Here is a 72,089-nt window from a genome sequence, read left to right as displayed (position 1 = left end):
GGTGCATTGCTGGCGTTTCCAATTATTCATAAGCGTCCCATAGCTTGAAGAGTTTGCAGGGAGCGGAAAACACTAGCTTGATTTGGCGCCTGTTGGTCACTTTCTTAAGATTATGGGATAACTTGGGAATATATGGTATCACGTGAAAAGGTCTCCTTTCTTTTTCCTGCATTTCTATTTTATTCCCGAGAGCTTTGTTTTTTGCAGGAGTGCTTCACACACCATGTCGAAATATGGGTAGCCAGTTGTTTTAAGGCGTTCTATGTGCTGTAAGAGGCTATTTTTTCATTCGATGCTCACAGGACTTGTTGATTGCGGCTTGAATACATGAGATGGATATTCCCCTTTTCACGAGTTTTGAATGGGCACTGTCACAGGGAAGCAAGCCTTTCTATGCCTGGGTTGATAAACGCAGCAAGCATGTTGATTTGATGCAAATGACATATGAATATCCAAGAACTGAATGCTATATTATTTGAACTTTTCAAAGGTGAACTGCGAGATAAAAATATATCGCTATATTCATATAGTGATATATATAAAATATATTTTTATCTAGCATTCACAACCGGATTTGCACCGCTTTAGTTGACTCCCCAGTTACTCACATTTAGGGCTACGTGGACGACTACTTGGTTCTTCTAAAGCAGTGACCACACTATTGATTTGACGAAGTGAAAAATATTCTGAGAATCTGTAGTATATACGGTGGGGGACTAGAGTTCACCTATGAAAAGGCCAAATAATATAGCATTCAGTTTGGATATTCATATTTAATTTGCATCAAATCAACATGCTTGCTGCACTTATCGATCCATGCCAAAGAAAGGCTTGCTGCCCTATGACAGTGCCCATTCAAAAGTCTTGAAAAGGAGAATAGCCATTTTATGTATTCAAGCCACAACGAACAAGTCCTGTGAGCACCGAATGAAAAATAGCCTCCTACAGCAGATAGAACGGCTTAAAACGGGCGGCTACCCATATTTCGTCATAAAAGCTGCGTGTGAAACACTCCTGCAAAAAATAAAGCGCTCGGGAATAAAATCGAAATGCAGGAAAAAGAAAACAGACCTTTTCACATAATAGCATATGTTACCAAGTTATCCCATAATCTTAAGAAAGTGACGAACAGGCAACAAATCAAGCTAGTGTTTTTCGCTCCCTGCAAACTCTTGAAGCTATGCGATGCTATGAAAAATTGGAAACACGATCAGTGCGCCTCTCATGTCGTTTAGAAGATACCGTTAAAATGCAGACGAGTGTACGTAGAACAAACCGGGCAATGTTTTAATGATAGAGCTAGGCAGCATAAAAACAATGTAAAAAACAGGAACGGTATTCATTTAGCTGCGCATGGCAATAAATGCACATGTACCCCATTATTCAGTGACACTAGGTTTCCAAAGCATGCAAAGAGCTAAAAAGAGATTGTAGAAGGTTACTACATCACCAAAACAGGAGGTAAAGGTGTAATGGCAGCATCACGCAGTGTAACAAAACTTGAGATAAATTTTCTAGATAAGCACGTCTACTTATATGCAGTATGCTTGCCTTTCAACCTTTTCTTTTTTTCGTGTTTTTGACATGTTATAGAGCTGGTTGTTCCTTCAATAAAATTTGCAATTGGCAGTACAGCACTCGTCCTGTTGTGTTTCATTTCGATTCTTGTCCTCGTCTTCGCACTGCTTCAAGTTATGCTCAAAGTAATGCTTTCAACTAACATTTTTGTGTAACATGCTTTTAAAAGAACCTAGCTTGATGAGCATTTGCAGAGAAATCACCATGACAACGAAATGATTAAGAGCACATCTGTGAAACGAATTTAAAACCAAAGATCACTAGGACAGAAAGGAAGAAAAGCAACAAGAACCATCTGAGCCCTATCTTTTCATATAGATTCTTACACTTTGTTTACAATAGTGTCTAGGTTTCTTTTGGTTAACTTAGTTTCCTATAAAACTGTTTTTCACATACTCTTTTTTGCAGTGGTGATAAATAAGACTTCCTTGTTGGAAAAAAGTTGCAATGAGCTGACGTGGCTTCTTATGTAACCTTATTGCGCAAGAAAGGACTGATGTATTTGTAAGCGATTGATCGAGCTGAAAACGAGCATGTTTATTTGTGTACATGCTAAATTGTACTTTTGGTTCACATGTCGTAAACAAAAACACTGTCCAGCGCTATTGCTGTAATATAATCATGTAGCCTGTCTCTCCTATATTTATGATGTGGCATTATTAAATGCTTTATCGTTTCCATATAAGAATTTCTTGGAAGTAAGCACTATCTGTGGATCTGTTTTTTCTATCCTTGTCTTTACGGGTACTGGAAATATTGGAGTGATAAATGAAGAAATGGCTTCATCTATGATGGCTCGTTCTTGCACATTGGAATCAAGCTACACAAAGGCATCACTAGTCTCACCTGTCCCCTGAAACATGGTTTTGGATGCGAGTGTTCTTCAACGTGACATGACCAGAAGATTCGTCACCACATACAAGGCTTAGTTCAACATCTAAAATTGTACAGGAGGCTAGAATAAATGACCCTCCCTGCAGTCATTGTTTCTGTATTTGTGGTAAATGTGACCATTTCAGGCAAGACACTCGCATGTGATTACGTGTTTTCTCCCAAAGTTGTTACGCCCTACATTTGGAACCACATTACCTATAATATGCACACCATACATTACATTTCTTTGTGTTAGTCTGGCAGTAGACTTACGAAACATACAATGAAGTAGATATGTACCTGATACAGCACACCATATTTCAACACCCTCATAGCAAGGGCGATTATAATGGTCATAACACCCTTACACCCGATAGGTGAAGGGGTAATATATTCCTGATCGCACCCTTACACCCCATAGGTCAAAGGGTAATATATTGGTCAAAACACCCTCAAGGTGTTTTGACCAATATATCTCAAACCAAACACCCTCAATTAGAAAAACCATCATAAGCATACGCGTATTTACCAGGGGGGGGGGGGGCACTTGCCCTCCCACTGTAAAAAGTGGGGGGGGGGGGGCAAAGCATGCCATTTGCCCCCCCCCCCCCTTTCGAAAGCGGGCACTTTCGGCTACACACTGGAAAGTCCAACAAAGCTACAGCTGAAGCTAAATTTTATTTCTTAATAGGGTCACCACGCTAATAATGCTTTTCTTTACTACGTATCCGCGGTTTGGGCAGCGAGTATTGTGCCTCCTCGTGAAGCGCTGTAGCAGGCGACCCGCGAGATTCACCATACACGCTTGCATTGCGCAGAAGTCATGGCGCTGGACAGTTCCCGCAGTTACAAACTACCGCCTAACCATACCTGAAAAAAACTAAACAATACGCTTGATATATTTAACCTTCGGGCGAGGGGAGAAGTCCGGATATAATATTTTATCAGCCACGCCCAACAATGGGCGCGGCCAACCATTTCATGCTTTACTGCATTAAATGGTTGGATTATCAAATGCTGGAACCATTGAATCTCCGTCCAGAGATAGTCAACGTAGCGTTGCAGTATATATATATATATATATATATATATATATATATATCTTATCACCATCGAAAATCTAATCAAACCACTTACAGGTGTAACTGCCAAATTTCTTTGTGTAATCACGACTTATCGTATATTTATTTATTTATTTATTTATTTATTCATTCATTCATGATGCCTCAAAGGTCCCAGAACGGGACATTACATGAGGGGTGGGCACGTAGAAAAATGATGGCCTTGAATATCAGTTTTGAAACTGGAAATGTCGGTGATGAGGGCGATGTCAGAAGAAAGGGTATTCCATTCTCGGGCTGTGTGCAGAAAAAAAAAGAATGCTGATACGTGGTGGAATGGGCTCGTGGTAGATACACAGCGTTGGGATGCGTATGGTGGGAGAAACAATGCGCTTGAAGGATGATTTGGTTACCCGTGGGCAGTGAATGAAAGAACCTAAAAAATAAAAAAAGATGAGCACTTTTGCGGCAGGAGGTGATCGAGGGAAGACACAGCCGGGATTTTAAGGCTGAGACACTTGTATTATAGGAGTAGTCAGAGAGAATGAACCATTCAAAGGAATTACCCTACTAAAAATCCAATTTGCTTTCAAACGTTTTTCATCAAATAGGATTATGGAACGGGACTCCGTTTGAACCTGTTTAGTCCAGACCAGTTTGTCCCCGTTTGAACCCATTTAGCCCAGGCCTGTTTGTCCCCGTTTGAACCCATTTAGCCCAGACCTGTTTGTCCCCGTTTAGTCCATTCCCGTTTGACCCTGTTCGAACCTATTTATTTCCCTATTTGAGCCAGGTTTCTTTAGACTGGTCGGATGTCACCTAACATAAGTGACTCTTTAAATCCATTTGGTGCACTTATGGAACGAGTTCTGTGTGACCTATGAGTGCGCTTGACATGTATGACCTATAAGAGTATGCAACCTGAAAAAGATCGGTAGCTCATTTTCATATGTACTACAAGTATGCAAATGTAATTCTTGCAGGTGTACTGCATGCTTTATCATTTGTACTCATTTTACTGCAGTGTTGTGTTGCTGTAATGGTTTGTGCATAAAACAAATGTACAACAAAGCGTAACTTTAAGTTGGAAAAACGTCGGGTGAAGAGGACTTGTAAAAGAAAGACATAAGTATACTTTACGTGTGTTTTTATGTACACCCATTCAAACATTAATACTGAAGCGCTCTGATTTTAAGACGGGGCATGTCGCACATCTGACAAGCATAGTTTATTCGAAATTCTATAATGGTACTCTGACAGAAAACCAGTGGAATGTGTTGCTTTGGTGAGAGCTTACAGGGCACCTGAAAAGGTAAAGAAAAGCCAACAATTTCTTTTCACTTAGGCAACAGGTTCACACAAAGGCAAAAGCAATTTTGCGTATGTTAACACAGATAAGAATCGGTAAGCATTCAGAATAAACGAAATACTAACAAATCTCATTCAAAGGTAACTGATTTCAGGCAATTTGGCTATGATTCTAAGGGAACATGCATTACTGTGGTAGAATAAACTGTCACAATTAGCGGGCCACTGAAACAAGTGTTATAATCAAAAAGACATCACTTATTCAAATAACAATAGTATTGAAGCAATAGAAGTAGCACAAGCATAAAATGCACATTTAAAAAGCAGCATGGACATGTCACGCTAATAAATTACTTGGAAGCTGCCTTTCTGCCAGCAAAGTAAATACCGTTGTGGAATAGTGGCTTTAGCATCCACCGTGTTTGGCTGGTTTATCCCATACTGATAATTATGAGACTTAGATGGGCTAGTTGGTTGCTGGCTTGATGGAACATGTTATGATGGTGTTTGTAGTAAATTCTGCTTCTTTCGACGCCACGATCTCATTGGTAATCCGGACAGAGTGTTCCTCTGACCCCTGACAAAGTGCAATGAGCATGAGAAGGAAACGCCTCCTGCTTTTTAACTATATTGCACTATAACACTATAATATGGTCGTGCGTCGTCCTGAAGGGAACATCACCTTAGATGACTCTTGCACAGGAGGGTGCTTGGTGCACCTGAGTACTTCTGCCGGTCTCACTGATTATTGTCCCTTAAAGGCACTAAAATGACTCGTGATGGACGCTCGCGCGATATAGCTAGAAATGGGGGAGGCTGTACACCTGGCCTCCAAAACATGCATGTTCATGTGTATGCATGGAGTTGTCAGCTTGCTTATTTCCTGTGCTCTGTGTTTCTGTGTGGACCTGTGTGCTAGGCCATGCCACGGGCTGTGCCGAATGTTTGGTATGTTATTGGTACTTTCTTCATTAACAAGTTCAGGGCCACGATCTTGTAGCAATGCATTTTCTGATGCCGTTCTAATAGTGCTTCGTCAGTTGTCATACTGACACTGTGCCCATGTTGTCAGCATGGATTTGATGGAACATGTTATAACGGTGCATGTGAGGACGGGACATAGAAAGAGTGCACTGAGGACAATCGCCGAGCTTCAACTGAGGTTTACTGCAGCAGTTTCTGCACAGAAACATTGGACAAAACACCGCCATAGCGCACATTGTCAGCGCGATCATAGCACAAAGTCATCATGTCATACATCACTACAAACGTTCTCATCTGCACAAGATTAAAGACACATTTGTACGACACATTATACCCCATCATCAGTTTTCGCTTTTCAAACCCGCGAATTTGAAAACCTTTTCTTGCAAGTATATGTCTTTTCTTTTTGATAAATTAGATGACGCGATGTTAATGCAACCTTCTCCATTCTTTTTTTTTTATGAAATGCCCCAAACAATTCTCTGGAGTGCAAATACACCTTTGCAATGGTCAGCCAAGCGACCCCCCGCTACAAAAGCCTGCACGGATGCTCGATGCTCCCTCAAATGGTCATTAACGCATCTACCAGTTTGGCTGACATAACTGCCACAGGAGAGCGGGATGTGTTAAACCGCCTCCGTCTCGCAGCGTACGAAGCCCTTAACATGCTGTTTTGCACTCTTTTGTGAAGTGCGTGCACTGTTGACAGCATAGCACATTCGTGCCAGTTTTTCCGAGCGGAGGAGACTATGGGACTATTGGAACTCAAAACTTGTTAAGAAGTACATCGCACTGAACAGTATCAGATCCGCGCTCGAATGGTGATGCCAGCATCAGAAAGCTCGGAGTGCAAACAACCAAGAGGCTCAAGCAGGCGGGTTTTCCTGGTGAAACAATCGTTTCTGTTGTTGAAAGCCAGAAGAAACACGCAATATGCATGTATCAATATGGACACTCCAAGCGGATTTCTGCGGTCGGCGTCGCCGTTGCCGTCGGCACGCGCCGTATGCTGTATGTGCGAACGCACATACAGCGTCTGAGGGACTATAGCTTTCACGCAGAGCAAATGCGACGGCTACGTCACGCGTAAGGCCGTGGGGGGATGGAAGCGAGGGAGGGGGGCACCATTGTGTTACGGAACCAACTGCGACCCGGCGCAAGGGAATATGGTGATTCCATCTCGCGCGCGAAAGGAGGAAAGTGGGAAGGCATCGCGGGAGGGAGGGGGTGCGGCTTCTTTGCCAGCGACTGCGCACTTGTACTTAGCGCTGCTGCGACCTATCGCACTACCGTACCTTGAAGGCGATCTCCACTCGGCACTTACTTTGCATGCGCTGTGCTTTCGACGCTCCACTTTCCGTTGAAGCGATAGACCAAACGAACCTTCCCTCGCCGCTGCCGCCGCTGCCGCCGCTCCTGCTCACGCCAACGTTCTCATAGTGGTTGTCTGCGGTCATCGAATGTGATCGATTCATGCTCGCTTGTATGTGCTGACACCATGCTTTCTTATTCAGTTAGTAGGCGAATGTGGCCAAGTTTATTTAGCCGATAAAAATATTATCCTTACTCCGAATAGAGACGAGCGCTTTCATGGAGAGCGAACGCACGGTGGAGAGCAAAAGCGACCGCTCCGTCGCGCGTAAGGCCGTGGGGGGATGGAAGCGAGGGAAGGGGGGGGGGGCGCCGTTGTGCTACGAGACCAATTGCGTATTTAGCGGCCCGGCGCAAGGGCATCTGGCGAATAAATCTCGAAGAAATCTCGCGCGCGAGTGGAGCAAAATGGGAAGGCTGCGCGTGAGGTAGGGAGTGCAGCTTCTTCTCTGCCAGCAACTGCGCACTTGAACTTAGCGCTGCTGCGAGCTGTCGCGCACACCGTATCTTGAAAGCGACCTCTACTCAGCTCAAACAAAGATGAGAACGGTGAAATAAGGTAGGAACACACAATAATGCTGACTCAACTAGAAGTTTGTTCGTGACGACAAAGATATTAAGCACACTGGCCAACTTGACAAAGAAATAGCCATGCATGCGTGGCAGACAGCCCGGTGCAACGAAAAAAGGGAACGAAAGACGTGTTTTGTAGTATAAATATGCAGGTAAAAAAAGTGAAAGATGTCCTAAAGTGATACCACCAAACAAGGAGAGCTCTTTTAAAAATCCCAACTCTTTCCCATTAAGAGCAACAGATAGCTTATGCATTTGTCTTCTTTGCAATCAATAAATAAGGCTTCCATAATTTCTCTTGTGTTCTGGTCTTTGTGATGAAAAAATTGTTCGTTCTACCCCTTACAGCAGAAAACACAATTTTGTTTAATCACAAAGGCCACGCATACATGGTTTCTTTGTCAAGTTCCAATGTGTTTACAACCTGTCTTTAAGAATAAACTTCTAGTTGAGTCGGCGCTTGTATGTGTTCCTACTTATTTCATTATCCTCGTCTGTGCTGCTGCATCAAGTACGCATGTACCACTTGGTTAGGCTGATAAACATTCTCACAAGAAAAAGGAACTACCTCCACTCACAAAGTAGCCAATTCTTTACAACTAAAAGGCAGAACACATCGAAAGTAAGCCTTCACAGCGTCCATGAAAGTAAGTTTCACAGCGTCACAGCGTACACCACAGGGCAGAATAAAAAAATAGTTAAAAATCCCACTTGACGCAGAGTGGCAACAGAGATGCGAGCTTCCTGGTGAATCAGCCGCAGATCAATGGATGTCTCTTGCGAGAAACGACGCCAAGCTGTTCTTGACGAACGACACGTTAGCACCTGGGCTTTTGGTGCATGTGTAACCTGTAGAGAAGGGAATGTAGACAGATTTAGATAATACAAATTAAAATTATGTCACACAATAAACATAACCACGCACTAAATATTAGTACACACTACACTGGCAATTAAAAATTTGCGTCTCTTTCACGAGGGCCGTCGCGAAAATGATGAAATGGATTGTTACAGTAAATGTTACCAAAGATACGCACATCGATGTTTGTTTCACACCGGTGAAATATATTCCCGGCTCTCTCACAACACGAAAGACCATGCTATATTACACAGCCGATACCAAGCAGCAGTCCGAATCTTCGGGAGCAGCAGGGCAGACCTAAAAATTCGCCGAGAGCGATGCGCGCGCGAGCGTGCTAGTGAGAACCGGCACCGCTTCTTTGAAGCTTAGTATCCGCTGCTGCGTGGCTAAGAACGTTCCGCGCGATTTGTGTGCCGCGCGTTGCGTACGCGTCCTGTGCGCATTGCACGGTTGCGTCTGTGCAGTGAGCTATCTTCATGAACGTGCCATTCCTAGCCGCGCTAACGGTGCTCGAGTGCGGCGCTTAGCTTGAGGCGCCGATGAGCCGTCTGGCGTTCCTTTCGTTTTTGCAAGCAACGCACATTCGAGTCGGCCCAGCTCAAAGAGGTATCAGAGAACGGTGGCGCGCTTGAGTTATCACCTATTAAAAGCGTGCAGTACGCCTTAAACGGCAACACGTCACGTTTGATAAATATGCTTACTGCGGTTGGGGTGGCGATGTGTGATAAGGCAAGCCCGTCGGCGGCTTTGCCGACGTCGCCACCACGCCTCTGTTCATTTACGATGTGTATCCGTGTAATCATCGAGCCGATGCAGGACTTATCGGTAGGCTGTTCTCCGCACATACCGAAAAGGCGAAATATATTTTGCAGCACACCGCGACATTAGCCACAACGCAAATAGAGGCGCAATTAACGACTACGCGAGAAAATGTGCACACTAGCCTTAAGGTATACGATGAGCCACTACAGATTAAGAATATTTTTTTTTAATATCGCAGTGTCGCTCCAAAGGCGAAGCATCGATTGCGATAGCAAATTATTAGATAATATTACGAACATTTCAATCGAAGCAGCGGCGGCAGCAAGCGCTAGCTTCGCGCGCTTTCACTCCAGGGCATGCGGTTTGACTGCAGAAAGTGAACGGTGTGCTTAACATCTCACGATCGTCCAAGTGAAAAAAAAAAACGCGGCTATGTGCTCAAGAAAACGAAATCACTTACCTGTGTGCAGAAGTTAGGCTGCGGCTTTGTTCGCCTTCCTTCCATCATGAATTCTGCCGCGCAACTCATCAAAACTGCCAGGCTCGAACATCACCCGAAGACCAGTAGCTGCGTCAGCAAACGTCTTCAACGGATAAACATCCCACTTATCATCATAGAGCAATTTCACTAAAACTTGCGTCATGATGTCCAAAAACAAAAGAAAGATGCTTTCAACAAAGCGCACGCGGCACGAACCACCGCACAAGTTCAGACGAGTGACAGAGTCGAAAACCGGTCGCAGCCTCAGTGTCGTATTAAGTTAATAAAATTGTTCCTACTAAAAATAACCACTAAAATCCATAAATAATGATTGATGTTTTGTTCATAGAAAACAAAATAAATTTTGATGGAAAACCTAATTTGTAGCGTAAAAAATAAATAATACGATTAACAAAATTTCGACTACGAAACTAACGGCACACTGGATACCGTTGCAAAAGACTGCTCACAATAAAGTCACGCACGCACACACACACCTAAACACTCATGCTCAAACACTGGTTTGGCGTTCATTGCGTCACCTATGAGTAAAAGTTATTACTAATATCTTTATTTTTATGAACAATAACTTGTTTAACTAGTTTGCGCCATCTTTGCAGGTGACGCGGTAAAAAGTAGGGTATAACGTGGGCGCGTAACTGTTTGATTTCTTTCATTTCTCTTTGGCCTTCGTTTGTTTCACTGAACATAGGAGAGCTGCAGGCTTGGGAGACTTCCATGGCAAGAATTTTATCGCATGCTTCAGCAAGGCGAGTGTCGGGAGCCGCCACTGAGACAGCGATTAGCTGCGTAATGTTGCGGCTGTTGCTGAATCCGAAACTCTTTCAACGCGCTGTGCTCTCAAAGCGCGTTCGTTGTTTGATATCTAGTACCACGGTCGTTGGATAAAAAAATGTATTACGCTTTCGAGACACAGGGTGTGGCACAGGAATTTCTAAGACCTCTGAAGTGTATGTTTACAGCCTGTGCGCGCTTGCATCCTACGGCTCGCACAGCGCGTCCGATGCTCAAAGGTAGCGTCGTCGCTTGTCGGCGCCTGCCTTATCGCCACCATCCGCGCTGCCGCCGTGTCTACTTTTGGGGAACTCCCCATGCACGCAGTCACCGTGTTTGCAAGTGAATTTCACATTCTTTTGCTCCCTAAAACGTGCGCATTTTGGATCGCACCTATGGCTATGCCATATGTTGTATGTTAAAACGACGATGGCATTTGTACGCCGGCGAGCAAGTCACTCGTGGGCGATCATGAAGATGGTTCAACGTCGCAGTTTCTACGTAGCGTAAACGGCTACGAAAGCGGGCTGGTCCCGGACATAGTACAGTGAGTCTAACATGGCGCCTCAAAGCGCGAGCTGTCGCAAGAAGACGAGGAAGTTACATGGGGCGCGCGCGCCGAGCATTCAAAGCGCTGACTGGTTTCGGAACGAGAGACGTACGCGTGCGCTCGTGGCCTAAAGGTTAGAGCACCGGGCTGCTGCGCTCGAAGGTCAACGTTCGGTGCCAAAGTCGGTCACACACTGTTTTCTTTTTACGAAAGCGAGCCCAAACTAGAACCTACCTACCTACCGCAAAGTGACAAGAATGAGGCAAAGAATGCTTCTTAATAAAGTTTTGAAATGTCGCCTTCATATTCGAGTCCTAATTAGTATATGCTAAACTCAACTGCTGCACAACAAAAAAACAACTACGAAAATCAACACAAATTACTCAATAAATTATTTATTGAGAAGCTCTCAATGGTAATATCATTGTGCAACTGTTGAGCGAACTCAAAGACTTTAGAGATTTTGTTGAAAGTCCGTTGATTCAACAATACCCCAACAATACGTCAATAGAAAATCAAGTCATTGTTGTACGGGTAGTAGGCGATAACTGACAAAATACCAATGGTTTTTGTCTATTTTAGGCTGGCGGATCATAACGCATCCAAAATTAAACACAGTATTCAAGGACGGGCGCTCGGGCTTCATCACGAATTTGTCAGCGCTTTGACATGAGACTCGCAGGGAAATGTCGGTAGCATGCCGTAATTATTTACGTTCCTCACTTTGTTTACAAGTGTATTGTCGCTTTACAGAAATCCTTGATCGGGCATATTTAGCCTGTCAGCTTTTTCGTTTATGCTGAGCGCCGAGAATAGTGTGAATAGGGGTAAATGTTATTCATTGGGTAGTGCTTCCTGAACACACCTCAGAGGTTTATGTTTGTGTGTCACAGACCCCGAATTTTTCGGAATGTTGTCGCCTGTTCTATAGCAAAGGAGTATGTGTCCAATCAGACTCACCGCGTGACACGAGTGTTCGTGCGTGCTCGAGAATCACATTCTCGAGCACGCACGAACACCAGCGACTTCGCTGAAAGGTTCGAGGTACACTCGATGGAGATATCGTTGGTTCTTCACTATCTAAATTCAGAGTTTTGTTCTCCAAGCCACTACAACGTTACACTAACATGTAATTTTGATATGCACGTGCTCTTCCGCCCGAGCTTAGAGGCGTATAAAGTGTAAATGCTGTGGTGGCGCGCTCGGGGTGGAAAGCGCTCCTGTTCTCCCGTCACCCTCTCCTCTTGTGATCGCTACGGGAAAAGGTTGCCGAAACTGAAGAGAAGGAATATCGCCTTTCGTACTCACACTCACGCTGCTATTCGCCCCGAGATCTACGAGCGGCGCCCTCTCGCATGTGACCTGAATAGGGGGACTCGGCTTGCGCGCCGCGCGCGTGCTCGCCATGTGAGGGCAGCTTGAAGCTGTCGGCTGTCCTGGTGTGCTCAAGTTATGCAAAAGCGAGTCTGCAGGATTTTAGGGGCGAAGCACCTTAGGGCCGAGCCTTGTCCTCCCCTCGTCGTCGTTGTCGTCCGTAGCTCGGGATTGCATGGAGCCCGCTAGGGGCGCTGCAGTGCACAAGGGCATTCGTTCCCGACGCGCGCTCTCTTTCTCGCTTCAGCCATGGATGATAACGGACGGTGCACAAGGGCGTTCGTTGCCGACGCGCGCTCTCATTCACGCTTCAGCCATGGATGACAACGGTCGCTTCTGATAACGGCGCGCCCACTATGGATGAAAAGGCGAGAGTGGCTGTTCTACTGCAAGCGGAGTCGTGGGCTCGGAAAACTGCTGCAGCACGGCGACGCAGACAACAAGCGGACCCGGAGTCAAGGGCCCGGGAAGCTGCAGCAAAACGGCAACGCCGACAAGTGAACCCGGAGCTGGGGGCTCGCGAAGCTGCTGAACCGAAGCTGAACCGAGCATCGGCTCAGGTAGAGCCGAAGACCACCAACCTCAGGTAGAGAACGCTTCCGGCATTCTACCGCCGCTACCCGCTCGCTCGCCGCCTCTGGATCCGCTTACCGGCGCCGTGCTTGAACCGAGCATCGGCGCCACCAACCTCAGGTAGAGAACGCTTCCGGCGTTTTGCCACCGCTTCCCGCGTTTCACCGCCTCTGGGTCCGCTTGCTGGCGTCGAGGGATTCACGGTTAACGGAATGATACCCCGGTGCTTCACCCACTCATCAACATTCACTTCGTGGATATGCGGCGATTTTTTACTAGTATATACGGAATGTTCCAGGACACTATATTCTGCGAAATCTAGCCGAATAGTTGTCATCACGGTCAGTGTGGCTTTTGCTCCTGGCAGCGCCTCCTTCCTGGCGTCGTCTGCTAGTCATCAGTGGACATACGTGCGTGTACGGCGTTGACTTCTCGCCATTGCTTTTCCGTTTTCATGGCGCACTCACAACGATTTGACAGTTCATTGACAATGAACGGCGGAATTTGGCCTGCGCTGTGCCGGCGCTGTAACAGCGTGTTTGTCTGTTCAGCGCGTGCTGCGTTTTCGGTCGCCTATTCCGTTTACTACAGACATTCTAATTTTGTTGCTGCCCAACGCGTTAAGCATATCATGAAAGAAGTTTGATGACATTCTCAAGAAACTAGGTGGTTGCGGCGGTGCGTTAATGCATGCATTGCTTTAGCGGCATTGCCGCAAAAGGAGGTCTGGGACGTCTGATACAAGAGCGAGTATAGTTAGTGAGCAAAACAAAACTACGTAGTCTTGTGCTGCAGTACTGACCTTCGCATAATATTTAATTAAAGGTAATTATTTCCACCGTGACACAGCTCGCCGGGGCATCTTAGTCGGCTCAGCGTAACCCGTTCCCTTGCTCCTACCGTGGGTAGCGTACAAATTCCGCGGGCTCGATTCATCTAGCGATAATAATTAGTGCTATCGCGTAACAGAAACAGGCTCCAACTTTTTCTTAGATCACGTTTCCAATATATTTTGCTATGTAAGCAGGTCATACCTATTCAAAAACAAAACAAGAACATTGATAAGTTAAGGTTTCCTGGGAACTATGCCGAATAAATTGCTGGATCTCTAAACACACAAAAAAGGAGGGGAGAGGGGGTGAGGCACACTTATAAAGGCGAAATGTTTACAAGCATTTTTGGACTTTTAACATGATATTTTTTATTACGCTGATAAAATAATGTTGTCCGAGTGGCTTACGGTAGTCGGCCGGTGCGTAGACCGTAAATAGTATTGTCTTAATCTAAAGAAAGAATTCTTTTTCTGCGTTAGAAAGTGGTAATGAGATTTATTTGCAAGAAAATTGTTTAAAGCATGCTTGATCATGGGGAACGATAGAGCGTGATGCCCCACTAATGTTCAAGGTAAACCGCTTCTCAGTAAAACAAAAAAAATTGTTGTCGGAAAAAGTTTTAACCCCAAGTTACTGCAATTACAAGCAAAATGTTGTACTCGCATTCAACTACAATGCCGCTTTGTCAACGTAAAATTTTGCGCATGAGCGCTGTGGTGGTGCTTAATTTCCAAAGCTATGCTGATTCTCATTTACTGGCTAGGAGCGATGTTTTATGACTGAGTCACGAGGTCATGTCGCTGCCCGCAAGCAATGGGGTTATATGAAAAGTGAAAATATATGTAACAAATAAATTGTGAGGTCTTACGCGCCAAACCCATGACAAGGTTATCAGGCACGTAGTTTAGGACTCGGGATTAACTTTGACCACCTGGGGGTTATAGCCGAGCACCTAAATCTAAGTACAAACTAGCCTGTTTGCAACTCGCCCCATTTAAGTGAATCCGCCACGGAAGAGGTCGAATCAGCGACCTCGAGCTAAGCCGCGCAATGCCAGAGCTATCGGGAGGTAACATGGGGTGGTTGTATGGAAGATTCATTTACAATACAAGGTTTGATGTCGTCAAAGTGCTGGCAATAATAAAACTAACGCTAAAAATACAGATGGCAATTGGAGAGCGCCGTGCTAAGCGAGCACGCAGTGAGAACGGGAGCAAACACATGAAAATGAAGCTATTCTATCCGGAGCGTAGCAGACGACAAAAGCGAGTCCTCCCACTGACGTCACCGGCTCACCGTTTGAAGCTTCGCCATCGTTAGCCCACGAGGCGAATAGACACAACACACATATGCCGAAGTGGCTTTTTATATTATTTAAAAGAAACTTCTTGGGTTTTACGTGCGAACCCAGGATGTTGCTATGAGGCACGCTGTATAGTGATGGGCTCCAAGTTAGTTCCTGCAGCCTGGAATTCTTTACTTACATTTAACGGTTAGCACACGAGCATTTATTGCATTTTGTCCTCTTTGAAAAGCTTGTGACATGTAAAGTCAGGTGGACTATCACATTAGATGAGCTGGTTACCGACTTGATTCTCTATGCGTTGCGCAATGAAACAAGACACTTAAACTCAGTGCACCAAGTATACGCCTTCAAGTGTGTCATTGCTCTATAAAGCAAATAGTTTTATAAACATGTTTGGCTATTCGTTTACACTAACGGCCAATGTCAATGATTAATGCAGAATTTTGCCGACCTTTATATGGAATAAACGTGTTAGCTATAGAAGTTTGATATATATTTGTTAAAATATTCCCGTACGGTTTTTTTATTGATTGAATGCTCATTCGATTCATAACAGCTGAATTTATACTGAATCACGTGCCTTCTCGAAGGGCCTGTTTTTTATTATTTTAAATAGCCTTATAGAATGGTCGGTATATTCTACGGCTTTTTCAGTCAACTGAGGATTTATTGGATGGGATTCATTTTTGAATACCTCTTGCTAAATCATGGCAATGTTCTTGGCTCACCACACAGAAGTATTTCGCCTATTACAATGTAAATAACTTTATTGAATAGTGAGAGAACGGCATTGGTCATTTATTTCAGCTTTTTAACGTGTCCTTTTTTGTTTGATGATAAGGTGCTTGTATTCTTCTGAGCCCTAGGTATACTTGAAGTTTTGAGTCATTGCGATAAACAGTTGAAAGCTTTTCGAGTAAAATATTCCCTGATGTTTTATCTAATCGGACGCTATTTTGTTTCCTGTGGCCGCTTTTTGTCTGTACATATCTCGTGAAATCCTTCTGCACTTATCCCTATCTACACAAGAAAATTTACTGTTTGTGACTACGGTCAATCGTAGGGCATGAGCCTGTTCTATTTGCGGTACAAATAAGTATTAAGCTTTACTGCGGCCTTTAATATGCCATCAAACTTGGTGATATTGACTGTTCATCTTTTCCTATATTTTTTTTTATTTATTAATACTGTGAACCCTCATAGAAGGTCATAACAGAGAGGACAATACAATTACATACATGAAATATGGACAATGTCAGTGTACGCAAAGTTGCTTAACACTTGTCAATTCACAGTGAATAAGATGTTCACTTGAATGCTGTTCAGCACAATTATGTCATTTATCAAAATACGTACAATGAACATCAAGTCGCACATATCACTTGGCACTTCAAACTAAATTTATAACTCCCGTAAATACGCCTCAGGAGCACTTTCAAAGTATGTGACATCTTTTAGGCTAACATAGCGTTTGTCAATTGGTTCCACATTTCTATCGCATCCAGGGAAAAATGTATCGCTGTTAGTTCGGTACGGATTTATGACGTAGTCGTGGTTAGTTCGCGGGTTTCTTTTGCCTGGAGCATGTACATATTTGAGCTTATCAATCTTAAGTTGATCCTGCATTATTTGATAAAGTACCTTCAGCCTAAATTTCTTTCTGCGTACCTCAAGAAGATCAAAGTTGCAACGCTGTAGCATCAGCGTGACCGATTCCTTCCTTCGGTGCGTCGAACAAATAAAACGCGCCGCCAGTCTCTGTATCCTTTCCAACTTCATCTTAAGCGTTACTTGATGGGGGCTCCGAACAACGGCTGAATATTCTAGTATCGTTCTAATGAAGGTGGTGTATGCAATAAGTTTTACATTACGCGATGCATGCTCCAGTTTTTTTCTCAGAAAGTATAAATTTTGATAGGCTGTCATGCAGACGTTATCTATGTGTTCGTTCCATGTCAAATTTCGTGTTATTGTAACCCCTAAGTACTTGAACTATATTCATCTGCATCCATAAAATTCCAAGTTACCTTCTAATCGACTTCATACTGCCTCATCCGTTAATGCTTCCTCAAACATTTATATCTTATATTTTGCAACGCTAGTTATTTTGTTCGTCATGATCATTTTTCAGTTTAGCCAATTAAATTCAATCTCTGGAGGAGGGCACGTTCATGCGTGTCTTTTTTACAGCAAGGCTGTTATAGGCTAGGTTCGAGGAGATTGCGTCCGTAGAAAACCGCAAGTGTAGTGTACAACAATTTCAGACACTGTCCACTGTGCAGAGCAAGGCATTCGAACTGACCCTTGCACTATAACAACTTTAACTGTTCATGCGACTGAAATCATTTATTAGGTATACTGAAATGTGAAATTTCATTTAAGCCAACTGATGAAAGCAAACCCTGTCTGGAGTCCTTTTAATTGAATCTCATGGAAACCTTAGAGCTAAGAAGGTAATTATCCAGAATTCTCTGAGCGGTATCCTGTAATTTGACCTCGGAGCAGCGCTGGCAGTAGCAGTCCTCTTAGCAAGAGGGTTTTTACAGCGAAGCTGTTATTGACCCTTTTCGCGGAGCAGTTTGTTCTCTAGAAACGAGATGGCGCTTTCGGCGGCGCGCCACACGTTGCCTAACGAAAGCACACGCATACGAAACCATTACTTCCTTTGTCCTGTTTCTGTGCGATCAGCTGTCGGAAATGCAACTGGGTTTTCGCTCACACCTTGTGCTCCATTCCTGCTGCAAAATGTAGAGCGGTGAATTGAAGGCGTGTGCAGTAGTCTACGAAAATAGTGAATGGCATAGAGGGAATGGAGAGGTGTGACCACGTTCACGAACCGTTGCACACACGGCCCGCCTGTGTTGCCCGTCCTTCACGATACACGATATTCCTCGTAGATAAAAAAAATCAGTCATCCACCAGCGTTGTTTCGCTAACCTCCAAAGAAAAGACTTCAAGTCTGGAACGTCGGCAAGAGCGAGTACCGCTCGTTAAACAATGATAAAGGAAGTAACGCCGCTTCCTGGCATTGTCCTTTGTGACAAAAGAGCTTGCCTCTTGTCTCTCCTACTCCGTTATCTGTACCTTCAGTTTCACGTTCTGAAATAAGTGAATATTTCATTCATAATTTCTATTCTATCCTGATTGTCTTTAATCAAAATTTTATGTTTGTTCATGAGCTCCACCCTGAATTCGTCCGTTTTAGAGCGAAGTTTCCTTTGCGAACCCTCCCCGACTTTCCTGACCGGCACTTCTGGCTGGGTGGGTGCTTCCCTGTTGGATAGCTCGCACGAACGACAGTACTACCATTTTTACTACCATTATAGGCATCCAGGCTCTTGGCCTTGTTTGCTATGAAATAAAAAATAAAGACATAAATAAAAGATATATGGATATTTTAATTGCAAGAAATATACGTCATCGAGAGCTCAATTCCTTTTATTAAAGTAAACCTTTCTTACGTGTCTAAGCCTACTTTTCTTGTAATTAGGCCACAATTTCCCGTACACATCTATCGTGGCAACGCCAACTACCTCTTTGAGGCGATTGCCGCGCGCTGATGATGATGATTATTATTTTCATACTATGGCACACGCCCTCCACGCGGTATTGGAAATGAAGCGGGCGGTACATTTAACATGAACAAAAAGAAGGAAATAAATAAAAGGCAATGTAAGAGTTGTCGCATTACGTAGTAGGGGTGTTTACACCAGAGATGCAGGAATAAAACACAAACATTTATAGCGTTTTATTAACCTCGTCACGCAAACTTCGCTTCATGTAAATTCCAAAATGTGTGTTCAATGTGTTGAATTTGCATAGTATTCTTACGAAGGTTTTATATTGCTTGAATGCTTTGAAAAAAAGCCCCAAAAACTTTTGGTAAGAGAGCTTCAGGGATGCGCTATGTGGTGTGCATAGCAATTTAGCACACATTTTACGCTTACGCAGAACTGAGGCAGACATTGTGAAAAAATTCGGCACTGCTCTTTTCACCTAGTGCAGGAAAACTTTTCTTCTAAAAGTGTTATAGTCAGTTGTATACTAGCAGACCAGTGAGTGGCTGTGCACCCGGATGTATTTCATAGTTTATGATCAAAGATTGTTTGTGGAAAGGTGGAAAGATGGAAGGTGGAAAGGTGGAAGTGCTGAGGTCCTCATCGAAAACTACATCATGAGTACTTAACGAAGACAGTTAACGTGGAAAAAACGAATGGGCGACACATTCAGAAATATGATACTGACTTGATTCAGTGCTGATATGTAAAGATGACACTGCGCTGCTGTCTGACATCGTCGCCACTTGTTACATAAATGGACGTGTAAGGCCGTCACACAAGAATAAAAAGTGCGCGGTGTGGCATGTGCAAGTACGAGTTCTAACATATTGAGGTGTGCATGGCTGCTCGGCCACCACATAGGCGAAATGTTGTTGAATTTCAGATTAAATGTTGAACTATTTGGCCTGATTCACACGGCCGTGTTCTGTCACTGTCATGCCACCGGCGCCCTGTTCAGGGCATAGTGTTTACTCGCCGGTTTCTACTCACAAACGAAATGCCGTTATTGTTGGCCTACGTTCTTAGCATCTCCGAAGTGTCGATTTTAAGGAAAAAGTGGCGAGGAAACGTTTTGTCCTGTAGGGCGCCGGCTGCCATGACGGAGACGGGACGAGGCGGATCACGCCTGTTTCAATCAGGACTTGCAGTGCGAATGTTTACTGACATAACATCATTGCGTTCCGGCGTCACGGTGATTTACTTACATGTCTTCAAAACTATTTACTAGCGAAGTTATTTCTCCTCGTGATGTTCTTGGTGATTATGTTCTTGTGATTTTGTTGCACTTGTGTAGAAAATGCTGACAGCAGCCAAGAATTCTGTATTGGCTCTGCTCTCCTGAGCAAGAACGGCCTAAAATGTATTTAGAAAACCTATTTCCTATCAATATTTTATTTTGCAGCTGATTGGTGACTATCAAGTGCAATATATTCAACAGCGTTTAGTCACTTCTGCATTTTTCTGGAAGTCATGAGCCTTAAGTGTCTAGCCCTCTGCTCTCTCGTGGTCATCATTTTAAGCGTGCATACAAGTAAGTACCGTTTAAGCTTCGAGCATGCATAGATTACAGGTAGTACTGACATTTTGTCAGATTCATATGAAGGGGACTGAATATTTGCAGGTATGTGTGAACAGATGTATGTAAGGCTATGTTTACATACAGGTATACGTCAACTAGCGTTGGAGAAATTGCCTCCTTGTCTGAACCCTTTCTTGACCGGTATTTTTCTGCCTTTTCGTGTGAAGAATTACGGTAGCTGTGGAATCTTTCAGATATTTGCAAAGATATTGAGGCATGCTCTTTTACTACGGAATGTTTCCATCACAATTCATATTTATGCTGCGTGGATTCACTTTTCGCATTCTGTGGAAGACATATGATGATATGAAATCCTTCGAATGCTATTTTATGCATGTTTTGAAGAAGTTTTCTAGTTATAACACTTGAAAGAGTTAGGAGTGAGGACCAACGATCAGCAAGATGGCATTACCCTCTTCAGTAACGCCGAAGACTTTAAAGAAATGATTGATGACCTTAACCGACAAACCACAATTGTGGCTCAGCAAGTGAGCGGCGGTTCTGTCGGAGCTGGTTCTTTAGCGTTCAGTGAGCCGTGCCGAACCGTTCCGTGAGAGCTGGGTCTTCTGCTGGGTTTCGAGGTTTCGTTTGCTGACGTTAGGGTGTTGGCCGGCGTGGGCAGATTCGCGCTACTCGTACTCGCTCGCAGTGTGTTGTGTGCGCAGCAGTCCCTTTGGTTTCTTGTGCATCCTATGGTGTGGCACCCGCTGCCACCGAAGGGAGAAGTAAAGAAGCCTTAATTGGCAAAGGAAGGTACCGTTCGTTGCCTGCTGCTGTTCGAACGATGTCTCCCCAAGTAACACAGAAAGTTGTGTTAACGTTGCCTGATTGTAAGAAATGTCACGCAACGTTAAACAGCCAACCTCAACGTTGAATGTACGTTGCCAGCTGTACGTTGAAGTGATGTCACAAATAAATGTCACAGCAACATCCCGACACCCACGTTGTGTCAACGTTGCATGTAAACATCAATTTCACGTGTAAATGGTAGCAATGTAGCAACGTTACAAAACAGCACGTTCCCAGAACATTGCTGGATGTCACCAATATTGACATTAATGTCATGCCAGGCTGCTGTAGTATTTCGCATGTGTACATTTATGCAAATATAAGATATTTTCATTTTCAACTGAACATTTATCTTTATCATACAGTGAGGTATGGTGGTTATGCAGTATTTAATATTTTCTAAGGAACACCATGCTAAATTATGTTTATTGTGCTTCTCCACAGATAAGAACTGCTACAAAATTTATTAAATAAATGGCAGAAGCATTCACATGGCAAAAATGCTAAGTGTTTCAACGGTTCAATAGACAAAGTTACGCATAAAACTATTTCCATCTTCCACACCAAATGCACAAGACCTTGTGAATGCTTACATGCCACATGCACCTAAAAGTGGAAACATTAAGCAGTCGCCATCATGAATAGGCACAAGCCCCATGATACCAGCTGCATAAAAGTGATGAACACATCCAGACTGCACAGTGGATACACACAGATCATATCTACTTGTCTATATGAAAAGCAGTGAATTATTTCAGTTCACGTATGGTTTACATCATAGAAACGGCACTAGAGCAAAGGGCTATAAGCCACCAATACGGCTGCAAACACATCGTACACCAGCGCACATTTGTTCCGCACACCACTATTGCCCGCACACCATTATGTTTGTAATTAACCCCCCCCTACGATAATGCCCAACTCGGGCGCTGTAGGTATTTGTAATAAATAATTAAATAAACACCACATAGGACACATTCACGCGGCAGAGACATGTTTTTAGGAGGAATATTCGCGAGCCGCACGATAAACATAGAAGCCATGGACGACAGGAGAAAAACCCGCGCGCATTCAACACACCGACACGAAAGGAAATGCGGACGATCCGGGTGTAACCTGCGCTGCACGAGCTATCAACCCTCGTGGATTTGACCCTTTCCGACTCAAACAGTCACAACGCGCACGGAAACATCGCACACTGCACATCTGTACCTCCGATATCGTGTGAACAATTCCTGAGGCTACAATTCATGTTGACATTAGAAAGTTATTTAAAACTAAGTGACGGCGTAGGGAAAGTAGGCAGCATCGCGAAACGTCATGGATTGGCTTGGAGACGGCTTCGAGACAGCCCAAACCGTTCAAATCACGCCACAGCGACGGCTTCATAAGGATAACGTAATCTGATCTCGAAGGTCATGCTTTTGCTGGCTGCAGACGGCGGAAGCAATTCAAAGGTAAAAATATGTGATAGAATTTCTTTCTACGCTAAACTATAGTGTAAAATATAGATTGTTCTATGGTTATTTTGTCTTGCAACATCTATACGTAGTTGGGTGCAACGAGCCACAAAATTTTAGTACGTGAGTGTACTGATTAATATCTTTGGCATCACAGAGGCCACAACAGTCTCACAAGTATGCAGGTTGCGCTGTTGTTTTTCCTCCGTGTTCTGTGATGGCGGTCGTATATGCGGGGTTCACGATGCGTTTTTCTTGATCGTGTGTTTTTGTGTTTGCTGTAATAAAGTGGGTCGCAGTTAGCGTGCACAGAAGTGCCTGAAGATACCTTGTGTCATGCTGCAAACTCGCCGTATGTGTGGCGCGCCAGGCAAATGCGGACCAACGATTGTATGCCACGGAGTGCGGCCCCTTTGTTTCTCGTTGGGGAAAGTTGGGTGGAGGTCGCAAAGAAATAATGCGTGTTAGCGCGCCTCAGCTCGTCCATTACGCAGCGGCATGCATGCGGGGAGTAATATTGTCGACGCAGCACCGGCAACTTGAAGAGCGCTTTGCGACCGCGTCGTACCATTGAAAAGGTAAGTAATCGTGCTGGTTAACTACACGCGGGCGAAGTTATGACTGGTGTTGTAGACGTCTGTTACCAGCCTTTGGGGCCAGTATTGCCAGACTGCCTGCCAAATTTGACGGGAAAAAACACCGTCAAATATAGCGACCGCATTGACGCCGTTTCCGAGACGCACACAGTTGCCAACTCCCGGTAGTACCGTACTTTTGCTCCATAACCCGCACGCTTTGTGCGGGCCCAGTTCTCCGACGGTACGACCCGAAACCGATACGCGTCGCATAACACTCGAGCCGCTTTCATGCGCGATGGGTGCTACGCATACGTGTTGAAGCTTTGGCTGAGCGAGACCGAGATGCGTCGCATAACACTCGGTCCATTTTCTTGCGCAATAGGTGCTACGTATACGTGTTGAAGCTTTTGCCGAGCGAAACCGAGACGCGTCGCATAAAACTCGGGTAGCTTACTTGCGCGATGGGTGCTACGTATACGTGTAGAAGCTTTCGCTGGATCTGAAACTCAGACGCGTCGCACAATCCTCGGGGCGCTCTCCTGCGCTGGCTGCGAGGGGACGACGCGAAACCGCGAGGCTTCGCATAACACTCGGGAAGCTTTCTTGCACGATGGCTGCTACCGCGCAAGAAAGCGGCCCGAGTGTTGTGCGACGCGTCTCAGTTTTGCATCGTCCCGTCGCAGCCAGCGCAAGAGAGCGCCCCGAGGAATGTGCGACGCGTCAGAGTTTCAGATCCAGCGAAAGCTTCAACACGTATACGTAGCACCCATCGCGCAAGAAAGCGGCCCGAGTGTTATGCGACGCGTCTCGGCTTCGCTCAGCGAAAGCTTCAACACGTATACGTCGTACCGTCGGAGAACTGGGCCCGCACAAAGCGCGCGGGTTATGCAGCAAATTGCAGTACTACCGGGAGCTGGCAACTCTGCGCGCCTCGGAAACGGCGTCAATGCGGCCGCTATATTTGACAGTGTTTTCGCCGTCAAATTGGGCAGGCAGTCTGGCAATACTGGCCCAAAGTCTGGCAACAGACTTCTACAACACCAGCCAGAACTTTGCCCACGCGTATTGTGCGAGCTTCTCGTGTGTGCATAGCGTGCGCGAACGTAGGAAATAGAAGTGCCGCGACAGCAGTGAAACCTGTGCTGACGCTTGCTGAACGCTGATTGTCAGCACATAGTTACGCAAGTTTATTGCTTCTATGCGAAATTGAAAATCTTGATAAGCGTTTTCTTCCGATGAGAATTAGAACGTTCGGAAATAATCGTGTTCATCATGTGCGCGCTGTGCGTGAGCTCCCGCTTTTCTGCTGAAGTTGCATAATAACGACTCATTTGCCTCTTCACCTATTCTTATTGCAATGACGTTTCCTGGCTTATAAATGCTTCGGCGTTGTGAATAATCTGTGCTTACGGAGTTTTCGGTTTACGACAGTTCTAGAGAAAAAAAATGTAAGCAATCACAGCTTGCTACTAGTACAACTTACTTTTAAAGATGAGATGTTTTGACATACCTTATACGTAACTAAACATGACAGGGGAAAGTTGCTTAAACTGAGTCATGAAAAAAATTTATTGTTTTGTAAACAAACATTTCTTTGCTATGTGCTGCTGCTGCGTGTCAATAATTTTACTGTGATGAAAGGGTCCCCATTATCAAGACATTCATCAGGGACCTCTACTTTGTGCTCTGTTGCCACCCTGCACTCATGCAAACATTGTTTTCGTGTCTATATTTAGATGCTCCATGCATGTGTAGACAATTTGACCGCTTTATAAAGCTATGCGCCACTGCTATAAGTTGACACAGAACTTATTTTATAGTTGCGAGGCTGTGACCCACAGCAGTGCCCACATAACAAAAGAGCCACCAGACCCCTTGGCTATGTATGCCTGCCGTAGCGCAGCGTGTTCTCTGGATGGTCGGTTCAGGTATGTATGTAGTGTACGTGTTCCAAAACGTAGCATCTCGGTATCATTCATGGATAAGTTAATAGACGTTACTCAAAACAGCTTACTAAATAGTCCAAATATTTATGCAACTTGCTGTTTATTTGTGTTCATAGCTGTTATGCACACCTTATCCTGTTCTATATAAAACTAGACCTAACATGTCCTGATAAGTATTTTTACTTGCATCAATCGCTTCGCTGAAAGTTACATTTTAATTTTGTTTAGTACACACTCAATCACTTTTTATTTTGGTTTTCTTGTTTTGAAACTGTTTCATATGCTGTAGGTTTTATTTCCGAATTTTTTGTGTTTATGCTACACTCTTGTGCAGCTTCTGTGCATGTAAGAAGTAAGTATAATGGGGCAAATATGTCATAGGTGTAAGCACACAGTGTGCTTACCATTGTTTAACATTCATATTTACAATCTTTTCTGTCTTGTTACCAGAATAACTGCAACTGGCAAATACACATTTGATGAGCTTAAACTTCTTGAAATGATACATGAAGGCCAGTATTCACTGTGCTGCAGTTACTACAGTTCTGAATTGTATTCTAGTAAGCTTGCTTTTTTTTCTCCCATTTTTTAGTATTCTTGGCAAGCTATCCCCATTCATGCAAGTAGGCATTGTAGCAGTTGTGAGTCTGTTTCCAGTTACATCATTTTTCACTTTAGGTCAACACAGCATAGAACACATACTTAACTGGTAGGTAGTTCATTTTATTGATGCTCTATCATTAAAAAGGAACACTATTTCGAACATTGTGCGAAACTGGCTGCTTGCTCTTGCTATGGTGTTTTCTGGCTATTGCAATGTTGCTCGTCAAGTGAATTTGATTTCAACTACGCCACACAGAACATTCTGATTGGCTTTAGTGTAATTTTATTAGTGACGATCAACCAACAAGCCCTAATTGTACAGCTGTCAAGACTTATTTCTAATACTTTGGGTCCCTTTTCATATCTTCTGTTTCATCCTGTGTATTCTGTCAGCACAGTGGGCAGTCGGTCTATTCATTCTGCTTGGTGCTGCTCAGGTCAGAATATGTTCAACCAGCAAGTGCAAATTATAATGATATCTTTAAGACTTCGTTTACTGAGTGGATGAATTGAAAGCATTATATCTAATTTTAAGAGTATATTTCACAAAAATACCAGTGTCTAGAACAAGCATCATCTGCACAGCAACTCTTATAGATTTAAGTTACGTAGGCAAATATCTATAGCTATGTATACTAGTGCATATACTTTCTACATGTTAGCTAGTGCTTTAGGTACACGAAACAGCCTATGTTGTCACTACTCAAGTCAAATTTATGGTTGATGCGCCGCTTGTTTTTGTTGTGCACTTACACTTACTTCTGTGGTATCTTAAGCACTGTAGACGCCTGACAGCTGAAGTATTTGTAGTAGTGTCGAAGCTAACTTGGCACCTACTATTGCTACAGTATGCCAACAGATACCTATCACCGTATTTGTGCATTTCCTGAGTACCAGCCGTGTTTGCTAGGTGAAATTTGTAGTGTACTTATGAGTTTGCCGGTCAGTTCATGTAACTTTTCAGGATAGAATTTACACGGGGAGGAAAAGGGTACCATACAACATGACTGCTGCTAACTGACCTTTTTTTGATGGAAGGATTAAAAATAACAACACTGGATGTGTGCTCATATTGTGCACAATTTTTTTAGAGGGAAGGCGTAAGTTGTAATATAAAGGCATAAAATCACGATAAACGGTATTTGTGTAAAAAAAATTAAATATGCTCAGACTAACTTCCATCACTTGTCATCTAGAAAGGACGCCTTTTTTTCATGAATTGATCATGGATCATCAAGGGAAGCAGTAGAGCTGTTTTCTGAATTTTTTTGTTTTTCAAACCTTAGTAGCCGCTGCTCGCATGAGGGGACACTGTGGAGGCTGAATTCACCAAAGCGATGTGCTTATGCATTCGAATAAGTGTGTTTTGTTCCGATAACAATATGTGGTTTCTTGTTTGGACATTACAGTGTGTTCGAAAGTAAAAAGTCAAATTAACCGAGGTCAAGTTACTGAGAGTTGACTGTATATATGTGTGATTTTTCGTTGTATTGTTGTGTAGGTAGCCGACATAAAACTTCCTTTTGCTGTTCTTTTTTTCGTTAAAGCGCGCCCCAGCTATGCTCTGATAAAGTGCGGGCTTGCCAACTGGCATCTTTTCAACAAAAGCTTACCCCATAACATCTTGTACTGCTATAGTGAGGAACCACAGAACTATATCATGGAAGTCCACAAAGCTGAGGACTCGCTGGACGTAACAAGCAAGTGATACAACACCAGTTGCCTGCTCGACATGCCACTCAGCATATGATGATGTGATGACGAATAATATGTTGTGTGAGTGCTCCAGGCTACGAAGACATTGTTTAAACATATCTGACGCTGCACATTAGGGCTTAAAAAAGGACAATTGCCAATAACAGCCCACGCGACACTACAGTCCTTCACTACAGTCGACACTACAATCCCCGTCTACAGTCTATTTCGACACTACAGTGCACGTGACACGTCACTCCTTGTCTGTCGTACTCACTTTGTCCCGTGCTAGCGCTGTTTGTTCCCGTCCTAATGAAGTACTAACCAGCCCAGACCAGCACACTCCGTCTGGGACTTCATACATGAGGCATGGATGGACAATTTTTGTGATTTCTCCCTTTCTCCTCTATTTACCCCATTTCCCTATATAGTCTTTAAAGCCAGTAGTTTCTATGCACGTACAAATTTATCGGTAAATTGCAGTGCAGATGAAGGCAATAACAGAAGAGTCAAGACGACAGACATGCGGCAACTTTTAACAAAGAGATTTATTTTCGCCGACCCATGTTTATAGCCGTCCGTCACCACTTTGCACATGCGCAATTCGCACCCTTAGGAAGAAAGTTTACTCTTTGTCTGATAATTGTACAGACGGTGTGCTCATACACACAGAGCCAAGTCGCGCAAAATTTCAGCCTCAATAATTTCTCGTGTTAGTTGATCACCGCTTCTGCTGACAACAGTACACCGAGCAATAGACGGTTCACAGTCACACGAACTACAATGACATTGAAGGTTACCGTCACGCACATTTTTCTTGGCATTGTATGAGTACTCTCCGCCGGTCATTGATACAGCGTCCTATTTGACCTATTTACTGTTTACCACAAGAAAGAGGGATACAATAAACTACGTTGCTAACACAGGTGACGAACGGAATTTGGTGTTTTTCTTACATTTGTGTGGCGTGCTACGACATTGCCTTTGAATGCACTACTTAAGAATGATATGCAATTTTCTTGATATTGTGAGAGCTTATAAATGTAGGGTATCACGGCCAGTTTTTATGTCGGTCAGGTGCAATTACCACATGACCTCTACTCTGAAAAGCGAGTGGTTGCCATGTTGTCACTGCATCTGACATACGTAAAGTGGCTTTCATACCATACATTCAAAAGCTGTCTCACAGTATTAGGAAAACTGCAGATCGTTCCAAAGTTAAAGTTGTCTTCTCTGAACCTCGGAAGCTTATAAAGTTGTTTAATCAAAGGAAATGTCGCAGTGTAGCACACAAGTGTAACAAAAAGCACAAAAGTCCCTTCGTCACTTATGTTAGCAACATGGTTTAGTGTACCCCTCTTTCTTGTGGTAAACCGTACATAGGTCAAACAGGAGGTTGTATCAATGACCGGCTGAGAGAACACTCATACAATGTCAAGAAAAACGTGTGTGACAGTTGGCTTGCATGTCGTTGCAGTTCGTGTGCCTGTGAACTATTGTTTGCTCGGTGCACTGTTGTCAGCAGAAGCGGTGATCAACTAACACGTGAAATTATTGAGGCTGAAAAGATTGCGCGACTTGGCTCTGTGTGTGTCAGCATCTGTACATTTATCAGACACAGAGTTGACCTTTCTAAGGGTGTGAATCGCAGTTGTGCAATGTGATCAGTGACGGCTATAAACATGGGTCGTCGAAAATAAAGCTTTTTGTTGGAAGTTAGCATACGTCTATTGTCTCGTCTTTTCTATCGTCAATATCTGTGCTGCAGTTCACCAATATGTTGTACCAACAAGTGAAATTTATCACTCACTCATTGGAACTTTCTTTCATCATGAATGAAATGGGGTTTTCGTACCGTGGTAGAGCATTCACTTCATTTGTTAATTTTTGTTGTCTTCCAAGACTGAACTGGACGTAACAAGCAGCCGTGGCATTGCAAGAAAGCTTTATGTTAAAGGAATATATTGATACCAACGTATTAACTGCTTAGCGCAATAAAGGAAGTTGTGGGTATTGTTTATTGTGCTTTCCTTGCTCCTGTGTCCAAACTTCTGGCTATAATCGTTAGGTTTTACTGATATACCCGCCGTGGTTGCTCTGTGGCTATGGTGTTGGACTGCTGAGCACGAGGTCGCGGAATCGAATACCGGCCACGGCGGCCGCATTTCGATGGGGGCCAAATGCGAAAACACCCGTGTACTTAGATTTAGGTGCACGGGTGGTCCAAATTTCCGAAATCCCCCACTACGGCGTGGCTCATAACCATATTGTTGTTTTGGCACGTAAAACCCCATAATTTTTAGATTTTACTGAAATTTGCTTTTGATGTTTTGAATTATTCTCCTGCGTAAGGTCACTGTTGTTTGTTTCAGTTATGCGAAGCTTAAGTTGTTAAAAAGCATTCTTATAGCCTGTTCCTACAGCAAACATGGCTTACTTTAGTTTTTCAGATGGCACTGCATAGTATGATGTAATTCATGTCTCTGCAGGTTACCGCATTATTGACTCGGAAACCAGTGAGGTCTCTGGATGCAAGGGAAGCTACCGAGGGAGGCATGTGTGGAACACTTGTGCTGGCCATCCTCTGCAAAAGTGAAGGCTGGCTGTCAGTGCTTGGATGACTTTGTTATTCTACCCTCTGGGCTGTGTTGACTACTTCACACTTGCTGCCATGTCTGCAAGCTTAGGCAAAAAGACCGGATGGATGCTTGGCAGGACATAGTATCCAACCGCAGTGGTACTGTGCTGTGTTTTTGTACATTGCAAAGTGAAGGGCAGTATTCGTGCTGTTATTAAGAAGTATAAATTATGTTCTGCCATTGAAATAAGGGAACTCGACAAAAAGCAAAAAAATTGTTAGTAGAGTGTCTTAATATGCGATACAAGACCGTGATGTTTAATGGAAAATATATTTTGGGTTATCAAAATATATTTGAAGTGGGTAATCAGTGCTTGTCACATTGTTTTTCTAAGTTACTGTTAAGTGTCATTATTTGTTTGCCAGTATGATGTAAGCAGACGGTAAATAAATGCATGGTTTGACATTATAACCAGGTTTGTGTATGACATACTGACACGTATACATGTTTATCTTTCGCCGATGGCCGCTTTCCACCGGCTAACAAATGTTAAACGTTATCGCTCGGTGCAGGACGCGCCTGTATCGGAAGTTTCTAGAACGTTATCGATGCTTCTTTCCAGTTGCCTGTTTTCACCGACGCTTATGTTATCTGATTGTATGAGCGACGCGAATTGTCTAGAACTTTCTGGAAGACGCGCGCGTACCAGGGATTATTCTGGAACCTTCGATGACTCAGGTATAAAAGCCGACGCGTTTCGCCGCTGATCAGATTTCGACAATCGCCGACTGTGTTCGCCGCTTTCGTTGTGCTTCCAGCGCAGCTTGCTTTTGTGGGCACAGGTTCGCCAAATAAACAACCAGTTTCGTCATACACAGTTTTACGACTGTTTACTTCAGCGTCACTACTACGTGACAATATTCACTACTATTTAAGGTGAACAAATGCATATTCATGGGACATATTCAACCACCACATATTCCTCCTGCACAAACAATTCCTACATACTAGTGTTCGTTCTTAACAGCTGATGTTGGCTATCATGCAATTTCTTGAAAGCACATGCAGCTACCGACACATGATATTTAGAGCAGTAAGTCGGAAACAACGAAACTGATTTTTTCTGTGGCCTAAGCTTAAATGATATGTTTAAAGAAAATGAATATTTGTAGAAGATTTTTACTTTCCTGCTTTGAGAATCTTTATACGAGAACCTCTGCACACTGGACGTGCATGCTGCTCTCTTGCTGTTATAGCCAAAATGAAAAAGTATTCTTATGAACCACTTTGCAGCTTTGCATAATGCACTTTTACTTGCATTCAGCAGCAGCAAGACAAGTCAGGCAAACTACCATGTGAAACACTTTAAAGATACTGTATTAGGGCGAGTTGGTACCGCAAGACAAATCAGCTGCCGGTGCAGCAGTGCTGTCAGCATGACACGGCTGACAGCTCAGCAAACCCTTAAATTTATATTTGTTTGACAGATTATGCATTCCAGTACTTTTCATGTTGCATATGCATGAAAATGTAAACAATAATTGGTGAAAAATAGCATTCTTTTACGTACATAACTTGTGTATCTTATCACAAGGTAAGATGCACAGATATTTTGGTAAGATACACAAGATATATACGTAAAACAATGCTGCTTTCCCCAATTCTTGTGTCACATTTTCATGCATATGGAACATGAAAACTACTAGAATGCATAATCAGTTACGCAGATATAAATCTAAGGGTTTTCAGTGCTGACAGCACTGCTGCTATGTATGTCTACAAATATTCTGCAATGTCATTTGAGTGTTGCTTCAATGTCACGTATGTACGTTGCCTGAAAGCTCAAGTGACATAAGGCTGACATTCTTACTGTAAATACATATATGATTCCGCTTGTAATGAACGTGTAGACGCTTATTCATGTGAGACAGATCGTGGCTGTCCATCTGTCCACAACACAGGCGCGTTACGTCGGTGAGGCAACTGTTAGCCAACGCAGCTCGAGGCCTGTCGGCTTTCAAGGTTGCGTTCGCTGCACCCAAAGAAACAGAGTGTCAATAATTTGAAGAAAAGCGGTATGATAATTATGCATATTTTCTTGCAGCAAATTTTTGCAATTTAGAAAACTTTCTTAGTCACTTTTCAATGCGCTTTAAGAGATGCACGTTTGACGAGCGTGTAGAGTGATCGAGCACATATTAAACAAAATTTGATAAAACTATTCCAATTTCGCAATTTTAGCATATACATATACTACAACTGGGAAGGCGATCGTAGTAGAGAACAACATAATTTTAATAATTTCTTTTAGAGCCCTTTTATTGAGATCTGATTGTCAGCGAATTTGGCACCCAATATGCTAATCTAGCATACAGAGGCAACAGTCTCCACAGAACCACACAGATACGCGAAGTAGCTTATTGTGCATATAATTTTTCTATCCGTGTGCGTAACATCTGAAAAAAACTTTGGAACAGCAGCGAGAGCAACCGAGATAGCGGCGAAAAAGTTACACTTGTGTACGACAAGATTAAAATCAATGGCCAAGTTTACGTCTGGGACAAACATAAAGGAACCCGAGTGCCCGTGGGAAGGAAACCTGTCGTCCGAAAGAAAAAAAAACTGACTAAACATGAAACGCCCTCCAGCCTAGTGATAGTGAACATATATGCCAGAAGTGTTGTGAACAAAAGCACATAACTTGAGGCATTTATTATAGAACATAGACCTGATATTGTAACAATAACCGAAACATGGCTTTCTCTTGATGTTCCAAGCAGCGATATCTTTCCTCCGGGTTATACTGTCATGCGCAAATATAGGTCCTCTCGCGGTGGTGGCGTAGCAATTTTGATAAGAGAAAATATTTACGTCACACTCATGCCGGAAATTGTTGATGCTGAAGCACTTTGGTGCAAAATCATGATAGATAAGTCCTCCCTCTTTTGAGGCACAATGTACCGGCCCCCTAATACTTCCCCTGATATGCTACACGTGCTAGCAAATTATATTGAAAATCTTTTTACACATACTACAAAGCTAATCCTTACGGGGCATTTTAACCTTGCTAGTATAGCATGGGACTCCCTTGATAACAGTACTGATACAACTCACGCAGAGGCAATGCTTGATCTATGTTTTAATTTTGGCCTTAGACAGCTCATACGGGAGAAACATGTGTTACTGCAAAAAGCAGGAATGTACTCAATTTGACGTTTGTGAGTGATGCTATTGCGGAAGACAGTGTTTCATGGGAAGTTGTCGACGGCATATCGGACCACAGAGCTACTAAATGTTATTTACTGTTTGGCGCACCTCCGCCTTCCCAAAGAGGGTGTACACGAATTTTCGACTGGGCGAATGCCGACGACGTCAGCGTTCTTGATTCTCTAGATTACTCTTACTCAACTTTTAGATCGTTCTCAAACGATCCTACAGTTTCTGTAGATGGATTATGGTCGACATTTGAAACAATCATTCAGCACTGCTTATCAAAATATATTCCCACAAAGATCAAACCAGTACGTAAGACAAAGCCTTGGATAACAAGAAACATAATACAGCTAAAACGAAAGCTTGCCAGATTAAGGAAACTGAGAAATAAACTACCCATACCAGGCTACACTACTAAAATACGCGAACACTCCCTGGCACTGAAGTCAGCCGTAAAAAAGGCAAAATATGAATACATGAATGTCACCTTAAGTAATTTTATCAACACATCTCCGTCTAAGTTTTGGCGATACCTTAATTCAAAGTCACGTCATACCAGTAATCCATCACCAACTGAAGCTGTGGCAAAGGCTACAGAGTTCAATGAATACTTTATTTCAGTATTTACACAAGACAACGGTAAACAACCCAACTTCAAACCTCTTCCGAGCAACGCAGCAAAACTAGATGACTTAATCTTAACCGAATCAGGAATTTTTTTCCCTCTTAGTTGAAACAGACCCAAAAAAATCTTGTGGGCCTGACAACATACCAAATGCATTTTTAATGCGCTACGCGGAATGGATGTCAAAGTTCTTTCTGATTATTTTTGTAAAATCATTGCAAATGGGCGAGGTTCCGGTGAAATGGAAGACTGCTAAGGTTATCCCGATACATAAATCCGGTGACACTACCAGCACAGCAAATTACCGACCAATCTCGCTCACTTGTACGGCCGGCAAAATCCTCGAACATATAATCCTAAAACATATAGTATCATTTGTAGAAAAAATAATTGTCCCTAATCAGCATGGCTTTATAAAAGGATTATCTACGACTACTCAACTGATTGAGACAATCCGCGACTTAGCGCTTACAATGGACAAATGCAGTCAAACCGATATGATATTCCTAGACCTATCCAAAGCATTCGATCGGGTTTCCCATCCTAAATTACTTCAGAAACTTATCCACTACCTCGGTGATAACAACGTCACTAAGTGGATAAAAAGCTATCTTGCAGGTCGACGTCAATATGTATGTTTCAAAGACTACTCTTCTGATTGCGTCGATGAATCTAGCGTCCCACAAGGTGCCGTTTTAGCTCCTATCCTCTTTCTTTTTTTTATCAATGATTTACACATTAATACTAACGCCACAGTAAGAATGTTCGCAGATTACTGCGTTATCTACAAGGAAATAACCTGCCGTGAAGACCAGATAACTTTAAACAGTGCACTTGAAAATATAACACAATGGTGCCAAACGTGGCAGATGGTGATTAACACAGAAAAAACAGTTTGTATGACAGTAACGAATAAAAGAGCGCCCATGAACTACGCGTATTATTTACAAGGACAGATGTTGACGAAAGTAGAAGAGTATAAATATTTAGGCGTGATAATTTCATCAGATCTTAAATGAGGCAAGCAGGTAACGTATGTTGTTAATAAAGCACTGGCAGTTCTATACACGTTAAAACGGTCGCTTAGATCCACATCAATAGATACTAAACGCTTAGCATACCTGTCACTAGTTCGCTCTATACTGGATTATGGAATAGTATGTTGGTTTCCCTTCCGTAAACAGTACATAGCAAAATTGGAGAGCGTACAAAGGAAAGAGATTAGATTTATTTTTAATAAGTATCGCCGTCTTGACTCCCCTACAGAACGATTAAGGCAAGCTGAACTTCCCACTATACCAAACCGAGCCCGACTATTTCGTGTTAAGTTTATTTTCCTTCTTCTTAATGGTAGTATGAAAATAAATGCGAGTGACTGCTTACAGCAGACAGATACACGTAGTTCTCGAACAAAACACACCAAGCACTTAACAGAATACAGATTTCACAACGACATATTCAGGTACTCATTTTTTCCACAGGCAATCCGTGAATGGAATCTGTTGCCTAATGACGTTGTCACCTGCACATCACTGCAAACCTTTATCGCCAAGTTAACAAACAGTGCTTTGTAGCTACTATATGCACGCAGGCGCGCTGTGTCGTACAATGGAATTTTGAATCACTTCGCAGTGTCTTGTTTTCTGCCCTGATATATATGTGGGTGTGTATGTGTATACATGTGTGTGTATAAGTGTATATATATATATATATATATATACACGGCGGCGGCGAGAAGAAAGCAGCGTAACAAACGTGCTTGAGAAGATGAGCGGGTCGAGGAGAAAGAAATTACGGCGTGTATGTATATATATATATATATATATATATATATATATATATATACATATATATATATACACGCCGGTTACTACTTTTCCCCTCGTTTTATAGCATTTGTATAATGAATATAGAGTACATATTTACTGCCCTGTTCACCTAAACTTATCTATGTCTGTGCCTACCTAAACCGTGTTCTCTTCAATATGTATCCTGCCCCTTTCCTGCAACAGCCTCAAATGTGAGGCTAGCAGTATGTTCAAATAAACAAATAAATAAATAAATAAATACCAGTACAGAAGTCGGGTGGTGTAGGTAGAAGCTGTACTTGTGCTAGTGTAGCAATATCAATGGCTTCTGCTCTCGACCGGTACCACGCCTGAGGCACCGGAGTAAGTCAGTCTTGTTTTCGCCTGCCTAGACCAGGAACGCAGCTGTTAGCTCAGCCCGGATTGCTTACATACTCTCTATGCACAGTAAGCTTCGTAGGGGGGAGGTTTGTTTGTTCCGACACCCGCTTTAGAAATGCTAAATTAGCGTTTATTGAATGTACACGGAGAAGTTCTTGTAAAGTTTGCCACGGTTATTTCTAAACATATAATGTGTCATTGGGAAATCTGAGGTTGAATAAAGGAGGTACCTAAAAGGGTTGTTATGAGCTCGTTTTAATAATGATCTCTCTGCAGCTATCTGTGTCAAAATAACTAAATTCAAGGATTTGGAAGAGGACATAAAGACGTCTTTTTGCCTAATATGACGGTTCTTCTTTTAGCGCGTGAAGGTGCCCGATATTACAAGTTACTATGCGCATGTCGAACAATCTTTATGTTCAAATATTGCCTTGGTGTTTCGAACTCCATTCCAGTTAGCATAATTCAGTTTTTACATTTACTGAGTTCAATGCTTGTGATACATATGAAAGATCGCACATTTGAGTCTAGTAAAAGTGTTTCAGCAGCTAGATGGCAGTTTTCTGATTGGAATGTATGTCTCTGATTGAACTTTCTTTCGATGTGCAGTGGTGTCATCGACTTCCATGACGTGCCCTCCAGGCGAGAAGCCAGACTGCATGGGAGATGGTGGCGGGTCGCGAGTTTGCTCCTGTGGTGAGAATTTATTGGCGTTCCGTGTAGTATGCTAAAGAGTGACATTAGCGTTTTACAGCCATAACTGCATTTGCTGTGCAAAATCATGCTTCACACAGGGCCACATTTAGCCATTAATACGATTTTCTGTGAGTGTGGAGATTGAAATTTGCCATTTTATTATAGAAATAGCTTGGCTAGCGGTGATCCTTTAAAACTGTAATGGTTTACACGAGGTATTCGGAAATATCAACGCTTGACACCGAAACAAACTGCTGCTAAGCGCCAAGTCACAGTTTTAAAGGCCGCACTTTAAAGCGGGAAGTATGAAAAACCGCTATTTGCTCCTAAGTGAAGTTGAATATTTATATGCCACCTTTGTCAAAATTAAACCGGGAATCTCACCTACAGTTTTCTCTGCAACCTGCTTTCAGAAGAGTAGCAATATTTTTGAGGTAGCAATCCATTAGCGATAACAACATATTTTAGAATGCAATGTTTCCAAGTACAGCTCTGCTTTGCAGATTTATTTAATTAACACAAATTCTTTTCCGGCTATGTACACAATTCCACATGCAATCAGAGGCACAAAGATAGCCAGGTGAACGATGGCCAGTGTGAAAAACTAAAACCATTTATTTTGGAAATATTTTGCTTCACCGAAAAAGCGACGGTACTTGGCTGTAGTCAGAGTGACTAGCACACGCGTTGGTTGCTTTATGTGAATTTCCCTCTACTTCCCTCTACGGTCAGCCGTCGAATATACCTTCCACTGTATCGCCTAGGGTATCAATCATTATATACGTGTATTAATATCGGCGGTGTGGTCAAACATGAAATTTCGATGTGCGGTGTGATCATAGCAAGAATTCCTAAACGTACGGAATTTCTAATTAAAATTTTATGACAAATCAGTAGTCCTAGAAGTGCATGGAACAATCCTCACACACTAAAAATTTAAAATTAAATTATGGGGTTTTACGTGCCAAAACTATGAACTGATTCTGAGGTGCGCCTTAGTGATGGACTCCGGAAAATTTCGACATGCACCTAAATCTAAGTACACGGGTGTTTTCGCATTTCGCCCCCATCGAAATGCGGCCGCCATGGCCGGGATTGGATCCCGCGACCTCGTGCTTAGCAGCCCAACAAATCCTCACGCACGAATAACAGGATGTCAAGAGCTTAATTCACGCAGAAATTGAATAGTTATAACGCTGGTTACATTCAGAAAACAGTGCAATGTAAACACACGTGGGTGTGGGACTGCCACACTGAAATTCTATTGTACGTAATACATTTTCAGCACATGTTGAAAAAATAGTACGGCTTGCAAAGTCTCGTGAATTCTAACTTTCGCGTAGCTTTCAAAACAAGGTTCGTTCAACGAAATAGCATGGTTTCGTATGTTAGTGTTCGTTCCTTCGAATAAATGTTGGTTGGTTACTTTCATAGTTAGGTATTTGTGTAAGATTACACGTTGCATTAGAAGCTGCGCCTGTTCCAGGGTCAAGCTTTTTTTTGGCGTTCAAGATTTGCTCGCTTGGGACTTACTCCGCAAGGAAAGGTTTATTGTACTTATTCCAGCATCCTGCATCGACCTTTCGCACGATATGCGTGCAACAAGTGAACACAGCCGCGGTCAAATTCTTAGCGTAAGATTGACGTCTTTTTATTGCGATAGCGATTATATGGAGACTACAAGCGCATTTCAGACGTCGTCGTCGCCATGATGTTCCGTGTAAATCACAAACGGTAACACCATCACCGCGCGCTGTGCACTGAATGTGCCAGTGAAAGCTTGCGAGGGTCAGCCGAAGATCGTTGGGTCAATGTCGCGGCACGAGGGAGAAAGGCGGGGCGGAAGCGCGCCGTCTTCTGTGGCGCGCGAGGCACGGGGGCGTTCTACTCCGGCAGCGGCTGCTGCTTACGGTGCGGCAGCGCGGGCTCCCAAAACGATCTACAATGTGGTCAAAGTAAGCTTAGGGCCCCTAGATTCGTATGGGCTGCGCGTTCAACGTTTAGTTGGCGGTGAAGCGAGACAGCACGAAGGTCAATTCGCTTGCTGCTGCTGCGACGCTTCCTGAATGCAGCGCTTCGACAGCGAGCTTCTGTGGTCATCGAGCGAGATGTGTTCATGTTCACCTTTGCGCACGTGACACCGTGCTTGTTAATTTAGTTAGTAAGCGTATGTTTGCAAGTTTATACGGACGATAAAAGTAATGTCCTTACCTCGTATAGCTGTCTACTAAATTGCTATCGCAATCGATGCTTCGCCTTTCGGGCGAAACTGAGACTTTTTTTCAGATTCATGTGCTACCTATGGAAGCATGCAGAAATTATAAGTGTCAGACTCAGCAAAGAGCAGTTGTAGTACCAGTTTCAAAAATACTCCTTTGAAAACGGAGATGGCAACAATGAATTATCGTTCTTCTCAGTGCTGAAACCAGCCCAAATTGGTCGTGGCTAGCGTACTTCTGACTTTCCCTTTGAATTTTGCTAAAGTTGCGATTGACAGATATTATAGAATTACGTCTATGAACTACGTTAAAGGAAGTCAGTTGTACTCTTTCATCCCCACTCTCAATAGGTGAAAGAATCCAGCTGCATTCCTCAGAAATACTGCAGAGACATAGTCTATTTATTTATAAGAGGACACTATCGCATGTGTCACATTATTCAGTATGTTTCAATAGTACTCGGCTTTAAAAATGCAAAAACACGAATAACATATGCTATTGACAAACCTAGATAATACTGTGAACTAGCCTTGAAACCGCCTTCGGTAAAGACATATTCGGCCATATTATCACTATATTTGCTGAGTTCGTTAGTTCATAGTTATTAGGGTGTAATGGGATCCACGAAAAGTGATTTAGAACCAGAACAGAAACGAGCGTCACGGCGTGCACTCTTAGACAATACTTTCCATAATGCGGAGTTATGTCGCCGCGCATCATCAGCAAGCTGGATGTTTAGTGTTTATAGGGCCGCGTCAATTGTTTGCACTCGGCGAAAGCCGCTGCAAAAAGTCCGTAACGGTTGGCTGTAAGAGAGAACCAATAGGCGTGCGTATTCACCTGTCTTTTTCCACATCTACTTCCTGTTCGGATGTAGTAACGGCAGGCAGTTCAGGTAACGCCTGAAGCAAATTTTGATTATGGCGATAATTATTATCCAAAAAGTTTGTCTTGTTCGCTAAATAAAAACTTGGAGTACGCTGAAGCTTCGCCTTTATGAGTAGAACGCGATAGCGTTATTGGACGCCGTTGACGGCGACACGTATACACCGTATTTTCTGCGACATGGGGCCCGATAGAAATTTATAAAGGCTTGGTTTTCAACATTCCCCTCAATGTGGCCTAGAACCGAGGAGGTTTAAAAAATATTTTTTTAAACCTTCTTGCCTAGAACCAAAGTACAGCGAAACACCATGAGAATTGGAGGACGCTCAAGCTTCGCCTTTAAGAGTGAAACGCGATAGCATTCAAAGATGCCTGGCTGCTTATCAGACTTTTTTTCTCGTATATTCAAATGAAAATCCGACGTTATCACGTTTGTAGGTTGTGGTTAAGTCGTACTTGACGATTTTTCTGGCGTATTGTACTTTGCGAAATTCAATTTTTGTTCCCTAAAGCCTTGCGCCACACGAAGGGCCCGCCCGGTCGGTGTGGTTCGGGATGACGTGGTTCGGCATGATTATTTCCGCCAGAAGCCGATGCTTACGCCAACGCCGGATTTTCTGTGACACGGGGCCCTTAACACTATCGCCTTAAAACGCCAGGAACTTCGCACACGGCAGGCCATGCGACGGCAAAGGGATGTGTTGGGAGTCGTCTCGTGAAGTGGCCATTCCATTTCCCGTGTCCCCTGTGCAACAGGGCAAGGGTCACCGTATTTTTCATTTATGTAGGACAAAGTTAGTTCTTGGAGAGCAGCTGTTGGCATTCTTGATTTCTTTCCTAATCTGGGAACGGGTAGTACGACCTGTGGATGGGGCGTCGACCACAGTATGATCGATCTAATTTCATTTTGAATAACATAAAAAATTATAAAATATTTGGAACAATAGCCTAATCTGACTAGTGGCCGGTGCATTGCAATGTAGTAATATAAGATATGCGCCTAAGAGAGAATAAAGAGATAAAACAATGCATATTGACACGCACGCATTTCCCCTGCTAACAAATGTAACATGTTATCGCTCAAAGCAAGACGCGCCTTTTTGTCTCGGACGTTTCCCGAATAATATGGATGGTTTTATCTGTTGCCTATCTGTTGTTAACGCGATGGGCTTTTAAGAAGAAACATGATAAGGTGACTTACCAGGATTTGGTAGAGCCACAATGTGACTCCGCTTCCAGCGTGCATGAACAGCGACATACTTTCATATCAAATTTTATAAGGAAGCACAGTTACTTTTGTACTTGGTATGAGATAAGAAACTAGCCGAAGAAATGATACTGTCAGATCCAGGTGACCTTAAGCAGTGAAATTAGAGATCACAATCAAGCGTGAATGTCACGTCAAGGCGATCGTCTGCAATCGGTGGTGCACACCGATGCCTTGGCGCTTGTGCCGCCATTGTGCATGCTGCGCCGAGTCACCGATAATCTTCGGATTACGCGTCGTCGTTGCAATTTAGATGTAAAGCTAGGTTACGAAACAGGTACTGCAGCTGTGGTGCCGGTGGTAGGGCACGAACAGCTCTCCAGATCAAAGAAAGTCGCTTCCTTGGATCTCAGTTTTTGCATACTGATCTCGAGCCTTGCCCTCCTAGTTTCTTCTAAATGTCCCCGACTTGCAGGTGGGAGTGAGAGCCAGTCCTCCGATATATCTTTCCTATAAGCTATCAGTGCAACGGCGTATGGCTTACACGCCAGGAGACATTGTGTTATTCATTGTAATACTTCGCGTTGTTTTATAGCGAAGCTTTATTTGCCTCTTCTCCGAAGTTTTCGGCTGTTGGCTCCACCCTGCCGCTGACTGCCCTATTCATGACAAAACTACTTGAGCCACTACGTAAGTGCCAATGGGTACGCGTCAGGTTTTTTAGGTGTCAGGTGTCAATGGGTAGGTGTCAGGTGCTGGCAACTGCTATGGATGATTTATGTCCAGGGTATAGCGCACACCATTACCGGTTGTAAAAAAAAATAAAAAAGGAAGGAAAGAAAAGAAAATCGCACACACAAAACAGAACTCTTTCTGTGGGCACTGTCACGCAGTGTCTCCCTCTCCTATCGCATCCCTTTCCCCCTCCCCCATTAGAGGGTAGCCAACCGGAGATAACTTCTGATTAACCTCCCTGTCTTTCCTTTGCCTTTTTTTTCTCTCTCTCTATTAGCGGCTGTAGTACAAAGCAAGGTATGAGAAAGCTGCGAGCTGCTGTCTTGCATTATTGATGACCTGGATATAGTGCAGACCAATGTGAGAAGTGAGATGGCCCGGGTGGCAGATAATCTACGCAGCCGCAGACGCGAGCTCCAATACAAATTTTCGTCGTCTCGTTATTGAAGTCAGTCCTTCGCTGTCAATTCGTCACCTGCATTCACACCGTCACCTGCATTCACACCGTCGCTATATGCCGTTGACGTTAAGGCGTTGCCTTTACGCTGTCGTCGCGATGCAGTTCTCGTTATTCCAGCGTCGTCATACCTTTATCTTCATGCAGTCGTCGTCACGCCGTCATTGTCATACGATTGTCATCCTTTTACAGCAAAGCTGTATACCTCTACCAGCCAAGGAAATCTTCGTGTCGGCGTAAGCAAAAAACGCCAGGCTAAAAATTGGATAGACAAAGCATATTTCCTTTGAAATTAGGCATACAGCTCAGCACTCGTTTTCGAAATAAAAACAGCAAGAGAACCACCAAAACCACATAATGGATGATAAAGTGCGTGTGAACAATGGGAACACCCTCCGATGCATTCCGGTAAAGATTAGGTTTGCAGCTGCTTCAAAAGGGGTTGACATCATTCAAAACCCTCCTGAAACCAGTGTCTCTGGTTTCGCTCTTTGTAGAGCCACGTGTGTGAATTCAAGTGACGTCACAATGGGTAATCGTTGTGGGTGTCGTTACAGCATTCCTTCTCCCGCGTATTTCCCAGTAAAGATTACGGTTGCGTAAGCAACTCCGCGTGGAAAAGTACCCAACTGCATAGAAATCACGTTGTGACGTCATCACGGTCTAGCAACTTATTCGGTTCATTCCAGGCTCCCATGGGTAGACCACGGAAACTAAAGAGGCCAGAAGAACAGCGTGAATATAATGTTGTTGTGAAGTAATAAAGGGTGTGGTTAAGTACATTTCACTTGCCTCTGGTTTCACTCTTTGTAGAGCCACGTGTGTGAATTCTAGTGACGTCACAATGGATAATCGTTGCGGGTGTCGTTAACAGCTTCGCTGTCCAACCACCTCCAAAGCGTGGATTGGAGCCGCAGTTTTTTTTAGAATAGCCGTTCCATCGTCGTCAAGTCATCGTGATCTCATTGTCTTCATGCCATCGTCGTTATACCATCGCCATCAGCGTCGTCATCCCATTGCCATGCCGGCGTCATAATGATGTCATTACACCATCGTGGTCAGGCTGTCGTGGTCGTTTGGTCATCGTCATTTTGACATTGTTGTTGGAGTGTTTTATGCCGTCATCATTCTACCATCGTCATGCAGTCATTGTTATGTCGTCGTGATCGTTCTATCATCGTCATGTAGTTATTAGTGGTTGCAGCGTCTCTATGTCAACGTCGTCAAATAGTCGTCGTCCTGCTGTTCATCGTTCATCGTCGTCATGCGTTAGATGCGCATGACAGAGCACCGCAAGTTTGTTTAGCGAGTTTAGCGAAGTTTGTTTCGCAAACAACAATGAAAGCTTCGCTCAAACCGATGCGAACAGCGCGTTAGATCAGCGTATTATTTATTCTACTCGTTCCATAACACATTGTTCCTACCCGCCGTAGTTTCTCAGTGGCTATGGTGTTGGGCTGCTGAGCACGAGGTCGCGGGATCGAATCCCGGCCACGGCGGCCACATTTCGATGGGGCCGAAATGCGAAAACACCCGTGTACTTAGATTTAGGTGCACGTTAAAGAACCCTAGGTGGTCTAAATTTCCGGAGTCCCCCACTACGGCGTGCCTCATAATCAGATCGTGGTATTGGCCCGTAAAACCCCATAATTTAACTTTCTAACACATTGTTCCTATGTCGGTCATGGCAGGTGCGTGCAGGTGTCTTCCAGCAACGGATCTAATGCTGTCCAGTGAACACAACTTGCACGTGAGGGATACTACGAAACCACTTCATTTGCACGCGGTCGCTGCCGGTGATGTGGTCGCTGCCGTATTATTCCGCATCCGTGCTCCAAGAAGCGGTTGATAAGACTTTTCTCGAAGCTAACGCTAGGTGGAGGCAACTGAAATATGCCGCATCTTGAAGAAAAGTTGCTGAACCATCATTGACGATGGCGCCACCTATAAAGATTATGGTATAGAATTCGAGGAACCAATCTGACATTTATAACGCTGTATACCATAGATTAGGTGGTTTAAAATTAAATGACCTATAACAGAACAGCCTAGCTTTGTTGGTAGCTGTGGCAAATAAAATATGACGACTTAGTGGACCTCTGACAGACCAGAAAATGATTTTCAAGCGACTAATTATTGTTCAAGTGTTTGACATCTTCTTTCTCGTAATACGACTACAATTCACTGCGGGACTCAGTAAATCTTGCATCAATCTCTGGCTGAAAATATGTTTTCATATATTGGCCATCGAGTAATCACTGAGGGAAAAACTTTAAAAGGGCAGAGCTTATCACTAGCGGCCGTTCTATCCAGCGAAATCAGAAAATGTATGTTATTTTCGAATGATAATAGTTATCATAATGCCCACATTATTGAAATTAAGCGTGTTATATTTCAGTTGACAAAAACAGTACATGCCCATACCCGGGAAATTCATGCCCTGGAAACGAGCGACCAGATTGCAACGATACGCTTCATGCATGCATCTGCACATGCTGTGAGTACATCCGCTTTGTATTAAGAAAACGTGAAGGAAATCTTAAGATCCACATTGGAGGTGAAATCAAGTATAATGCGTTTTCAGAAGTTATGAAAGCACTATTGCGAGTTTTAGTTATAAACGATAAAAAATATATGCGAGGCTATGTGGTTTACGTTATGGCTGCCCAGTAGCACTTCTTGAGCATGACAAATAAACACTACTGGATGCGAGTCAATGCAGCCGTGTACAACCGCGCCAACTATTACTCACTTTTATGCAACGGAAAATGCATAAAGTCGCTGTAAAGATTGGTCATGCTTTTCTACAGCTTCGCGCAACTTCCGCTATTTAAACTGCACATGATAACAAAATGGCGCCCAATCATGCCACTGTTGACTGGATCGGTGTAAATGTCGCGATTAGTATTAACTTGATGAAGGGCCGCACAAGTTGTTTCAGCGGTAACACTGTTCATGATACTTTACGTAGAAATACTTATGAAATGCCACTGCTTTCAAAACACCGACATAAAAATTGAGTATGGAACTACCAGTATTCGACGGCCGTCGTGTGCTCTAGTTGTGCGGGTTCGTCCGTGGCGTCAGTTTGTGGCTGGCGTCGCTGAAGGTTTGATGGCTACTCCCGCGATGGCGATGGTGTTCCAGTGAGTCTTTGTGTCTGTGTGTAGGATGTTTGCAAACATAGACTCACTTGAACGCATGTAGACGTGCGGTGCCAACGCGACATTTGTCGTGTTCACACTGGCATGGCGCACTATATGTCAGTCGTGCAGATAACCCTACGAATTCTATTTCCCACAGCTAGAGCAACAGCGCTCACCGCTGAGGCATATAAACTCTATAGTAACCAAAACATAAGTGGAGGAATAGCCTCTTTGTTTAGCGTGTGCTAGGAGCAAAAAGCGGAAGCAGATGCGCCTATGTGAACATCCAAAACGAAATTTACTCTGCGCGCCACGTTGACGTTAATCGTGCGGAACGTTGCGGGCGCTCGACAACAGCGTCCACGCTGCAAGCTATTGAAGGAGGAGCGGAAGCACCGTGTAAGAGATTAAGGACAATCTTTTATTTACAGAACGCATTGAAATACTTCTTGCTGAAAATATTTCTAAAATAGTATCCTTTAGGTTTAAATGCATTTCAAATATTCAATAAAAAGTGTTGCCGGGGCCATTTATTGGCACCAAGCGTGCAATTTGGCCGGTTATTTAGTTTGTCGTGTCCACAAGGTAAACCAATTTGCACCCATATCGATGTTTTATATTTCTATAACACACACACCCCTACATTCGCGCGAATGATTGTTTTGTGCGGACAAACATCCTTATGCTGGGCTGAATTCCAACACAACACCTTTAGCGACGTCACATTTTCAAAGTTGTAACTACAAAATTACACTTACAGCAACAACAAAAATTTCATTTAACGGTGTCACTAATTATTAATGTCGGTGAACAGACTACAATCTGACTGAGTACTCTATCCTCCATGAAACGGTGTTTATTTACAGCAGGCAAGGCAGGATAGATCAGATGCTTTACTGTAATTCAACTCTGCTTGCAGTGGGAATCACCCCTGCAGGAAGCGCTGACAATTAGCCTGGTAGATGTTTAAACTGGCGTTTCCTTGTTGCATTTCTCCCCTAGATAAAAAGGCGTCATCTTAGTAATCCAAGCAAATTTCAAGACAGAGAGGTCACAGCAGGGCTTGAGCTAATCTAGGTGAACAGTCCCACTACCGCGGCGGCGCTCATCAAGAAACGAAGAGACGTGCTCTACAACAAAATTTACGGGACAGATTTTGCGCAAACACGCGGTACCGCAAGCTACACGTGAAACCAGCAGCCAGACCAGTGAGTCAGAGGGGAAAATTGTGGAATCAGGGGCAAAACTATAGTGCTTCTTGTGGTACTGAGCTGCGGTCATAAGGAGCAGGCGAGCTGTCAGCATCCTTCAGAATGCTGCGAAACTTTAAGTTCTACCACGCATTACAAAAAATCTAGTTCGTACGGAAAAAATTGCATTGGCGTGGCACGAATTGTGATGGTCGTACAGCCCGAAAAATGGTGTGAACCAGTGGTGGCTTGAGAGTCAGCATTATAGGCGAATGTTACTAATGGACAAGTAAGTGTCTTAGTTGGAATGGTCGGACAGCGACGTACATGGCCAGCATGTCGCCGAGGTTAAGGTTGAAACGCGCTGTTTAGCCCTTCGTCTGCAGGTGACATGCGCTATTAGCACTGTGTATGGTTGGGCAATGACGGTCACATCAAACTGAATAACACACCCTCTATCACCAAGATGTTCTCGAATGTCCCCGTGACGAATAAGAAGTGACGCAGTTCAAATCAAGGGAGGTCTTGGGCTGTAACGAATGAGTCCAACGGTTTCTGCGCAATGTGTCAGGTGATCAAATTCTATCATAATCAAGCGGTTACCGGCTCTGGTACATGCAAGTGAACAGTTACGGTATAATCCGACTTGGTGAAATTGATAGACCCAAGGAGATTTATTCGAAACATATTTGAAAGAAAGTGGCTGTAATGGCACTGTAGCGTAATGGTGGACTGACTTCCGGGGCTGGCATTTGAGACAGGAGTGGACGTCCTTACGAGTGAACTTCAATAAGCTACGGTTGGCACACTGGGGATCAGTGGGGAACGATGCTGTGCCGCATAAATCAGTACGAAGATGACACGGTATGACAAAGCCACTTTCGTCTCTGAGCAAGATAGTTGCGATGGTAGAGGAAATGGCCGCCAATAGGAACGAGATCCGCCTACCGTGGTAAAGTCCCAGATGCTGGAAAAGTTGTGCAGCCTGCGCCGAAGTCTGAGGTGGGCTATGGTGACATAGGGGTAATGAAAGGGAGGGGACATATTGGTCTTTACTATACCAAATCACATGCAATCGATGCGAAGTGCTGACAGAGAATTTGAGGGGGCAAAAAGTGTCACCGTGTCATGAAGTCGCTGAGCGGGAAAGAGCACCGGCCTTGGAGTGTTTGCGTCCCGAGAAGTACACGAACTGGATGTCGTACACTTGTAGACACAGAGCCCACCGTGCCAGGCATTCATAGGAGTCGTTAAGTGAGTATAGCCAACGCAGCGCGTTATGGTTCAGCACTACGTCAAACATGGTGACGTACAAATAAGGTCGAAATTTGAAAGGAACCAGACTGGCTAAATACGGTTTTCTGTAGCATAATTGTTTAGCGCCGACATAGCGTGTGGTTCGCCTAATTAACGGTGTATTCATACTTGTAAGCAGTGCATCGTCTACTGAAAGGGATGTACTTTCTGAATATCAACACTACTTCGTACTTACATGAATAACATTAAAACAGCACTGGGGTTACCGAAGAGGTTAATGAACGCCATTGACAAGAATGTATTTTTTACAGGTTGGTTAAAAAATGCCTCGAGGAATGGCGAATATATAGCTAGCGAAGTTGTCGCACTGGTTACAGTCGAACAACTTAATATTTCAGATTTACAAATCCAAATACGTAATATTTAGGCCAGTAACCAAAAGCGACAAATGTCCTATGAAAACATTTTTAGCGGAAGTCCGTCTATCTTTGTTAGAGCAAGTCGTCGAACAAAAATTTCTCAGCGTATGGTTTACTGAGGCTTATGCTTCAGCTCCCCATTTCAGAAGGTTAAAGTCAGCATTGACCCAAGTGACTGGTGCCATATACAACAAGAAAAAAGACCTATGGTGCTGGGTTGTCTCTGGGTTGCCTCAAGTTGTATCTTGCACTTGTTACTCCATAAAATAAGAAGCTTTTCTTGGCGAACATTTTCCACTGTGATCGTATCTATGTATCTGTCTGTCTGTCTGTCTGTCTGTCTGTCTGTCTGTCTGTCTGTCTGTCTGTCTGTCTGTCTGTCTGTCTGTCTGTCTGTCTGTCTGTCTGTCTGTCTGTCTGTCTGTCTGTCTGTCTGTCTGTCTGTCTGTCTGTCTATCTATCTATCTATCTATCTATCTATCTAGCCGCCTACGTCTTGCTGCTCTCAAGGCCGTTTCGTTAACGTGGTAGGTACCAAAATTAGCATAGTAGGGCGAGAGTATGACGAACATAAATGATAAGTCATGACGTGAATGTCATGACACGCGTGTCATATTGGTCATGACATAGCCGCCTAAACTGACAATGAGCCAACGAAAAAGATTTACACTAAAAAATACTGAAATGGATTCGGACGTGGGCACTAAGTGAAAGAAACACTAAAGGATGATGGTATAAGTCCTAGTCATGAGCATAACTCAGCAAAAATGACAATGACTCAGCGAAAGAATAACAGTCAAAAACCACTGCAATGGGCTCTGACGTGAGTACTAAGTAAAGGAAACACTAAAGGATGATGGTAGAAGTCATAATCATGAGCACGACTCCGCAAAAATGACAATGGCTCAGCGAAAAAAAGACTAACAATCAAAAACCACTGGATGGGTTTAGACGTGGGCACTAAGTCAACTAAACACTAAAAGATGATGGTAGAAGTCATAGCCATGACTTAGCAAAAATGACAGTGACTCAGCGAAGGAAGATTAACACTAAAGAAAGTCACAGGCCTGCGCGGCAGACGCAGCACAGTCGTAGCGTAAGCTGGTGGAGCGACTCAAGAGTAGCTCCAATTTCGGCCCCACGCACAACAGGGTCTTTGCGGCAAAGTCTCTGCCTCATCTTGACGAGAACGATTTGAACTCTCCACCTGGCGTCGACGGCGAGCTGCGGCTTCTGAGCCCGTTGATGCCTGGTTTTAGCCGCGCACGTAGCTCTACGATTCGCTTCTTCAGCAGCGGTTCGTACTTTGCGAGGAGACGCCATAACGTGAACCGAAGAGGTATCCAGAATACGTGGTGCACATCTCACATCCGTTGACCCGTGGCACGGCACGTTGTTCTTTATGATCATGATGATGATCGTTTAATGGTATCTTCAAAACGGGCTGGTGACAAATAGCCTGCTGGAGTTAACCAGGTCCAGTTACATGCAACATGCAACCGGGTTATGCAACTTACATGTCGGGCACGCTGCGTTTGCAGGCACCTTAACTAGATAGCGCCACCATACTGGCGGAGGTTCGGGATTGCGTTGATTGAGGGCCTCATCTAAATCGCACCTCGTCGTCTGCGCCTACTTCTTAGGGCACGTTAATAGAGCATTTTCCTCTACCAGACAGCAAGCGCTTGCGTGGTTCATTGGTAGAGCGGGCCCCAGTTCGATCCCGGCGGGAACAAGGAACTTTTCGCATTTCTGGCGATAGCGGTTACGGTCACCAGATATCGGCGGCGGCAGACACCATCGCGAACCGAAACGGCTATTGGAATGAGCTACGCTAAAAAACCACACTAAAGGAATAAGAGTAAAACTACTGAACTGGATTCGAACGTGGTATAAAGTGAAGGAAACATTAAATGATGGTGGTAGAAGTCATTAGCATATCTAAAGGGACTCTTGAAGATTCATGACATGAGTGTCATGCACCTCATGAAACAGCCACATACGTCTTGTTGCGTTCGTGGTCGTTTCGTTAACTGGGTAGGCTCCCCGCACACTGATTCGCATAACATCGATTCCCACAGGGCGTGGGTTCTGCCGGCATTTTTCTGTTTTCGTTGAACAGCTTGGGTGAAGTTAGCTGGTTCACCCTGCAGAAAGTTCACAACTTCCTTCTTGCTTGGCTCAAAGAGGTTTTATCTTAACAGCGAAGCTCTTTAAGGCAGCTGTAATTAGAGCATCGTGGTGCGTATCAAGAAACTACCAAGAAATAGACTTCCTTGCCCAGGCGGGATTCCAGCCAGCGTACCCCGGTCCCAAAGCTAGCGTCATAACCACTCGGCTATACAGCCATGCTTGCAGAACATGCATTTATGCGAACCATATGATTGCGTTCGAGCGTCGTCGTCTTCGTCCACAGCTGGAGCGGTGTACGCTCGTGCTCTGCCAGGTGAAGAGGTTTTGCCCACTATGAGAGAGAGAGAGAGAGAGAGACGCATTCACGGAGCGGGTCTCCTGGAACCCGGTGTTGGCATTGCAATGCGGTGTCGGTGTTGCAAGCTGTGCTCTGCAACGCGCAGTGACGGCCGTAGACGCGCAAAAAGAAATTATCAAGATTGTGAGTAATAAGATTTGCGTAATAACATAAGTTCGCGCGCACTTCCGGAAAGTGCTAGGCTACGATCGCCCAGCTTCGCTGTTTCTAGCGTTGCGCGGCTGAGTGCAAGGTTAAGCGTTTTTATTCAATTTTTAAATTCTGAATTAAGCTATTGCATAGTAGCGTGGGAAACTACCTTTGCAACTAATTACAGAAAGTTGACAGTGGTGCAATAGAGAATTAAAGGGAAAATGAGACATCCACCCAAATGTAGCAATTGCTACAAAGGAAACTCATACGGGTTCCTCGAAAGAAAGCCTCGCAGTTGAAGAAAAATTCGTCCTTGTCCGGGACTCAAACCCGGTACCACCGCCTTTCGAGGAACCCGTATGGGTTTCCTTTGCAGCAATTGCTACATTTGGGTGGATGTCTCATCTTCCCTTTAATTACTTCTCTCAACCTAGCGGCTTTCCGCTGAACTAATACGTCATGCAATAGAGAATACTCAGAATGTTTGAAAATTGCAGGAGACATAACCATATGAAGCCAATGAGAGCATAGACAAATTTATTTGTAGTTTTTATTGAAGTGTAGAAATAAAAACTGAAAGGGTAACGAAAGCGGCTGAATTAACTACTTGCCGCCGGTGGGTACCTAACCCACTACCTCCGGATTACGCATGCGTTGTACTACCAATTGTGCTACGGTGAAGACTGTTCCCACGATCTATTTATTGTGTATGTGCGTATACAAGATATAACCCTGGGAGTGTTAGCCAGTGTCAGTCAAGGCCATGGCGGACGATGTGGAACATGTTTTCTTTTTTTACCAGTGGCGTCATGTAGCACTAAAGTATTTTGAAGGGGAAGCAATTGTCGCTTCGGCAGCTGCACAACTTATATTTTCTGAGGCATATGGCTTCACCTCGGTGAGATGAAGCGGAGGCGTGGGAATGGATATCGACGAACGTCATGAACGGGGGTTGTATCCGGCGGGTCAGGATGTTGTGCTTGTCGAGGCGAATTGGTGCTCAGTGGTTGGCGGTAGTTATCAAAGAGAGGGTCATGGCATCGACAAACGTGGGCAAAGTGTCACTGTATGCCGCAACTGTAACAAATTTAGCAGGTATCCAGTGGCCACCAATGACCTAGCTGGCGTGCCAACTGCGGCGCAAGTAGACAAAATGCCGGCAGATCCCACGCCCTGTGGGAATCGATGTTATGCGAAGCAGTCTGCGGGGAACCTACCAGGTTAACCAAACGACCATGAAAGCACCAAGGCGTAGGCGGCTGTTTCATGGCCTACATGTCACGCATGTCATGACAATCATGTCATGAGTCCTCAGGAGTCTCTTTAGCTATGCCTAAGAGACCTTAAGGCAAAAACGTCAGTCATGCTCATGACTATGTCTTTTACCACTATCACTTAGTGTTTCTGTCCCTCAGTACCCACGTACGAACACAGTTCAGTAATTTTTGAGTGTTAATCTTTTTTCGCCAAGTAATTGTCATTTTTCTGAGTCATGCTCAGGACTATGACTTCTACCATCATTCTTTAGTGTTTCCTTCACTTAGTGCCCACGTCACAACCAATTTCAGTGGTTTTTGAGTGTTAATCTTTTTTGCTGGGTCATTGTCATTTTAGGCAGCTGTTTCATGACCTTCATGACACGCACGTCAAGGCATTCACCTCATAACCTATCACTTATGTTCGTCATACACTCTTTTCATGGTGATATAATCTCGACCGGGTGAGGTGGGTCATCACCGCAGGAATCAGGAGACGACGATGAAGGCGGGCATCGTGATGATGAAAAATAGAAAAGATCGTATTCACTTCATTGGTACATGGTTTTGACTCTATCCGAGTCTCGAGCGGTTCTGATTAACACGGGCGCCAGGACGGCCTTAAATCCCCTCGTGGTGGCCGATGTTTCCTTCGGGGAAGTCCTCTCTCTGGTGATCAAGTTGGCGACCTCCTCTCCCTCGGGTCCTCCTCCTTGGTAGCTCTCCGTTTTCGTCTGCTCCGGTCGTAGAGGTGAGACGCTTTCTCGGGGATGAAGGGGATTATCTCGTCACGGGAAAAGCGCTGGGGCTTGCTTCCCACATTGGAGAGATACAGATTCCAGGAAGATCACAACCTGCCGATGACTCCTTCGGGGAACTTGTGGAAGTGTCAGACCTCTGTCGGGCGGTCAAGTTGACAACCTCCTCACCCTCGGGTCCTCTTCTTTGGTAGCTCGCCCTTTTCGCCTGCTCCGGTCGTAGAGGTGAGACGCTTTCTCGAGGATGAAAGAGGATTATCTCGTCACGGGAAAGGCGCTCGGGCTTGTTTCCCACATTTGACAGGTGCAGTTCCAAGCCGATCGTAACAATGCTATGCAACTTTTGGTACCTACCAAGTTAACGAAACGACCATGAGAGCACCAAGACGTAGGCGGCTAGATAAATAGATAGATAGAGAAATATATAAATAGATAGTTATATACTGTCAAAGTGGCAAATGTTCGCCAGGAAATGCTTCGCATTTAAAAGGGCTGTGTGAGCGGCCACACAACCGTCGGAGTGAAAGGACGTGAAGAGAATCGAAGCCTCACAACCATGTCTGCATAAGTCAGGGGCACTGCGGCGGCATATAGGTTGTGAATGACAGCTGCTTGGCACTTAGCGACTTGCTCTTTGTTGGCATTTGTCAGCACTGGAATCGATGGGTAGAGTTTGCGCATCCGTAAAGGACCTCGGTGAAAGCTGCCGAGCTACTCTTTGGGGGAAACTTTTGTATTTCAGCTACTCTTCGGGGGAAACTTTTGTATTGCGTGTATTAGGGATGGCTCGTAGGCAGATCCTGTCAGACCTGAGATGGCGGCCACTTGCGAGGGTGGGTGGCGTGTGACCACTAGTTGCCTGCGATGTCTATATATATATATATATATATATATATATATATATATATTGACACAAGGTGCCTTCAAATCTCGCGCGCCAGCCATCTCCTGCGCCCGTCCATGTGTTGCTACGTACGAAAGATAGCAGCCGCGAAGCGGCCAACACGTGCGCACAAGGCACGTGCGATCGGAGCAAGAGATCATCAGGCGGGACACGAAGAAGAAGAAGTCGTGTGGAACTCTTGGCGAAGACTGTGTACGTTGGAACGAGACTCTAGCTTAGCTCTTTGTCAGGTACAAGTTCACCCAACGTTAGCTAATTAAAGTACCTTCGCTCATTTGTGTGTTACAATATATATATATATATATATATATATAATGTTTTTTCATCACCACACTGATGAAAGAAGCTGTAGGTAAAAGCTGCTCTTCGTAGAGGCAGCTTGACATTATATACATATAATGCAAGCAGCTTACCAGGTACAGTACACAGGCTAAGAAAAGCCGTTTAAACCTATGGCGATAAGTAGCGTAACATCTGTTTTCTGTAGTTGGTTGGAGATCGAGGAACTTCCCACTTTTGAATAAGTTGAGTAGAGCGTTGTTTTTCTCTGAAACAAGAAATGCTGGGTAAGATGTTATTCCTGAAAACAGCTACCTCATAGCGTTTCACAAGTGTATTTAAACTGCGAAGCTGTTCCAAGTCGACGCTTCGCCGTCTGTCCGTCCGCCTGTGTCACGCAGGTCACGGGACCAGGAGAAGATGAGAGGCGTACCGGGGGGGAGGGCAGGTCACGTGACCAGCAGAGGAGAGGGCGCACTGGGGGTAGAGGCGACCAATGAGAGGCCGCGCTGGGCGCGAGGAGGAGAGCCGATGGGTATAAGAGAAGGTGTTTCTGTACGGTGCGCGCTTTCGTATAACGAACGCGCATCGCAGCCCAGCTGCGATGCGACTATGGGAAGACCACCATGTCTGCGTACTCCTAAAAAAGAGGCTGCCTACTGCGAGCGTCAGCAAGAGTTGGCTCGTCAACGGGTTCGTCGCTTACTCTCATTACTGGCGCGTAAAAAAGGGGCAGCGCAACTTGCACGCGAAAAAAAGCATGTCAAAACACATGGAAAATCTCACGCGAAAAAGAAAGGCACTGAGAGAACCGCAAGTATGTAGCAGCACCAACGAGACAACGCGCAGAGCTGCTACCGACGCCGTCTGCCTTTCCCCGCGTTTGCGCCGAACGCGTGCGGTGTCCGTGATTGTAGCCGATGCCTCTGGCGGCGGCTGCAGGACGCCTGGAAAGCCGACAGGAAGGTCGTCTGCGCTCATGAAAACGTAGACACGCTTTCCTGAGCCCTTAATGTAAGTCAAATCTTAATTTGCATACGTTCGCAGGCGCGAAGAATTTGTAGCGCCAACCGACGCCGCTATGCGGGATGCTGTGGTCGGCGCTCTCAGCTGTAATGGAAGTGAAAAACAAAGAAGCGCAGCGCGTGGTCGAGGCGTAAGCTCGGCACGCGCAGTGTCGTTCTGAAAGCTTGCCACGCTGGTTGTCGCAGCCGCCGCTCCGCTAGCGGCCTTCGCGTAGGAACGACGGCACGTCTCCTACGGCCGCCGTCACGTCCTCGTACAGTGGTGACCCCGGAGAACGCGCCTTGGACCGAGCGACACGCTGCCATGGCCATCGGACCAGAGCCAGAGTTCGACCCACCACTGCCGCCGTTCTCTTCAAGCTATGTCGGCGCATGGTTCGCCCAGTTCGAAGTGGCTGAACCACATCTAGATCCAGGAGTTCAAGCACGCGGTACTCCTCGACGTCCTGCCGCTTGCTCTCCAGCTCCACCTCGGTGTTCCATCGCCTGGCCCGCGCCCGTACGACGAACTGCGGCAGTCCGTCTTCAACTTCTACGGCGCTGCCTACCGTGCTCTTCCAGAGGTTGACCACACGGTACGCGACTCCTCTCCACCAACAACCCTCACGGCCAGCACCAAGCGCGTCTGCTGCTGCGCCCGCATGCCATCGTCCTCAGGCCACCTTATCGCCTTTATCGCCACCGACGTTGACACGTGGCAGTGGAGACATCGCCGAACCAACGCCGGCTCCCGTGCCGCACCCCATCGGGTCTGTCTCCGACTTCACTCAAGCCACTGGGTCTCTGACTGACTCTCCACCCGTGTGCTTGCGTTGTAGTGCACGTTAAAGAACCCCAGATGGTCAAAATTAATCCGGAGCCCTCCACTACGGCGCGCCTCATAATCAGAACTGGTTTTGTCACGTAAAACCCCAGAAAGAAGAAGATGACTCTCCACCCGACCCGCACACTGATCCGACCTCTGATCGATGCCCGAGCTTTGCACCGTGCCGACTCCGCTGTCACCGACCTTGCCAGTTATCACCACCGCGGACACTCACGACCTTCTCCGACCCCCGCTGCATCCCACGACAGGCGTCCTCAACGAACCACCGGACGGTCCTGCGGGCCTTGACCCCCCTTTGCCCGTCCAGCTCGTTGCTCACTCGCGACGTATCCCGTCACTATGTACCCCGACAGGCTGCGCCGTGTCCACCTGCACTGCACGCGTCGTGGCCCGTTCAGCGCTTCAAACGAATGACTCTTGTATGCACCCTGCACGCGGTGCAACAGCGTGGTCTGTGATGCGCCGCCGACGGCGCTCATGGGGGCACCGTCGCCGCATCATTCGCCTTACAGGCCTCCCTGTTCCTCCTTCCTGAAGATTTTGTTGCAACTCAAATTTTGTTGCAACTCAGCCTAAAAATTTTCTATTTATGATGCAGTAACCACATTTAAAGGGCATAACAAAATAGAGCAAGCATGCCAGCACACAAATGACAAATAGTAGCCCACTTTTCGAGACCAGCAAGCAGTAAACAAATGACAAGCAGCACCAGTTGCAGCCGACTTCATACCGTTCTGAATGCGCCGGCTCTCGTCCGATAGCTGCACTTCGCGAGACGTTTAGACGCACGTTCGTGCGAGGCACTGTCGCTGTAATTTTGCGTGTATTTGCGCCCCTCCTTCAAGTTCGAAAAACCTCTTTTACGTGGCAGGTATTGAACAACAGTAAGTTTTATCGGGAGTTTTTCAGGTTGGTCTAGGACTTTTTCGTTGACACTTTTCATCTAATTAGATCATTTGAGAAGTTGAGTATTTATTTAAGACTAATTATTTAATTAGGCGGAATGCAAAAATATGATCTCAACATCTTCAACCGACGGCAAACAACATTACGTTGATTTTGTCCAGCTACGCAGCATTTGCATATCTTTGAAGTTTGGCTAAGCTTGCGTGGGACACCTTGTATACGAAAGTGCTGTTTTGCACAATTGGCCGCTACCGGACATGGCGCCAAGCAGCACAAGATATAGAGCTAACTGAGAAGACACGAGGTACACGTTATCACGTTGTGAAACAGGTGAACTCACCACATCGAAGTGCCTTTCAGGCAGAACGCCGTCTTGTGATTTTCTTTTATTTTACAAGTGAATTGCTGTTTCCCGCTCAGTTGCGATAGATATCGAGTCTCACACGCGTCCGCCAAACTCGCAGTGCCCGCGCCGGCTGCCTCCAAAAACATAACGGCACCGAGAACCACACTGCCGGGGTTCCCCGAAACCATGCATTACTATGTCAGCAGTGAAGTATATTTAGATCGCCCATTCGAGCTGGTGCGGAACCGTAAATCAAAGACAAGGTTTCAGACATCCTTTTCGCACCAGTTCTCGCTACTGACAACAAGAATCGCCTCAACCGATAAGCCATATCTATACACCTAGAGGCGCTGGTGTGAAATCAAAACAAAGACACCCAAGTGAACAACCGCATGAACGTCCTAGCGAATGACGTTGTCATGCGGCTGTGTTGGATGCCTTGTGCAAAGTCAAGGCACTTGATGGGATGGAAGTCCACCCTCATATTCTGCTGGGCAAGTAAGTCAGCACTGACGTAATTTATGACGCTGACGAGACCATTGCGAACACCCATATGCCAATCTTATTCAAGCCAGCTACAGTAAACACCATCACCGCAAATGAGTTTCGTAATGGCACCTTACGGTGCCATTATGGCACCGTGATGTGCCGTGATATAATATTATGATATAATATGCACCGTGATATAATATTACATTTCAAGGCAAACCCATCCTACCACACGTAAAGGGGCACGCAGTTTCCCATTTTATACCGAAACCATTCCACTGCTGCAAGTACCCGCAGACAGGCCATGTTAGTAGAGTGCGAAAGCACTCACGCGTGTTGTCGATGCACTGGCCCCCACACCACTGACACGTGTCAGGCGAGTGGGCTGAAGTGCACAAATTGAAGCGGACCTCACGATGTACCTTCGAAAGGCTTCTCTTTGATTCGAAAAAAATGGCAATATTGATGAAAATGGTTAGAGACACTAAAACCTTCTTTTACCACTATGTTGCTCACACTTTGTCTAGCATTCCTTACAAAATTTGAGAATTTTTGGGAAACAGCGCAAACAGACGACACACAAGAAGGGAGACACGGACACACAGGCGCTGACTAACAACTGGTTTTATTGTGAAGGAAAGCACACCTTATATATGCCAGAGTGAAGCGAGGGAAAGGGGAAAACATAACAAGGGTAACATCGTGCCAACAACGCAAGCGCTAAAACAGCCAACCAAGCGCAACAAGACGCAAACAATTATTTTTCTTTCTAATCTGAACCCCCGATAGCCGCATCCAGAAGATAAAATTCAGCGTCAAAGAGAGCAAGGAAAGGGGTTCTGAAGCACTTGCTACCGAACTTCCTGATGTGGTAGGCTTCCAAACTGATGCGCGCTGTCTTGTCACTACTCTTTCTTAGAATCGTCGTCTCCTTTAACCGGGCCACACAATCAGTGCACTTGCTAACGTGCGCAACTATATGTGCGTATTTGTCATCTCGTGTTTTCAGTTTTTGAGCGTGTTCCCCTAAACGGTCATTGACACAGCGACCAGTTTCGCCGACGTAAAACATCCCACAAGACATGGGAATGCAATACACCACTCCAGTGGAACACTTAACGAACGGCGGTTGGTGGTTCTTCTGGCATCCACGTTTACTGGTGTTGCAGATACGTGGGCACAACTTTCCCAGCTTGTTAGGGGCAGAAAAACATATTGGCACGCCGTGCCTACTTGCCACCTTCTTCAGATTGTGGGAGAGTTTATGGATGTAGGGGACCACCTCAGGTCTATGTGCCTTCCGGTGATCCTCCGCCGTTGTAGTTCCCGTTCCACGCTTGAATTTTTGAAGGAGGGTTTCAGAAACAGCAGTCAAGACCGAGACGGGAAACCCTGCAGCCAAAAGACGGCTTACCTGATTGTTAAAACTGAGCGTCATCTGATGTGGGCACGATTTCTGGAGAGCCGATTCCATACACATCACCGCTATTCCTCTCTTAATTGTCTTGGAATGTGCCGAGTCATAGGGCAGTAGCTCCTTCTTAGCCCGTGGGTAGTATCCCCAGCAAACGTGTCCATCACAGAACGTGATTTTAAGGTCTAAAAACTGTAAAATTGAAGAGTCCGGAAGTTCATGGGTGAAACGCAACCCACGTCCATGTTTAATAAAAAAAGGTAAAACTTCACCTACAGTAGAGGAGTAGGTGGAGGCAGGCTGCTTTTTTAAAAGCACTAAAAAATCGTCAACATACCTAAAAGTTTTTAAAACCGGCCCCCATTAAACACCTGTTCTAGTGTGTCGTCCACCTTGGCCAGAAAAATGTCACAAAGAATAGGGGCTACGCAAGACCCTATGCAGATGCCATCACGCTGCAAAAAAGGCTGATCGTCAAATACAATAAAAGTAGAATTCAAGTAAAACAGCAATAAAGACAGAAAATTATCAACAGGACACGCCGGCGGTGTTCTGGAAGGATACGTCGCCGTTAGCTTCAATGCACGCTTTGACACACGCTAACAGTTGATTCTGCGGGACAGAATAAAACAAGTCCTGCACGTCAACAGAAAAACCAAAACCACATGATCATTTCCCTCTAGAAACTGTGCTACTGCGGCTGAATTTTTGACCAGAAATGGGTCGTTCACAACAAGCGTCTTGAGTTTCTTTAACAAAACTGGCTGACACACTTCTGCCACGATCCCTCTTCACTAACAATAGTCCTAAACGGAACTCGGGCTTAAGTGTCTTGGTTGTGAAAAAAACCCTCAAGTTTCCCCTACTGTTGGAATGTCCCTGCAAGCCTGCCGAGGTCCTAACTGCTTACAAACTGGACAAACTTGGTTTTAACGCGCACTTCACATTTCTTCATGGGGACAAAGTTCTTATTAACCGCCGCCAACGCTTTTCATTGTAAAGTCCCTTGGGTAAAACGGTGAACCCCCCCTCTTATCACTTGCGTAAGCATCACGTTGTTGCGCTTGAAAAAAGATACCGTCGTTCAACAAATACTTTGCTGCGAGTCCGTGGTTTTAGGAGCAAACTTTCGCAGGCAGTCAACACCTTCAAGAAGGCAGCGGTCCCGATTATCATCTGTAGCCTTATCGCCCACTTTTCGATTCATAGCAATGAGATCATGCGCGGGAACACCAGGTTGGACACCGAATTTACTTCCGGACTCTTCAATTTTACAGTTTTTAGACCTTAAAATCACGTTCTGTGATGGACACGTTTGCTGGGGATACTACCCACGGGCTAAGAAGGAGCTACTGCCCTATGACTCGGCACATTCCAAGACAATTAAGAGAGGAATAGCGGTGATGTGTATGGAATCGGCTCTCCAGAAATCGTGCCCACATCAGATGACGCTCAGTTTTAAACAATCAGGTAAGCCGTCTTTTGGCTGCAGGTTTTCCCGTCTCGGTCTTGACTGCTGTTTCTGAAACCCTCCTTCAAAATTCAAGCGTGGAACGGGAACTACAACGCGGAGGATCACCGGAAGGCACATAGACCTGAGGTGGTCCCCTACATCCATAAACTCTCCCACAATCTGAAGAAGGTGGCAAGTAGGCACGGCGTGCCAAACTGGCTTCCAAACTCCAAAACTGGCTTCCAAACTCCAAACTGGTACTTCCAAACTGGCTTCCAAACTGATGCGCGCTGTCTTGTCACTACTCTTTCCTAGAATCGTCGTCTCCTTTAACCGGGCCACACAATCAGTGCACTTGCTCACGTGCGCAATTATATGTGCGTATTTTAGGGGAACACGCTCTAAAACTGAAAACCGTTTAGGGGAACACGCTCTAAAACTGAAAAAACGAGATGACAAATACGCACATATAGTTGCGCACGTGAGCAAGTGCACTGATTGTGTGGCCCGGTTAAAGGAGACGACGATTCTAGGAAAGAGTAGTGACAAGACAGCGCGCATCAGTTTGGAAGCCTACCACATCAGGAAGTTCGGTAGCAAGTGCTTCAGCACCCCTTCCCTTGCTCTCTTTGACGCTGAATTTTATCTTCTGGATGCGGCTATCGGGGGTTCAGATTAGAAAGAAAAATAATTGTTCGCGTCTTGTTGCGCTTGGTTGGCTGTTTTGCGCTTGCGTTGTTGGCACGATGTTACCCTTGTTATGTTTTCCCCTTTCCCTTGCTTCACTCTGGCATATATAAGGTGTGCTATCCTTCACAATAAAACCAGTTGTTAGTCAGCGCCTGTGTGTCCGTGTCTCCCTTCTTGTGGTCGTCTGTTTGCGCTGTTACCCAAAGTTTCAACGTGTACCACTGCGAACGGGAAATAAACAACTTGGAAATAGGCAAATGGGGCATGTGTAACAAGTCATGCACCAGTATGTATGTACAAGAATATGTAACTTGGGCACAGATAATGTCCAACTGAGCATGGGACACTAGGTAAGTCAACAATCTTGGCCAATCCTCTAGAATGGGTATGTACCGTAGGGGTAGTGTCTGGATAGACAATAACAACAGGCAAGAAGGAAAAAGAAGTCGCCAACGAAAATTGAGGAAGTCGGGTGCAGAGAAGTGAGAAAGACGGCATCATAATCAACCGATTGTGAAGAAAAAAGTGAAATGAACACGAGGAGCCCAGAGGGCAAATTGAGCGAGGAGCCTTCATTTGCAGAGAAGTGCAGAAAATGTCGGTAACAGAGAATTGAAAGAGCAAGCTGCACAAAAGTGAAATTTTTGGAATATGGTGTGTAGCGAAATTGTTTCAATGCTAATCACATACTAACGTCCACATTCGTAGTGAGATGGGTTCCGCCGGGATTTTATATATGGTCAAAGACCCTAATAAAGTTTTTCATCCATCCATCCGTCCATCTGTCAGTAAAGTTAGGCAACGATGGTGCCCCGTGCTTTTTTTTTTTCTTGTTTAACTTTTTTTTCGATTTCTCGTTTGGGGCTTGGAGGTTAATGTAGTGGTCAAAAATTGCTCAGTAAGAGAGTTTTCCCGGCACAAGGTCAGTATTGTTCACCCGAAGGTAATTATTTTTATACTATCAATTCGTAAGAACCATAAAAAATCTGGTAAAATCACGTGTTTTACTGCTGAATTTCTGAGAAATCATGTTCCTGTCAGTTTACGTCCTGCCATGACACCTTGGAAAATACCTTGCCTGCTTTTCCGAATTGCCAAGCGGAGTCATCCAGCACTATTCATGATTTGTAGCGCTTATTCGCATTGGTGGCCAAAAATTCAGATTTTATGAAAACGGAGTTGTAATACAATACAAAATATTTAGCGAATATTGCGTTAAATGCTCCAGGAGAACGCAAGCAAAGACATATGTCAGGCACATAAAATACGAATGCCAATAAACATATTCAAATAATCTAGCTCCAAATCAAAGAAGACATACCAGATATCCTTTGCTAGAGCTGGCCCAAGATATTAGTAACACGTATAAAATATATAAAAGCTTCCAGCGGTAAGTGTAACTTTACTTATTATTCTTTGACATATGGTCATCCGATTCGGAGGACTAATTTGCCCGGTACAGTTGCTGCAGAAATATTTCTTAACGGCTTGAGTCTGAAGTTGTTGGACGGTCTTTATTTTTACAACCGAAGCTTCTTCCCGCCAAATTTTGCAATACTCTGTATTTCACTCTTCGTAAACAAAGTTAAAGACATGTGTGACTTTGGTCAGTTTTACGGCTTAGCTGTTTATGGCTAAACTTCCAGGCATTTGAACGCGACAGCGTTGGGCCCCGTGTCGCGGAAAATCCGGCGTCGGCGTCGGTGCCAGCGTTGGTATCGGCTTCGGCGTAAGCATCGGCGTCCGTGGCATCCGTGGCGGATAAATTCATCCCAAACCATCCCACAACACAGGCCCTCCGCGTGGCGCAAGGCGCTATTGAACAAAAATCATCATTATCATCATCATCAGCCTATATTTATGTCCACTGCAGGACGAAGGCCTCTCCCTGCGATCTCCAATTACCCCTGTTTAGCGCTAGCGTATTCCAACTTGCGCCTGCAAATTTCCTAACTTCATCATCCCACCTGACTTTCTGCCGTCCGCGACTGCGCTTCCCTTCTCTTGGTATCCATTCTGCAACCCTAATGGTCCACCGGTTATCTATCCTACGCATTACATGGCCTGCCCAGCTCCATTTCTTCCGCTTAATGTCAACTAGAATATCGTCTACCCCCGTTTGTTCTCTGATCCACACCGCTCTCTTCCTGTCTCTTAACGTTAGTCCTAAAATTTTTCGTTCCATCGCTCTTTGTGCGGTCCTTAACTTGATCTCGAGCTTCTTTGTTAACCTCCTAGTTTCTGCCCCATATGTTAGCACCGGTAGAATGCAATGATTGTACACTTTTCTTTTAAACGACAGTGGTAAGCTCCCAGTAAGGATTTGGCAATGCCTGCCGTATGCACTCCAACCCAATTTTATTCTTCTGTAAATTTCTTTCTCATGATCAGGGTCCCATGTGAGTAATTGACCTAGATAAACATACTCCTTTTCAGACTCTAGAGGCTGACTGGTGATCCTGAATTCTTGTTCCCTTGCCAGGCTTACACTTTCTCTTACACTTTCTCGATTAAGGTCCTCAATCATTTGTTGTAATTCGTCTCCATTGTTGCTCAATAGGACAATGTCATCTGCAAACCGAAGGTTGCTGAGATATTCGCCGTCGATCCTATCTCCTAATCCTTCCCAGTCTAAGAGCTCGAATCCTTCTTCTAAGCATGCAGTGAATAGCATTGGAGAGATTGTGTCTCCTTGCCTGACCCCTTTCTTGATAGGTATCTTTCTACTTTTCTTGTGGAGAACCAAGGTAGCTGTGGAATCCTTGTAGATATTTGCTAAGATATTCACGTATGCCTCCTCTACTTCTTGATTACGCAATGCCTCTATGACTGCTGGTATCTCTACTGAATCGAATGCCTTTCATAATCTATGAAAGCCATATAGAGAGGTTGATTGTACTCCGCAGATTTCTCTATTGCCTGATTGATGACATGGATGTGGTCCATCGTAGAATATCCCTTCCTGAAGCCAGGCCTGTTCTCTTGGTTGGCTGAAGTCAAGTGTTGTCCTGATTTTATTGGAAATTATCTTGGTGAATACTTTATACAATACTGAAAGGAAGCTAATGGGTCTGTAATTATTCAATTCTTTAACGTCTCCCTTCTTATGGATAAGTATAATGTTGGCATTCTTCCAGCTCTCTGGTACACTTGAAGTTGTGAGGCATTGCGTATAAAGGGCCGCAAGCTTTTCAAGCCTGATATCTCCTCCATGTTTGATTAAATCTACTGTTATTCCATCTTCTCCAGGCGCTTCTCCCCTGGTCATGTCTTTCAAGGCCCTCCTAACTTCATCGCTAGTTATAGAAGGAGCTTTTGTATCCGGTTCATCACTATTGCGAATGAAAGTTGCTTGGCTGTTTTGGCTACTGTACAGGTCAGTATAAAATTCTACCGCTGCTTTTACTATGTCATCGAAATTGCTGATGATATTACCATGCTTATCTTTCAGTGCATACATCTTGCCTTGTCCTATGCCTAGTTTTCTTCTTACTGATTTCATGCTGCGTCCATATTTTACGGCTTCCTCAATTTTTCCCACGTTATAATTTCGAATATCCCTTACTTTCTTCTTGTTGATCAGTTTTGACCGTTCAGCGAATTCTATCTGATCTCTTGAGTTGGACACTTTCATGTTTGTTGTTTCTTTATTAGGTCCTTTGTTTCTTGGGAGAGCTTCTCTACAGGTTGCTTTGGTGCCTTACCTCCCACTTCAATTGCTGCTTCTGAGATCTGCCTAGTTTCGGTTTCATTCATTACCTCTATGTTATCTTCATCTTCCTGTTCTAAAGCTGCATATTTGTTTGCGAGCACCAGCCTGAATTGGTCTGCTTTCATCCTTACTGCCTCTAGGTTGGCCTGTTTACTCTTGACTAATTTCACTCTTTCTCTCTTCAAATTGAGATTAATCCTAGACCTCACTAACCTATGGTCCCTGCACTTTACCTTACCTAACACTTCTACATTCTTCACTATGCTTGGATCGTCAGAGAGTATGAAATCTATTTCATTCCTTGTTTCTCCATTAGGGCTTTTCCAGGTCCACTTCCTGTTGGTGCGCTTCCTGAAGAATGTATTCATTATTCGGAGCCTATTCCTTTCCGCGAATTCCACCAACATCTCTCCTCTTGCATTCCTAGAGTCGATGCCGTAGTTGCCAATTGCTTGCTCGCCAACCTGCTTTTTGCCCACTTTTGCATTGAAGTCGCCCATGACTACAGTATACTGAGTTTGCACCTTTCTCATTGCTAATTCCACATCTTCATAAAACTGTTCTATCTCTTCATCATCGTGACTGGAAGTTGGGGCGTAGGCTTGTACTACCTTCATTTTGTACCTCCTATTCAGCTTTATTATGACGACTGCTACCCTCTCACTAATGCTGTAAAATTCATCAATGTTGCCCGCCATGTTGTTATGGACTAGAAATCCTACCCCGGATTCTCTCTTATCTCGAAGACATCTGTAGCAGAGGACGTGGCCGTTAGTCAGCACTGTGTAAGCTTCACCAGTTCTTCTAACCTCACTAAGGCCAATAATATCCCAGGCAAGGCCTGATAATTCCTCAAATAGTCCTGCTAAGCTAGCCTCACTCGAGAGGATGTGCGTGTTGAACGTTGCCAGGTTCAGTTTCATTGGCGGCCTGTCCGGACCCAGAGATTCTTAGCACCCTCTGCCACGTCGCCGGTCTGACCGCCGCCTTGGTGAGGTGCTCCGCAGCCACTGGGGACTGAGGGCCATGGGTTAATTGTCGGAGTCATCAGGGAGGTAGTGGCCGAATAATGCACCAGGGAGGCCGATTCCTGTTCTGGTGAGGGAGTGACTTTGATGAAGCTTTGATGAAGCTTAGTGGGCCTGCCTAGTTTGGTTGCACCTGAACTAGTATAGCCCCACTAGCTCTCGGCAATATGTATTTTTTGCCGGTGTCAGGCACAACTCCATGCCTGAAAATGTAGTGGAATGGAGCAGGATTCGAACTTACGACCTTCAGATTTGAAGTCGGGTGTTCTACCTCTAACTCTTTGAGAATTTCCACAAAAATGGAATTTCTCAAAGTAAATCTGTCCTTACCACTTAACTACAACCTACCCACATGATAGCGTCAGATTGTGATTTCAATATACAAGAAAAAAAGCCTGACAAGCAGCCAGGGATCTGTGAATGCTATCGCGTTCCACTTTAAATGCGAAGCTTAAGCGTCCTCCAGTTCTGTTTTGTGTGCGTATGCAAAAACTGTGGGGCGATCCTGGTTATTGTGCAGAAAGTGTCCAGGCGCAATGGCACATACCCCTGTGGATACAGAGAATTGGGCTACGGGGCCTGTAACGAGCCCTTGAACTATCCTTGTCACATTTGGGACCCAAAGAGGTTCCAGGAACAAGGGTCACAACAAATACTGGGATCGGATCTTAGCCGAAAAGGCCGACGCGCGTTAGCCATGTGTACGTTGGCACCACCCTCTCTTTGTCGTCGTTCCAATCGCTTTCATTCCTAGTTCCTACCGCTCTACGGGGGGCGGCAGCACTTTCGCGCGTATATGTAAGACAAACTGCCGTTTTATATTTTGCATTGCACTTCTGTCCTCGTAATGGAAGGCCGCGTCTAGTGCGCACTCCCGGCGACGGTTGCATTCTCGTCTCTGTTCCTGCTGTCGCTCTTCCTAGGCGCGTTGCTCCTCGCGAGTCCGGATTAAATGCGGCCTGCCCATTCTGTATCACCTCTGTGTCGTGTGATAAACAACTTCGCTGATTATCCACCTTCACAGAGTGGAATGGCTGATATTTTTTTATTTATTTTGGTTTGGGCGTTTTACTTATTCTGCTCTCGAAATTTCTATGTAATCTTCATTTTAATCAGATGGATTTTGTTCTTCTTTGGTTGGTGTTCTGCTTTATTGCCCATGCTTAGAATTTATAAAAGAATAAACAGGACAACTCCATCACCGGTACACCTTTATTTCAAATGAGTACAGAAAATACCGCAATTTGTTTCTAACCCTGCATGAGACAGTCACTTATAAGCGCATAGATGGCGGTGTTTCACGTCATAGTGTGAACTGTTTGGCCCTGCTCTGCCCCAAGAACGCCCAATCTTTGTGATCCATTTACTTTGACGCTACAAGCCAGCCTGGATTCCTTCCACCCTAGGAAGTTCGGCAGCAATACTTAACGCTAAATAAGCAATGGGGTGAGGTTTGCCGAAATTTATGTAGGCAATTGTTAGTGGGCAGTTAAGGGGCGCTAAAATAAACACACAATCATTGTAGAGTGTTGAAGTATTCCTGGCAAACTCTGTTTCTGTTGGTTTCGCAGTAATAGGTTGATAATTAAAAAGAAGAACTAAGGTCAAAGTGTGATTTGCATGTTTTGCGCGGAAACACCTGAGCCTAACGTCAGTTGATGTCACTAAACTTGCTTTACATTTCTAAGTTCAGAGGTTTGTTCTGAGATTACAAGGTATTTGATTTTCGGCAATAATGATTTAGCTTGGCATAAAACATATGCCGCCAAATTGATGGCTGGTTGGAAGCCTAAAAGTGGCGTCTCTGCGCCTATTTTGTTTTTGCGTCTTTTCTCGCTTTCCCATCACCTTGTCGCCATAAGAGTGAGTTTTTGCTACTGCACATGTTTTTTTTTACTTATACAGCACAAATTTTATTTCTGTACAGTGTCTCTTAAGAGAATATGAGATCGAGAGTTATATCTAAACGCTCAAGAATGTAGAAAGGCAAAGCAACCGATTCTGATCACATTTGCATGATGAAAAAAAATATAGGTGGAGTTTGTTGACTTTCATAAGCCGATTATCTATTTAGACGTCTAATTATTATTTTGCGAAAATTGTTGCATGTGTTGCAAGTGTGAAGTGTACAACGCTGCACCATATATAATATACCACAAATCTGTAAGCGAAGTTGTCAGATATTTTGGAAAAAACATAACGGAATATACATCAATTTGAAATTTACCACTCTTTAGGATGTAGGACTTTCCCCATGCACCCCTAAACATTGTCAAAATTCCACGTAAGCTGTAAATCCATTTAACATATTTTGCCATTTCGATGCTCTAACAGTTGCAGTTTAAAGAACTTGATACCTGCTTTTAGTCTAAGCTAGAGATTTGTAAACTTTGTGTTTATTTATTAAATTACCAATTTTCGAAAACTTTTGCAAAACGTCTATTCTCTAAACCGAAACTTCGCCTCCTGGTATCACTTAATTTAACATTCTCTCAAAAAGGTTCCCTTACCATGTTAAGTCGTTTTTAACAGAGAAGGGCCAGCGCAAACTTCAAACAAGCATGGTCATGTCTGCAAAGTAGTACAGGGCTGCTCTCCGCCGAGAACAGCTGATATTTAAAACCGAATTCCACGCGTCCTCCTTCTCGACGCATCCTGCTCCCAGCCAAAGAGTCGTGTTAAGAGGGACAAACTCGATGACTTATAACGCCGTACTAGCAACGTCACCCAGCATGACACATTACTTCGGTAAATCGCCCAATGTTGAATTCGCATGCCGCCACCGAAAATGCATTTTTGTTGTGAGATTACAAATTTATTAACAAATTTTTCACATGTGGTACAGTGTGACGAAATCTTTGTGCCCCCTTCGTTTTCCTAGAACAATGAACAGGTAGAGCGCTCGCCGTTTCCATTTGCAAGGTTGAGAATACTCAGACCTATCATCAAACTGTTTTAAGTGTAGTTATTCACATATTTGACGCGGAAAACCATTTCTTAGCGGTTACTATTGGGCAAGGCTGGGCATAGAAGGGGTAACTCGCATAATGGACGTTGCGATACAGCAGGGAGCCTTACAAACTAAATGTTCTTCTTTAAACGAATTGGAGGGAGCTCACATTTAGGCTCGTCCTCAGAACTTCATCTTCCACACGGACGGTGTAGTAGTGACCAGATGTTCCTACAAATTAAACGAGTTGTGCCTCTTGGCTGGACCCAATTTCTCCGCTAAGTGCGCTGGATACGACATTGTACAGTGAGGGTAGCTCGATATTTGAGACCGGCGAGTACGTATAATCAGCGTTACTCAAATCTCTGGTTGCTTTTCTGGCCCCACAATATGTGGGACGAGAAGTGCAAAAGTATTGACAACTGGACGCGGTGGTAGGGTAATCGATGAAACCGCGCCAAAGACGAGCAGGCCGAAAAAAGCAAGATGGTGGGCACCAACTTGTTTGCTTTGATCGTGTTTGCCTGTGGTGCTGTTTCATGATGTTATATACAAGGTATCGTGCTGATTAGTGTACAGCGTACATAGGTATTCTACGTAGTAAGGTGGTGGTATATTTACTCAGCGAATAGGACATTATATTTACCCTTTCAAGATTATCACGAACGCTTTAGAAAACTGCGCGCTTCTCCTCTGCAAACAATAGTATAGCTTCAAGAAAAGCCCGGAATGCCTACACCGGGCCATATGTCACCATTGTTCGCCAGATTTAGATTGCCTCTAGAAATTTACCATAATATTGTGCAAAAATCATTGTGAATCACATCTGCAGTGCCTATATGTCACCTTTTTTTCTGTAGCCATGACTAGCAGTGCGTACAACGTGCAAAAACTTCTGGTCTGATGACGAACGCCGGTAGCAAACAACATTGTCGATGCCTACGTTGTATTTCTGCAGAACAGGAAGTAACGCTTGTACCTGCTAAGATCTCCTGGAGAAACGTCGAGTCATTCGTCAAAACGTGAGCGATTTCTGCCTGAGACGTACAGAATAAATATAATAATAACAGTTACACAGGAACGTGCACAATTTATGTCATTAAGGAAATGAATGCTCGCTAACAAATATTAATTGCATACCACAGGTTTGCGATGAGATTTCTACTCACTGGTCTTCTGGGGATTCTTATCGCTTTGCTTATTCCTGTCGAAGGTAAGCTACGTAGAGTGACTCTTTTATAATTCATATACTTGAGTTATATCCCACGTTTATTTCATTACATATCATAGTAAGAGAGTTTTAATGTTTCTACTCACATGTACATCAATAATGCGCTGAGGACTTTAAGGACAGTGTTGGCCTAATTATTTCTCCGAATTTGCTTATTAGAAGACGTGTCTTCCTAAATATGCTTCTGTATAGTTTTATTGTTGTGAAGTAAGGCTTAGAAACCAGAAAACAAGATGGGTACTCAAATAATCCTATATTCCAGCGAATGTTTTCCAACCTGCAATAGCGACTAAGTAATAGCTATAAAACTTGACATACGAAGATAAGGGATGCTGCAAAACCAGCACTGCGGAATGCAGGCGTCACATCAGGAACCACATAGTTGACAGCGCACTGAAATATAAGAACCGAAAATTATATTGCTTATAATATTATTGCGATCATGTCTTCGGAATTAAAGCTCTCTCAGATAGCGTCACCATATTTACGACCATACCAGTGTGGTGGTAAATTGCACGAAGTGTTCCTGGAAAGAACAAGGCTACTGCCAGCTAGCGCACAATTTTATCATCAGTCGATAAAAATAAGGCTTTATTTGCAACAGAAAGACACCCGCGCTATGAATTTGTTCTTTACATACATGAAATTAGTAATCATGTTGACTTTTAAAAGATTGAAATATTTCATATTACCCCTGTTAACGCTTTAAGCAATGATTAAGTACTTTTTCCTGCTTGGGCGGGCGCATTTGATATCACATAAAAGCAGCGCAAATGTAAATAAAAATAAAAGTTCCCATACCTTTCGACAGTTAGAAATAAAGAACGATATGTGTTATCCTTAAGGCAGCGTGTTGCGTGAGACCAATTACTAGGGCGCTAGCTTACATTCAAATTATTTTAGAGCGGTGTTGTTGCATTGCAGTGTTCGCAATCTGCATAAAATCCTTCAACACAGTTCTGTTTATCTAACGATCCGTGAAGCAAGTAATTTGAATTTCTGAAAAGATGCCGGTGCTTATAGGTTAGGCGGACAGCATTTTGAATGCCGCATTCAAGAACATTAGATGTGTAGGTTGTAGAGCGTTCCTTCACCTAAGTTTCGATAACGGACTATGTCTGTCAGTAGAAACACGGGGAAAATAAATTAGGGTGTAATCAAGAACAAAAATATTCTTCGAATTATGCTTTGGAGACGCGATTGCCAACGCGTATTCTATGCGCCCCGCTTCGTTGTTCGCAATACCAAAACCTGCTGAAGGCCCGCTTGTACCACTCCTAAATTGTACTTCTCAGTTTGTAATTACGTTAAAATAAAATCAAAATGCTAAGATAGTCCAATCACAGTGAAAATCGTCAATGGAGAACCCACCCACCCTAAAGGACATGTGTATCGAAGGAATAATTATGCAATTGCGGAATTCCAAATATTCGTACGTATTTTGAACGCCTCTACAATGAAAACCACTAGAACAAATTTATCTGTGCAACAAAGGAATTAAGCATCACGGCGGCTCATTTGGTGCTTTGCTAAAAGCGCCACCGAGTGGTGCCGCCACTCTGATAGGCAGACGTCACCAAGGTGCGATAGCGCGAACCTTGGTGACGGCGCTAGTCCCGCACCTTGGAAGCACACATATCAGAAGTAGCCCTGGTGCAGGGCTCCAGGAATCTCTGAAGCCGTGCACTGCTGGTCGTAACGCATCCAATTGTTGCAACGGCTGACGAATACGTCGGAGTTTATGTTGCCGTGGTGATGTATCCGCAACGACGACCGACGGCGTCTTCAAACCTATCTGCAGCAGAAGGGACGTGAATGCCAACGAAGGAAACAGTGAGGAAGATCCTGTAAGCAAACAAATCATTTTGACGGCAAGGAAAACAATAGC

At 44.4% G+C, this 72,089-nt stretch overlaps 1 long non-coding RNA gene across 2 annotated transcripts; it reads left to right on the top strand.

The window, feature by feature from the left end:
- Window positions 1-15,938: 15,938 nt before the first annotated feature.
- Window positions 15,939-44,819, top strand: LOC125944917 (uncharacterized). 2 transcript variants are annotated; one of them, XR_007466604.1, is made up of 4 exons: window positions 15,939-16,040; window positions 20,247-20,375; window positions 36,710-36,796; window positions 44,698-44,819. It is a non-coding gene; the product is annotated as an uncharacterized LOC125944917 (long non-coding RNA). The 2 variants fall into 2 exon arrangements; XR_007466603.1 differs by lacking the exon at window positions 15,939-16,040 and adding an exon at window positions 16,059-16,077.
- The last annotated feature ends 27,270 nt before the right edge of the window (window positions 44,820-72,089 follow it).

Source organism: Dermacentor silvarum, chromosome 4 (genome assembly GCF_013339745.2).
Source record: "Dermacentor silvarum isolate Dsil-2018 chromosome 4, BIME_Dsil_1.4, whole genome shotgun sequence".
Taxonomy (NCBI): Eukaryota; Metazoa; Arthropoda; class Arachnida; order Ixodida; family Ixodidae; genus Dermacentor; species Dermacentor silvarum.
The sequence above is the reverse complement of the archived record's forward strand: the minus strand, read 5'-3'. Positions and strand labels throughout refer to the sequence as shown.